Source organism: Oryctolagus cuniculus, chromosome 19, assembly GCF_051225735.1.
Source record: "Oryctolagus cuniculus isolate XC-2025 breed Fujian yellow rabbit chromosome 19, ASM5122573v1, whole genome shotgun sequence".
NCBI lineage: Eukaryota > Metazoa > Chordata > Mammalia > Lagomorpha > Leporidae > Oryctolagus > Oryctolagus cuniculus.
In genome coordinates this window covers 42,954,334-43,024,196 of record NC_142885.1, presented here as the reverse complement: position 1 = coordinate 43,024,196, position 69,863 = coordinate 42,954,334, and the positions used below count along the sequence as shown (strand labels likewise).

At 51.8% G+C, this 69,863-nt stretch overlaps 2 protein-coding genes and 1 pseudogene across 2 annotated transcripts; all 3 read right to left on the bottom strand.

Moving 5' to 3' along the window:
• Nucleotides 1–14,151: 14,151 nt before the first annotated feature.
• LOC138843153 (zymogen granule membrane protein 16-like) lies at nucleotides 14,152–26,868 on the bottom strand. Its single transcript, XM_089320810.1, has 7 exons — nucleotides 26,814–26,868; nucleotides 26,538–26,646; nucleotides 25,416–25,762; nucleotides 25,097–25,142; nucleotides 15,433–15,494; nucleotides 15,260–15,290; nucleotides 14,152–14,383 (listed from the first exon to the last, which is right to left on the bottom strand). The coding sequence occupies exons 1-7, from the start codon at nucleotides 26,866–26,868 to the stop codon at nucleotides 14,152–14,154; spliced, it is 882 nt and encodes a 293-aa protein (XP_089176936.1).
• Nucleotides 26,869–36,255: 9,387 nt separating this feature from the next.
• Nucleotides 36,256–37,774, bottom strand: LOC138847080 (zymogen granule membrane protein 16-like). Its single transcript, XM_089320809.1, has 3 exons — nucleotides 37,720–37,774; nucleotides 37,446–37,644; nucleotides 36,256–36,671 (listed from the first exon to the last, which is right to left on the bottom strand). Exons 1-3 carry the CDS (start codon nucleotides 37,772–37,774, stop codon nucleotides 36,314–36,316), a joined length of 612 nt encoding a protein of 203 aa, XP_089176935.1. The 3' UTR covers nucleotides 36,256–36,313.
• A 9,899-nt stretch (nucleotides 37,775–47,673) lies between these two features.
• Nucleotides 47,674–49,094, bottom strand: LOC100358997 (zymogen granule membrane protein 16-like; annotated as a pseudogene).
• Nucleotides 49,095–69,863: the final 20,769 nt, after the last annotated feature.

Sequence of the window (69,863 nt, the reverse complement as noted above, 5' to 3'; positions counted from 1 at the left end):
GAGAGAGGACCAAAGCTGTCATTGGGCCAGGGCATTCTCCAAGCAGGTTTCCCGTGGGGCGATCTAATTGGAGGGTTTAGCTCCAGCAGGCATGGTTCCTGGAGGCCATGCTGTGAAGGACAGATGGGCACCGCGGCCCCTGTGCACAGCCCGTGTGGAGTGGGGTCAGTGGAGTCAGTCATGTGGGTTGCATCCAGCTGTCCCACCAGGTGAAGGGCTGGTAACCGGGCCCCTGCTCCTGGGGTGAGCAGCCTGGACGCCACGGCAGCACAAACCCTGGGAACTCACTACGCTCTGAGGGCAGAGTGCAAAATCCTTTTGCAAGCATTTGGGTGTGTGAACCAGTGAATGAGAGTGTTTCTCTCTCTCTCTCTCTCTCTTTGCACCTCACGTTAGAAAAACAAAAACAGGGCCGGTGCCGTGGCTCACTAGGCTAATCCTCCGCCTTGCGGCGTCGGCACACCGGGTTCTAGTCCCGGTTGGGGTGCCAGATTCTGTCCCGGTTGCCCTCTTCCAGGCCAGCTCTCTGCTGTGGCCTGGGAGTGCAGTGGAGGATGGACAGGTGCTTGGGCCCTGCACCCCATGGGAGACCAGGAGAAGTACCTGGCTACTGCTCAGCAGCGCGGTGCGCCGGCCGCGGCGGCCATTGGAGGGTGAACCAACGGCAAAGGAAGACCTTTCTCTCTGTCTTTCTCTCACTGTCCACTCTGCCTCTCAAAACACACACACACACACACACACACACACACACAGCACAGCTCCTGAGTTTCTCTGGCTTTCTGTATCCCCACATGACTGCCTTCTCCCCCTGCACACACTCCCACCATGATGCCTTGGCGAGATGCAGCCCAAGGCCCTCACCAGGGGGGGAGTCAGTGGGGCTGCCAGGTCTTGGATTTTCAGCTGCAAAACCGTGAGCTGGAGAAATCTCCTCTGCTTTACAAAGGACCCGGGCTCAGATATTTTATTAAGCAATAAAAAACAGAACTCAGGTGATCTACCAAGGATGAAGCCTCCTGATGGAGAAAATAAACCAAAGAATTGTCAGGAATGTGTCAGGAATTCTCCCTGACACAAAGCAACGACAGCGCCCCCTGATGGAAGGAATTCACCCCACGGCCACTTGGAGAGCACCTTATTCAGGGTAGAGGAACTGGATAAGGCTGATGCTAACAACTCGGACAGATAGGGATCCCTGCCTTAGGGTGTTTGATTGTCCTGTGTTCTGGAAACAAAGAGAAAATAAACTAAACAAGAGTAGCAATTGTGGAGGCATTCAGGGAGAAACCAGGAGATTTTTCACTGAGCTTCCTGTCCCTTGGGGACCATGTCCACTGGGCCTAGCCTCCTCTGGGCCTCTGGTTAGACAACATAGCCCAGAACCATGACCTTGGGGGTTCCCATGCCCTCCATGAAGCTGTCCGACTAGAAAGGCCTGAGTCCACCCCCTCCCCCATCTCCCCTCTCCCCACACCCATCAGGGAGACTTATTCTGGAAGCCTCCCCAAGAATTCCACACACACAGAGAACACACGCTGAGAACAGCAGGGGCTTGGGCTGCGCGGGCTGCCGGCTCTCATTGCTGGTCTGTGAGGCTTGTTTGCTTGTCCGTCCTCCTTAAGTTAACTTCCTAAGAGCAGGCCCCATGAAGACTGCCGGTCGAGTCCTGGCATACAGATACTCAGTAAATGGGGCTTGGAGTTATAGTTTCATTGGTAGCCAAAATGTCCTAAATTCACTTTAGCGCGGACAATGTATGTTTGTCTTGCCTTTTTTTTTTTTTTTAATGTGTTCTTTATTTGAGAGGCAGAAAGAAAGGGAGTGAGAGCTCCAATCTGCTGGTTTACTCCCTACCTTTGAAGAGTTAAAATTGTATATGTGCGGATGTAAAAAGTTAAGCTTAAGCTTACAGGTTTAAACCTTCCTGGTGCAACTGTGAAAATAAGACAGAGTAAAGTAGCACCTTGACAGTAGGGACTCCATTTTGGAGCCCTTGAGACTGCATTCTGGGAAAGCACCCCCCCACCGTGAGACTCTGGTCTGAAACTATGATCTCAACTAGTCGGACAATAGCAGTGCACTACATCACCCTTGGCAACGCACAAAAACCCCCTAGCATGATTGCTCAAGCTTAAAAGTAGAAAGGTTGCAACTGGGTTACCTGGGCTAATAATGAAGATGTGATTTGTCTATGTCTTAAAATCATAATTGCTGATTGTAAGATATTAGCAACCGCTTAGCAACTGTGTATTCTCCCCCCCTCTCCCGGTTTTGCGGTTTTTGCCTTTATAAACCCTAACCTTTGGTTATTCGGGGCTGCTCTGTTCATGATGATCAGACAGCCCCAGCATGCTGGATAATCAATAAAACTTCCCCGTGCTGTTTGCATAAGAGACGTGTCTCTTGGTGACGTTTTTCGGGTGGTCGACTCTGACACCTCCTTGCAACAGCTGGGCTGGACCAGGCTGAAGCTGGGAGCCAGGAAGAGAGAAAGTTCTTCATCCAATAGTTCCCTCCCCAAGTAACCAGAATGGCTGAAGCTGGGCTGAGCAGAAGCCAGGAGCCAGGAGCTTCTTCTGGGTCTCCCACATGGGTGCAGGTGCCCAGACACTTGGGCCATCTTCCACTGCTTTCCCAGGCCATTAGCAGGGAGCTGGATTGGAAGTGGAGCAGACGGGACTTGAACTGGTACCTATATGGGATGTCAGCACTGCAGGCAGAGGCTTAACCTAGTGTGCAGGGTCTGAGTCCACCCAAACGCGGATGGACTGGGTCCCAGGAAAGGCAAGTGCGCCACTCACCCGTTCCCCAGCCTCCCGATCCCGGAGACAATCGGACGCAGCGGGAAGTCGAGTCAAGCAGGGACTCATTTATTGCACGCGTAGTAAAACCTTTTAAAGCACAAAACTGCACGATTATTGGGTCAGAGCATAAGGACCAACCAATTGCTTAAAAGGTCATTTTATGGGGCGATTTTTTACGGAACCAGCCATATGTCTGTAGACTTGTCATCAGTCGTCGTCATCTCTCCTGATGCTGCACGGCCAATGAGCTTTGGTGGTAAACAACCTCGGGTTCCACCCACCTTACTTCCTTTGGGCGCCATCTTTGGATTGCCTCGTGCGCCTAATATCGCTGCACTAGTAGGCCACAGTGCCGGCCCTGGAAGCTAGGAATTCAATCTGGGTCTCCCCCCACGGGGGGCAGGGGCTCGAGGACTTTAACTCATCATCTGCTGGGGCCAGCACACACAGATGTGGGAACACACACTTCCACACTCTGACCCCCACTGGCTTCTCTTCTTGAGAATTTCAGCTCGCCTTGAGCACGCTGAATCTGCTGGTGAGCTTGGCTTGGCTGTCGCGTCCAGAAATCTAGGCCAACCCATCCTGGGTATTGCCTGATCATTGTCCTTGAAACCCAGCCCAGAAGTGAAGTCATTCTTTGGGAATCGCTGGGTGAACACTGGGTGAAGAGACAGCATGGCTCCCCGCTGGGAGGTGTGCCTTCTGTACCCCCCCTCCTGAAACAATTCCATCTGTCCGTCTGCAGAGATCCCAGGTTTCCACGGGGATGATGCTTCAGCTGAGCCCTGTTGGAATAGTCAAAGTGAACCAGACAGAAGGTGTTCCAACGTCAAGGGCCAAGGCTGTGGATCCCAGCACCTGGTAGAGAGCCAAAGCACTGGATTCACAACATGGACTCTCCCTGCTGTTCTGCTTCCAATCCAGCCCCCTGCTAACGCACCTAGGAAGGCAGCAGAGGATGGCCCAAGTGCTCGGGCCCCTGTGGCCCACATGGGAGCCCCAGATGGAATTCCTGGCTCCTGGCTTCAGCCTGGCCCCAGGCCCAGCTGTTGCGGCCATGTAGGGGGATGAACCAGAGGATGGATGATCACTCTCTCTCTCTTCCTCCCTCTGGCCACTCTGCCTTTTAAATCAACACATCTTGCAAGAAAGTAATAAACAGACTCTCTTTGAGTACATATTTATGGGGCACTTTTTGGTGTTTCAATATATGTATGCACCGTATGTGGATCGCATGAGAGTGGTTAGCGTATCACCTCATAGATTTATTACCACTCCCTGGTGGAAGCACTCAAACCTTCTTCTAGCTGTAATATCCAACACCTTCTTGTTAACCAGGTCACCCTACCAGGCCACACCCCTCTTCTCTTAGTGTCCCTTTGTAGCTGCTGGCATCCTCCCCCTCACCTCCCTCTTCCACCCCTCCCCCATCTCTCCCAACCACTGTTCTACAACTGACCACTATGATGTCAGCATTTTTGAGATTCCCCCATCTGAGTGAGGCCCTGGGTGTTTGTGCTTCTGTGTCTGGCCACACTGTCCTCCAGGTTTGTTCGTCCTGGATGTCTCGAGGGCCAGGACTTCCTTCTTTTCGTGGGTGAACGGGATCTCACTGTGTAGAAACACCATGTTTTTCTCTCTCCGTTCATCTGCCGATGGGCGTTCAGGTTGATTTAAAAGCTTGGTTATTGTGAATGACGCTGCAGCTAACACAGGGATGTAGTCACAGGACTCTGGACAGACAGATGGACGCACAGACAGGTGGCCCAGGACAGACAGACGGATGGACCAATGGACAGATGGATGGATGGGTGGATGGTCAGATGAATGGATAAATAAGTACATACATAGGTCAGTCAGGGAGCTATGGCTTTGTCTCATTGTGAGATTAGGGCACATGTAATAAAGTTAAGTGTGGAAAGTTGGGTTTTGGGGGCTGACACCATGACATGGTGGGGAAAGCTGCCATCTGAGGAGTGAACCAGCGAATGGAAGATCTCTCTGTCTACCTCTCTCTGTGACTCCTTCAAACAAACAAAATAAATCTTTGTTTTTTAAAGAATAGTTTAGCACAAGGTTGCCCATCAATGTGTATTGCATGAAGGATGAGGGGCAGCTCTCCCCTCCCCGACCCTGCAGCCCTGTCCCCTGTCTTGGCACCTGACCGGGCCCTGGTACACTGCAGGACACACCGTGTGCCACGCTCTGCCCTCCAGGATGGTGCCGGTCAAGGCTGAGCAAACCTCCCTGTGTTGCCATGCCCTTCCAACCGGGGGGACTCTGACTTACAGACGTTTGGCCATGGTCCCACAGATGGCGGCTCAGCCAAGCCATCTGGCACTCCTAAAAGCTCCCGGGGGGCTCCCGATGCTGAGAACAGGGGGCCAGTGCCCTGCATTTCAGCTGAGTTGCCTGATGAGCTAAACGTTCCAACTCTGCAGTCTTGGGGAGCCTGCGACTGCACTGCAGTGTGCTTCCAGGAGACACCAATGGGGTGACCCTTGGACCGGAAGTGTTGTACAACAGATCCTTCTGGAATGGTGGCAATGTGGCTGTTAGGTAGGAAGTCAGTTATGAGCTTATGTGTGTGCGACATAAAGGCCTAAAGAGAAGACCTCTATGACCAGCATATGCTGCACCTCAAAGTCATCCTGATGGTGTTTCAGGGGCAGCCCGGTATTCACATCCTGCCCTGCCGGCCCCCTTCCACCTGATATCTCTCAGGTGCAGCCCAGTATCTGCATTTCAAACACCCTGCTCCAGATCCCAATCCTCTAGGGGGTCCTGCCCACCCTTCCTCCTGGCTGATAACATTTGCATCCATAAAGTCCTTTGTTTCAGACCTTCAAGAGAAAACTCAGATAGAAGTTTTTCTATTTACATCCAAAAAGCCCTTTGTTCCAAGGGGAACAGAGGTGGGGAAGCAAGACCCATCTCCTTAAAAACCCCCGGCCTCCACCCGACTGCACACTCAGCCCTCTGCCTCTCTGCTGAGTCGCCTGCCTGGTCTGGCCAGGCGTAATCTCTGCACTCAACTATGTAACCTCGCTCCTCCCCCCCCTCCCCCGCCCCGAGTCCGAGCGACTGGGCACTCTCTCTCAGGTCCTGTCTGGAGAGGTGCCCATCCGTTCTTACGGATGTCCCTTCCCTAATAAACTTTGCTACTTTTACCTCCCACTACTCTCTGTCTCACGCCTGAATTCTTTCTTGCGCGAAGACAAGAACCCTGAAATTTCTCCAGTAACATTTTTGGCAACCACGAAGGGATTTTGAGGACATCGGAGGTCAGTATTCCTTCCCTCAAGCGGGATCAGATCTGTGGAAGTGACCATTGAGTGTGCCGCACCCCACAGCTCTCCGAGAACGCGGAGTCCCCCCGGCCACGGCTTAGCTACGGCCGAAACTCCAGAGGGATTGTAAGAAATGGGAGGGAAATTAGGAAGGGCAGTTGGCTGAGAGCCTGGAGACCCCCTGAGCTCTCTTCAGCTTCCCGGCAGCCGGACTGCGACCCGAGGACCAGGTCTCTCTTGGAGGGACGCCTGGTCACGCTGCCTACTGCTACGCGAGCAGGGCTTAGCTTCGGTCGAGGCTAATATTGGCCCTCCAGGTAAACTCAGACAACTAGGTAGTGGGTAACCTTGAGCGATAGGAGATTTCGAACCCCACTGAGCCCCCAGACAGGAGGGCCTTTCCCTGTCTCTCCTCCAGCTGAGATTCATAGCGGAAGGTGAGGGCACGTCTAGTCCTCCATTGCTTTCTGCCTTCCTCCTCCTCCCCACGGGGCTCCCTCCCCCACTCTTTTGCTCTCCTCATCTCCATTCCTATACCACTGGCCAGGAGAAAGGGAGAGGGAAATTCCACTGGTCTCTCCACCTAAGGGAAAAGCTGTTACCTGTTAACCCTTCCCAACCTGGTAGAAAGTTTTCCATCTTTGCAGCTTATGGTAGCTCTGGTGCGTCTTAAAGTTTTTGTGAACTATTCCTGTTGCTAAGCTTTGATTGCCTGAGGACTAAATCTGGAAAAGAGCTAAAGTTTACTACCTGTTGTAATTGACTGAGTGTCTGCAGTAGTCCTAATTGATCTGGCTTTGGTTGAATTATAGGAGGTCCCCAGCACTCTTGGTGAAATGGCGCACCTACCCAACCCCACGGCTAGTCCTGCCAGGCCCCGGTGTGCGCAGTCTTCCCTGTAAATGGGGGACCACAGCCTTTCTCTGCACTTTATTCCAGTCCTCGTGGCCTGCCGCACCCAGGCAGGCATAGCCAGATATCTCTAGGGAGCGCGCCCCCAGGGCAGCTTTTTCCTCCCCGGAGGAATTTCCAATTCAGTACCACTGCTGGCCTCACCTAAGGGAGCGAGACCCTTAATCCATCAACCTTTCCAACCTGATGGGTTTTTCTCTTTGCAGTTATGGACGCCTAAGCAATGGGCTCATTCGCTGATGACGAGTTCTTTTCTGTGCTGCTGTCCCTGACTTATCTGAGAGCGTTCACCTGTCTTGAAGTTTTCGCGTTTTTACTGCCATTATGAGTCTTGATTGGGAAAACTGCAACGGGAAGTTGTTTTCGTTAAACCGTTTGACTCTGACAGCTTAAATCCTAAACCGAAGGCTGGCGCCCTGGCTCACTAGGCTAATCCTCCGCCTTGCACCTTGCAGCGCCGGCACACCGGGTGTCCCGGTTGCCCCTCTTCCAGGCCAGCTCTCTGCTGTGGCCCGGGAGTGCAGTGGAGGATGGCCCAGGTGCTTGGGCCCTGCACCCCATGGGAGACCAGGAGAAGCACCTGGCTCCTGCCATCGGATCAGCGCAGTGTGCCGGCCGCAGCGGCCATTGGAGGGTGAACCAACAGCAAAAGGAAGACCTTTCTCTCTGTCTCTCTCTCTCTCACTGTCCACTCTGCCTGTCAAAAAATAAATAAATAAATAAATAAATTCTAAACCGAGTCTTCCAACTTTGGGCTTCCAGTCGGATCCCTGGAACTCTCAAAGGATGAGACTCTAAAATTTGTTAAAGTAACAGCTGCTTGAGTCAAATCAGGTTATGTGAAATGTATTAAAATGTTGTAAACGGTGTCAGACCTATGCTGTATTCATGTTTTTGCTTTCCAGCTAGAGTGGTCTTATGAAAATGAGAGTAAATTCTGTGTATACAGGCCTTTATGTTGTTAACTAAAGTAAGCCAGTACAGTTTGGTTCAGAGAATTGAGTTAATGCAAAAGCCCTTGGGTTTGCCCGGTGGCTCCCTTGCTCAGTTTTACATGTCCTTGATATGCTTTAAACTTGTTTCTTTTCAAAGTTGTAAACATGCACTAGTGTCCCTGTTGCTGCTCAGGTGTTACCCTCATGTTACTTAAAGGCATGGGAAATGGAGTTTTGACTTTAATTCAGATAATGGTGTGGTAGTCATTAATAACTCAGTGTTTTAAGTCATCTAGGCATCGGTGCTAAGTAAAACTTGGGAAAATGTATTACGTGTACTTTTAGCATCTCCAATTCGATAAGAGAGACTGAGTTTGTTAGCATGTATTCTCAAAGGTTGTCCATACATGACAATTCAAGACTATGTAAAAGTAACTACGGGTGTAAAGTTTCAGAAGGTGTGAGCAAGTCATGAAAAGTTTTCAAATGTTTACGATTTTAAAATATTGTTTACGAGTTTTCTTCAAGTTGAGTGCTAATGCCAAAATTACACTGACCTAAAGTTGAAGTCTGATCTTCTGTTATAACAATGGGGTTTTTAAAAAATGTGCACTAATGTTGGTAAATATCTGGAAATGGTCTCAATCGTAAATCTTAAATCTGTTTTTGCAAAAACTGTAACATCTCTTTTTAACAATGTCTGCTTAATCGGTTGCTCTGCCATTTCTAAAGTTAGGTCGTGTAAGCTCTTTTTGACTCTGTTAAATAATTCTGAGTTATGTGATGACTTTGTGTGCTAACTCTTATGTTCAAGGTTTTTTTTATTTCTGGTTTATTCGACAACAAGAGACCTAGAATTCCTGTTCTGCCAAAGTAATCTATTGTGTACTCTACCGTTGCTGTTAAGTTCAGATTGATGAAAAGCATTGTTACATATCATTATGATCAGGTCTGGTCTAAAAGTGTTAAAAGCACCCTGACTAATGAATGGCTGTCATTTCAGGAATTAAGGAATTCTATTTTGACCAGATACTCTAAGTTCTCTTGGCACCTTTAACAGACTTTCTGAAAATCAAAGTTCTAAATTCTCTGGACTTTTGGTATCTCCAGAGGGCTCCTGGAGATGTCAAAAGATAGATCTCTCATCTTGCAGAGATAATAACCAATCAGGCTGTTTAGATTAAAAGTGGTGCCAAGATGTGAAATGATGCTAAACTTCAGTTATAAATTGTGGGGAGCAACTCGGACTAGACTAAGTTACTGGAATTAAGACTTATTCTATGCATCTGCTCTCCCACAATATGGCGCTGGGAGAGGAGTAAACAACTTTTACACAGCTGCCTCCAGTTCGACCAATAACCTCCAGGAGCTGATCCTGCTCCTGATTGGAGGAGAGCAGCGTACTCGTCGTGTGGGTAGCAGAGTTGGGATTGGTGGAAGAGGACTATAAAGGAGGAGAGAGCCAACATACACCAGGAACACCTGAGGAACATCTGAGCAGCCCCTGAGCCAGCCGGCCGGCGGTGTGCCGCTCCCCCGCGGAAGTGGGGAAAGTGGCAGGGGGGGCCGCCCCTCAATGGAGGTGGAGGGATGGCAGCAAACCCAGGGAGGGCCGAGCGTTCCTCCGCGAAGAGGGGGAGCGACAATAAATGTGTTTCTTTCTAGCTGCTCCAGTCTCTGGCTCAGAAGCCAGATCCTTTAGACATGGGCTGACACAGTCTCCATCCAGCTAACACTGAACAACCAGGCATTGCTAGTTCAAATGTGGATCAAACAGAGGTCTAGCCAAAAGGGAGAAAGTGTTCCAAAAGAAACTTAGAGCCAACAGGGGATGGTTATGCGGCAGATGCTAGAGCACTGGGTTCCAGGAGCCCAAGAAAACTCTAGTGTCCACAGCTACACGGTGAAAGCCCGGAAGCCCAAAACCTAAACTTATGGGTTACACGGTAAGACTAGAAAACCCGGAAACCCAGGCCCATAGCCCACTGGCTACATGGTAAATATCCAGAAGCCAAGGGATGGCAGAGACCTCTGCCACCATTTCTCCTCTCTAAGTCAGGCTATGCAGTAAGCACTGGTCAAATGCCAGTTAAATCTGAAAGCCCAGGAAGTCAGGCTAGAGACCCGACTCGCTGCCTCACTTCTCCTCTTTTCTCTTCCAGAAGGGAAGTTACTACTGTTCTGCAGGACTCTCCACTGTGATGTACGGTTTGATCCCCAGACCTGATGTAAGAGATGACTGACCTTTTCTGTAATAATGCCTGGCCACAGTATAGGGCCCCCAAACAGCATAGCCAGAAAAAGAGGTTAAACTATGAACTGATGTGACAGCTAGATCGATTTTTCGGTGTACGCGGTAAATGGGCAGAACTCCCCTTTTAAACCAAACTGAGGGATAGATAGGAAGTTGCACTGATGACCTCAAAGTATGCAAGCAGGTCACCACAGTGGATCTTACCTAAAGGGTCATAGTTCTCCTCATGGGCGCGGTCTTAACTCGCAGGAAAATACTAAGTGTCAGAATTTGCCCATGACCACAGTTTTTTAGCTCACCCTGATATTAAAGAAATCTTCAAAAATCAGGGATGGGTTGAGCACCCCCTTGACTGACATCATAGAGGCTGCCTATTTGGTCTACTTTATTAGAGACCAGGAGAATGAGGAGCAAGCAAGCAGCAGAGGATGGGCAACAGGCCAATCCATGGCTGCTTTACACAGTGATCTGCCATCAGGGAGACCCAGCAAGGCCAGTGCACCCCAAACAGCACCTGTTGCTGATATGAGGAGCCAGGGCATTGGACAAGCAGGTGTCATGACAGCAAATGCCTCCCGTCAGCTCTGCCAAGGGCAAGGCCACTGGACACGGAACTGCCCTGGGTGTCGAAGGACTCCTGGTTCAGAACCACAGACCCTGTGGCCCTGAGCTAAAAAAAAGCATTTGGCTCTGCCCAGCCTCCGCCCAGCTTCCAGCTCCAGCCACTGCTATTGAGGGGGTGGCCTAGGGTCAGTGACATGCAAGTTGCCTATTTCTATGAGCCTCCTATTCAGCTCTCCTCCTAGTCCAGCCATGTAATGCAAGTCAGCAGGGGGCCTCCCTTAAAGGAGATTTGCATCTCTTGCAATCTCTTCCAGCACCCCATGGATAGGTCTGGGCCTCACACACCCAGCAGGCCTTAAAAGTCTATCCAATAGCATTAAGCTTAGAAAGCCCTCCCTGCCAGTTCCTAAACACAGGGCTTTCAGTAACAGCTAACTCAGATAGTCCTGCACCTATTTGGACAGGTCCTCACTGAGGACTTAAAGGGCCTATCTCTTAAGGTGGGTGCACAATAATCCATAATGTAGATGGTTAAATGTAAATGATTTGTTAGTCTGTCTCCTTTCCCAGCCTGAGACTCTAGTCTTGTACATTGGTTTAACTTCCTAGCAAAACTGGCTACTGGGTATCCAGAGGAAAACAAAGCATTGCTAGTCCATTAGAGTGTTAATTATTTAACCCTTATCCTCACCCCTGGGGAGAGAAAACCTGCCCCAGAGAGGATATGGGCCATGCAGCAAATTCCTACTCCTGCAAACTTCAGGCAGTCCCAGTTTTCTCTATCAGGTTCCCAGATACAGGAAAACAGCACAGTTCCTAAACCAGGCTCTCGACAGGCAGCCAAAGCAGAGACCCCTCCTTTGGGGGAAAGAGTAAACCACAGCCTTTGCTCAACTAAAGGATGCTATGACTAAAGCCCTGTGCTAGGACTGCCAAATCCACAGAGACCCTCCCAGCTGCACATCACTGGGAGGAAGGGAGGTACCTTAGGAGGGTTAACTCAGGATCTGGGACCTGGTAAGCAACCTGTGGGCTACTTTTCTAAAACCTTAGACATGGTTGCACAAGGATAGCCTCACTGCCTAAAGACAATGGCAGCGGCTGCCTTGCTGACAGAGGAGGTATCTAGAATTACAGTGGGACAAGACATCGCCCTTTATACCCCACACCAAATAAATTCTCTATTAGAGCAAAAGGGCTCTCACTGGCTCACAGATCGCAGAATACTAAAATATCAGGTCCTCCTTCTAAAAAACCCTCAGGTAAAAATAAGGCATTGCTCTACTCTAACCCAGGGGGAAAGTGGTCCCCTCCACTCCTCTGCTGAGACTATAGACTTGATCTATGCCAGCAGAAGGGACCTAAAAGACAGCCCCCTGACTAACACACATGAAGTTTGGTTCAAGATGGAAGCAGCTTTGTCAGATGGGACCTGCTTCTCCGGGTATGCAACAGTTACGGCATGGCACGTTACTGAAGCGTGCTCTGCCCCCAGGAACTTTTGCTCAGTTAGCAAACTGATTGCCTTAACTAGAGCTCTAGATCACACAGGGGATTTGTAAGGCACCTTCACTCTGCATGGAGACCTCAGACTTGTGGTAAGGTAGAAAGAGCCAACCAGGCTCTATGGAAAACATCACAAGGATAAAAATGTGTGCTTGGTAAGTAAGGTTTAGAAGGAAAGAGTGTTCTTGGCAAGAAGGGTTAAAAAGGAAAGAGCTTTTTAAATAAGGAAAGGACATGGTTGTAAGAATCCTGATGGCTAGTTTACTCTAGACTGGAATGGAAATGATGGCATGTTTCAAGTAAGTTGAAGAGGGTGTGTGGAAGTCACAAAAGGTTATGAAAGAAAGAAATTGGACATGCTAAGTGCTGTTCTGGGGGGTGTCTGTGCCATGTTCTAGGAAGAATGTTGTCTCTCGGTCAATCAGACTGGACAGGTACAAATCCAAATTCGTACTTTTCCTGGACAAAGCCAAGCAGCTCCAGGACCAGGCCAAGCAGGGCTGGGATTTGTGGCCTGACATCTGGTCATGGAAATCCTGGCTATTTCTTCTCCTTGGCGCAATAACTTCTGTAATCTTGATGCTTCTCCTTGCACCGTGTTTTTGGTTTTTTTTTGTTTGTTTGTTTGTTTGTTTTGTTTTGTTTTGTCTTTTTTTTTGACAGGCAGATTGGACAGTGAGGGAGAGAGACAGAGAGAAAGGTCTTCTTTTGCCATTGGTTCACCCTCCAATTGCAGCCGAGGCCGGTGCACTGCAGTCGGCGCACCACACTGATCCGAAGGCAGGAGTCAGGTACTTCTCCTGGTCTCCCATGGGGTGCAGGGCCCAAGCACCTGGGCCATCCTCCACTGCACTCCCTGGCCACAGCAGAGAGCTGGCCTGGAAGAGGGGCAACCGGGACAGAATCCGGCGCCCCAACCGGGACTAGAACTCGGTGTGCCGGCGCCATAAGCGGAGCATTAGCCTATGAGCCACGGCGCTGGCTCCGTTTTTATTTTCTGTTTGTTAGAGAGGTGGGAGTGGGGGCAGAAGCTGGAGGAGAACTCAACCGGCGCTCCGTGTGGGTGGCACTTGAACCATCCTGAACCGTCCCTGCTGCCTCCCAGGAGCCACGTCAGCAGGAAGGTGGAGTCAGGAATGAAACCCACTCGCTCTAATACGGGACATGGGTGTGTCTCAGCCACGGGCTTCTCATCTGCCTGAGCGCCAGTTCCCAGAGGGCTAAGCAAGAGCACCAGGTTAGGGGTAAAGACGAGGAAGAACTGGCCTGGGGAATGGGGTGGAGTCCTTAAGCACAAACTGGGGCGAAACTTCAGCAGGGAGATCGCATCTGGGACAGATGGGAGGACAGAGGTGCAGGCCACCCACCTGCAGCTGAGCTCCAGGGAGAGGGGACAGCCCTTGGTCAGACCAGCCCCTTCTCAGGGGGGAGGGCGCCAGAGAGGCACACCTGGGGCTCGGCGGTGTGCCCCCGCTGAGCCTTCCCTTCAGAACTCCTGTTTGGACAGACATTCTCAAGAGCTAACCCCGAAAAGAGTTGGTTCAAACCAGCGTCTGCTCTCCTTGCGACGTACGGAAGAGCCCAGGATTCTCAACACCTGTCTCCCTCGTGCTCCCACTCTTAGCAGCAGGTAGCCAGAGCTGAGAGTCACACCGCCCTCCAAGAGTGGGTCCCGCCTGCACACACCCACATGCACACCAGCTTTAGCCATGTCCTTTTATTGAGCCATTTGTATGGGAATGGTGATCAGGGAGTTGTCACACCCCACCACGGGGCCCTGCCACGGAGGAGGCGGGCTCAGCAGTCGCTGGGGTAGTTTCTGGGATGGTGTCCCAGTGCAGGCCAATGGCGGTGACGAATAAGCCAGCTCGGCCACTGATGAATCAGAGCACGGTGTTTGGGTCCAAGGGGACAGCATAGAAGATTACGCCTGTGTCTTTCCCAAAGGAAAGGAAGCGACCCTCGTCAGTCACAAAGTTCAGCGTCTTCAGATAGTTGCTGTATGACCCAGACACCTCGATCACTGACTCCCCTGGGTGCAGAAAGATCTCCTCCAGGTCTCCCAGCTTGCCACTCACGTAGTCGCTCCACACCTTGCCATAGCGCACCTGGAGACTGGGGCGGGTGGGAGGGCAGGAACGGGGACACTGATTAGGTCATCAGAGTTCAGGACCTTTTGACCTGCACGTGGAGTCCTCCAAACTGGACGCTAGGATGAGCAGTCCCTGCTAGTTGCCCCAAAAGTGTAGGCCGGGTGAGCCCTGGAGGACCACACAAAGAACTTCAGCTCCTGGCCTGGCTGACAGCAGGTGCAGAGAAGGAAGGCAGCTTGCCCAGAGTCTCCCACATACCGCAAATGGCAGGCCTTGAATTTGGAGTCCAGCTTCCTACGATGCCCCACCCTATTCCCGCACTTGTGGAAGCAAAGGGATTTTCTAACAGCTGAGTGGCTCCCTTGTGGGAGAGGGAAGAGGCTTGTCCCTGCTGTCCCAGGAGGCAGATCGAGGATCAGGGGACACATTTTGGCTCTGCACGTGATAGAATTTTCCGACTAGCAATGGAGTGGGGACTGCTCAAGAGAGGCGTTGAGCAAAGTTGCAGGGCACCCAGCAGGGATATTGGAAAGAAACTTTAAACCGCAGAAGGCGGGTGGGCTGGGCTGGTCGACTTCCAGGCCCCTGAGAGTTAGTGGTTATTAATGATTTGCCACCACCAGGCATATTCGGGGAGGGAGGAGTCCAAAGGGTACGGTTCTGGAAGCCGAGTCCTCTCACAGCTATCCCCATATCCTGCCTCACTAGGGACCTGTTGGTTGAGGCACAGGTGGCCCAGAGTGAAAGAGCACTTCCTGAGCTAGTAAGAACTTGAGGAACACGGAAGAGCCTTACCCCACGATATTGAAGCTGTTGACCCGGACACGGATGGCTGTGATGGGCCCTTCCAGCTGGAGGCCGGAGTGGGAGAATGGCTCTCCCTCCTCCCCTTCCGTACTCGCCACTGTAGGAGGAGGCCCTGGCCTGGACTGCAGTGGAAAGAAAGGGGGGCTTGGAGGCAAGGACCTCCCAGTTCCCACCACTCAGGGGCGGCCCTGCAAGCCTTGGCCACCAGCCGAGCAGGGGCCCCTTCCCGCCACCCCACCACCAGAGTCCCAGCGGCTCACTTACTGGCACTGGCAGAGGCCGAGGCACAGAGAAGGCCCAGGAGCATGAAGGTCCACATCGTGAGGCTGCAGGGGGAAGAAGAGAGCAGAGGGGGAGGTTTCCCCCTTTCCCTCTGGCCTCCGGGTGGCCTGACCCTTCAGCTCCCACCTAGCCAGACCCAGGCTCAAGGTGCACAGCACTGTCCACAGCCTGCAGTGCATCCTCCAGACCTGATGTTCCAGGGTCCAACTGTCTCTGGCCCGCCCTTGGTCTGGCTGTAGCCACGCCCTCCTTTTCCCCTCCAAGCAGAAGGTCAGCGCTCACTTTTGGCGAGCGCTGTGTCCTTACACAGCCAGGATGGGGACTTTCTGAATTAAGACTGGAGGATAGGCCTCAGCCTGGAGACGGCTGAATTTCCTGAACCCAGCATCAGAGCCAACACCGACAAGCTGGCCGCTGGAGTGCAGTAGGTGAGTCCTCCGCCCCTGGAGCCGCCATCCCATATGGGCACCGGTTCAAGTCCCGTCTGCTCCACTTCTGATCCAGCTCTCTGCTAGTGCCCTGGGAAGGCGGTGGAAGATGGCCCAAGCACTTGGGACTCTACACCCCCTTGGGAGACCTGGAAGAAGCTCCAGGCTCCTGGCTCAGATTGGCCCAGCTCTGGCCATTGTGGCCATGTGGGGGAGTGAACCAGCAGATGGATCTTTGTCACGATTCTTTGTCCACCGACACACGCCTGGCCTTTCCCAGTCACCTGAGTATCCCAGGTTCCTAGTCCTTCAACTGACAGCTGACACATCTCTGCACCTAAGATAGCTTCAACCCAGGTGCCCACTTCACTAACACTCCCTGCCACTCAATCCAGGCATCCCCTTCCCCAGACCAGATCAGATCTGAATCCCCACCCCCTCAAAGGCAGACCCAGGAATCCCTAACACCTCTCACCTGGGAGCTTCAGGTGCAAGGTAACCCCTTAGAACCTTCCAGAACTTTTATACCAGCTCCAAGCCTTCCCTCCTGCTCTTTATCAAGGGAACCTCACCTCCTGAGCAAACAAGGTCAACCTCTTGGGATCAGGTGTTGGGCAGGGTCTGTCCTTCCCGGAAAGCTTAGGGATGACAAGGTGGGGTCCACTCGGCCGAGTGCCAGAGCCCAGGAGGGGCAGGACAAGCTTGAGACATGGTCACCGCAGCTTTTGATGAATTCATTTTATTTATTAAGTGTGGGAAGGGAGAGAGAGAGAGAGCAAGGTCTTCATCCACTGGTCACTCCCCACATGGTTGCAATGGCCAGAACTGAGCCGATCCGATGGATTGCTATGGAAGTTCCCCCATCTGGGGAGAGAACCATCACATGGAAGACCTCTCTCTCTCTCTCTCTCTCTCTGCGTCCTTTTCTCTGTCTGTGTAACACTGACTTTAAATAAATAAATAAATGTTTAAAAAAAGAATTTTTCCCCTTCTTTCCTGATATTTTGATACAAAATAAAAAAAAAAAAAAAACGAAGAAAAAAAAACGAAAAAACAAAATAAAAAAAAAAAAGAAGAAAAAAAAACGAAGAACAAGCAGGCAGTAAAGTTTGAAGAATGGCATGGCAAACACCCGTACAACCATATACCACTTTATGGATTCTATCACATCATGGGGACTATCTTGTACATTAGCAAGTCTAGCCAGCCAGCCAGCCTCAACCTGCCAGCCCCTTCTCAAACCATCTGTCTCTGAGAAGGGTGACTTGGGCTGCAAGTTGCCCCCCTCCCAAGAGACGTCATTCCAGGGAGCATGAGGGAAGCTGAGGCACTGAGTGGGTGCAGGTGCTCCTTGCAGCAGGGTGGGGCTGGGCCCCTGCCCCAGACTCTCAGACACCATGGCAGAAAGGTCCTGGAGCCCTCCCCACCCTCGGGTCTGAGACTTCAGAGTGGGTGTCAGACTCCTTCGGCCCCGCGAGGGTGGATCTCTCCACCTCAAGCCCCGAGTCCTGTTGTCTGGCGTCTCCAGGACTGGCCCCTGTGACCCCTCTGAGTCAGCAGGTCTTCCAAGAAGACAGAAGCATGGAGGCCAGGGAGGGGCTGGAGTAAGTAGCATCGCTTATCAGTGGCTCCTGACCCGTCGCTCAGGGCATCCCACTCCCTCCCCTCCAGCTGACTCATCATCTGGGACTGGGGGCTCAGCCCAAATGGCAAAGTGAGTCCCGCCCTCCAGAGCCTGAAGTAGGGCGGCGCACTTCCCGGAGCGCAGGTGCACCCAGGCCAGGAACGCCAAGGTGTCTCCTCTCTTCTCCTTGGCCTTCAGGTAACCTTTGACGGAACTGTCTCATCACCCAGCCAATGGGCTTGGCCTTGTCCCTTGTCCTCTGTCTGCCTTTCACTGCTGATTCTCTCCCTTGATGCCTGCAGGAAACACCCAGGGCCCTTAAGACAGAGGCCCTGAAGGGGTCTCAGGGCCCCGCCCGGTCCTTTCCAGGAGTCCACATTTGCCCATGTAGTGACTGAAGCACCAGCGCAGAGCGGGAAGGCGGTGGAACACCAAGCTCCCACCTGTCCATCTGTTCACACTAGAATTTGTAACACTATTTATTTAGGGGGCCGGTGTTGTGGCGTTGTGGGTAAAGCTGCTGGCAGCAATGCCAGCACCCCGTGTATGGGCACCAGTTCGTGTCCCGGCTGCTCCACTTCCAACCCAGCTCCCTACTAATGCGCCTGGGAAAGAGGCAGAGAATGGCCCAAGTGCCTGGACCCCAGCTCCCATGTGGGAGACCCGGATGAAGCTCCTGGATCCTGGCTTTGGCCTGGTCCAGGCCTGTCCGTTGTGGTCATCTGGGAAGTGAAGCCAGGAATGGAAGATCTTTCTCTTTCTCTCTTTTCTCTCTGCCACTCTTTCAAATAAGACATAAATATATTTTTTAATGGCTACCACATTGAGGATGGGACAGCCCAAAGCCAGGAGCCAGGCTTCTCTCTTAGGGTCTCAGACATGGCAACAGGGTCCCAAATATTTGTTCCCTTGTCTGCTACCTTCCGAGGCGTGTTCGAGGGAATTAGATGGGAAGCAGGTAGCTAGGACTCGAACCAGCACTTCAACTTACAGGATGCACTGCTAGAATCCAAAAGTTCTACTTTTGAAATTTATGTTTATTAAAAAAGCTTTCTATAAAAAATAATAAAAAGTAAAAATGAAATAAGTTATAGGATTCTGGTGTAGCAGGTAGGCAGTTTAACCCGCTGTGCCACAATGCCGGTCCTCTCTTTGGCAATTTTAAAACGTGTTTATTTTCTTTTCCTTGAAAGGTAGAGTGACAGGGAGAGAGAGAGAGATGGGGATCTTCCATCCACGGTTTCGCTCTCCACGTGCCCGCACAGCAGGCCTAGGCCAGGCTGAAGCCACAAGCCAGGGACTCTATCTGGGCTCCCACATGAGCAGCAGGGCCCAAGCACTTGTGCATCATCTGTTGTCTCCCAGGATGCATTAGGGGAGCTGGAGTGGAAGTGGAGCAGCTGGGAGTCCAACCGGGAACTCTGATGTGGGATGCAGACATCCGAAGCGGTGGCTTAATCTGTTGCCCCGAACCCCTGCCCCCTGTTTTCCATTTAACCCAGGGGCCCGGCCTACTGCCCCTGAAAATGTCAAGGACGTTGCCTTAAACTTCACCCAGCCCCAGTGCTACAGGCTATGGAAGTCCAAAGGTCTTTGTGTTTTCAGTGTTTTGCTTGGCAAAGCAGCTGTATGCAGGAGCCAGTGCCATGCTGGCTGTTTCCAAGCTCCTCCAATGAGAACTTGCCCATCCTGCATCTCCACACACCAGCTGTCTGCTGCGTCATCTATAAAATGCCCCCTGCACCCCCACACCATGGGGGAAGCAGCTTGGAACCGTCACATGCTCCTGCCTCCTTTGAGCCAATGACACAGCTCCTCTCTCAAAGGACCAGCAACACAGGTTGTGTTTTGACCAAGAGGGCAGCGGAGCTACCTAGCTCAGAGCAACCTGAACTTGTCACGTGTGACAAGGAGTTCCAGGGAGTTCTTCTCAGGACTTCGCAAAAGTGACAGAGGAAAGGGAGGCCATGGCTTCCAAGTCACTGGGTCCCTGCCTTATCCTCCCCTCCTGTGTGGCCTGAAAACGACAAAGCAGCCTTTGCCCTCTTTTCGAGTCTTGGTGCAATCCAGACCCCATGGTGGGACTGAGCCTCCTTCACCTGTCAAAAGACAAAATACAACAAGTTTAATCGAAAAGATCCTAACTGGCTTTTGTCTGTGATTCTAGAATCAGGCTGAACACTTCTGTGTATAAAATAGGACAGGTGTTCCTGTGGACCCCCTCCTTCGCCCCTTTCCAGGTCCTTGTCCTCGGTCTAAGTCACCCCAGGTTAGGCAGGCACACACCACCCAGAAGCCTAACGCCGCTTCTCGGCTCCTCCTTTTACTGTCGGTTCGCCCGGCAAATTCACATAAGGACTGATCATGCCAGAATTCGGAAGCATGTCATTGTCCCTCACTCGAGAGAGGTGACGCTGCGCAGACACCATGTGGGTATACGGCCTTGACCTAATGAATCAAGGATGTCCCCCAGTAAGCACAGGAGAAATATAGTGAGTCTGTGAGTGATAAGAGCCTGTCACTCCAGGCTGCTGCCTCACAGGCAACAGTTGAAACTTAGGGAGAGAGAGCTCCAACAGTGAAAACGACAATGTAGCAAACAACGCAGCAATGCCTAGTCAGCCACCCCCAAATATCCATGGGATGAACTTAGACGATCTCCAGGCAGTAACCAACGCGAGGTCATCCCATCCGCACCCAGTGAGGATCCCCACGTTTGTGGCAGTCCCCAGGCACCCAGGCTCTCAGGACAGCAGCTAGACCTCATCCCACCCGCTTGTTTGCCGTTAATCTCGAAGTGAACACAGAATTCAGGCCCTGGATTCCAACGCCTGTAAAAAGGCTTCTGCTAACCTAGGGCCGAGGATATGCTTGTGTCTTTCCAGAGAATGCGGGACAGCCCATTCGGGTACCAGCCAGAAACATCAAGCCTGCAACTCTCAGCCAAAAAGAACCAGCTGAACAAGACTGAGAGTCTGCCTTGTTAGTGGATGCACCTGCCCTATCATCCTACCCTGAGAAAGTGCCTATAGCCACATCTGCTACTGCTTTATACCCCACTAGCTCTGGTCAGCCACTCAAACGGTCCATAGCCTGTGTGCAGTCACGCCATTCCTGATTACCATTGTTCCTCATTCCTTTCCCTATCTGAGCAAGCACTCCTGTGGCCTCCCATTTTAAGCACTGGTTAGTCAACAATGGGTAAGATCCTCTGGGAGACAACCTAAGAGAAGCACAGCCACGTGCAGAGACCACATGGAAACGGGGTCAGCAATGGTATGGCCAAGAATCATGCCTCCCATTGCTCAAAAATAAATGAAAAGGAAGAAATGTGGTGGAAAGAGAAGGTCATGCCAAGATGGCCGCTGACAATGGAAACTGCCTGGCAACAGGCTATGATTGGATGGCTTCGGGAAACAACATGACAATGGAGCCTGACTGACAACAGGCTGTGATTGGATGCCTTCGGGAACCACATGGCAATGCAGCCTGCCTGGCAACCGGCTGTGATTGGATGGCTTCAGAAACTGCCTGGCAACAGGCTGTGATTGGTTAGGGCATAGACCGCCCCTTGACACGATTGACTGCCTTGGATATTTAGGCTGCTCTACCAACTGAAGTAAACAAGTCTGTGGGCTGCTCACCTCTGGCTTGCTTTCACCTGACACCTGGGGTCTGTGTGGTGACTCCATGCCTCTTCCCCTACCACGCTCCTACTCTCAGAAGGAATCCACCACAACATCACAGTCCCCAGAGCTATGACTACCAGCTTATTTTTGTCTTCCTAGAGACACACTTCTTGAAATAGCCCTCGCCTCTGGGAATCCTCACCTCCCATTCATTCCTTAGCAAATTGCAGCCTGCTTCAGCCGATTCCTGCAGGCCACTGAAGCTGTGCTTGTCAAGATAATGAATGACCTCCTCACGGCCACCATGCAAGAAACGGAGATCTTTGCTTTTCTCCATTTCTCCTGGCCTTAGCCACTGCTTGGAATTTCTCTCTTGCCTTCTCCTTGCCTCCCATACCACTCCATTCTCTAGTTCTTTTTTCCCTATTTATTGATTTGAAATGCAGACAGAGAAGGAGAGAGATCTTCCATCCATTGGTTCACTCCCCAGATGCCTACAACAGCTGGGGCTGGGCCTGCATAAAGCCAGGAGCCAGGAGCTCCATCCAAGATGGGTAGCAAGAACTGAATCACTTGAGCCATTATCAGAGGCAGGGAGCTGGACCAGAAGGAGTGTAGCCAGGTCTCCAATGGGCACTCCAGTATGGGATGCAGCGTGGTGCCTTGACCTGCTGTGCCACAACATTAACCTCCATTCTATAGTTCTGTAACTGCCTCCTCTTTGTACCAACCAACACTGGTGTTTCCCAGTTCGCTTACTCCGGCCTTTCTCCTTTTCTATACCTGTTGCTTTCCTGAATGGCTTCTTCCACACCCAGCACATGAACTTCACTGTAGCACTTGAACTTCACTATTTATGTGCTGATGACCTTTGAGTAAGCTGGCCTTTGTAACCCTAGGGGTGAACCTGAAGGGCACTATGCTAAGGGAAATCAGGCACAGAGAGACAAATACATACCACATCCCACTTAGGTGTAGAATCTAAGAAATACCAACTCAGAATTTGAGAGCAGGGTGGCCGTCAGCAGGGGCCAGAGTAATGACACAGTGGGCTAAGCGGCTTCCCATATCAGAGGCTGATCTGAGTCCCAGCTGCTCCAGTTCTGATCCAGCTTCCTGCTGATGCACCTGGGGAAGCAGTGGAGGGTGGCCTAACTGCTTGGGTCCCTGCTACCCATGTGGGAGGCCTAGATGAGATTCTAGGCTCCTGATTACAGCCTGGACCAGCCCCAGCAATTGTAGCTGTTTGGGATGTAAATCAGTGGATGGAAGATCTCTCCCTGTCTCTCCCTCTCTCTGTCATTCTGCCTTTCAAATAAATAATCTTTACAAAAAAAAAAAAAACAAAAAACAAAAAAAAAAAAAAAACAAAGCGGTAGTCATGAGAGGCTTGGCAGAACACTGGATGGAGAGAGGCAAGATGTTGATCAGAGCATACAGAGTTTCAGGTGAAAGGAAGAAGCAGCCTTTAGTGATCAATAGATCTCATGGAATGGTGACTTTCGTCAGAATTGCTAAAAGTAGATCGTAAATGTTTTCACCACAAATGAGTATGTAAGGCAATGGCTTTATTATCAGCCTGACTTAATTCTTCCTCAGGTTCACACATGAGAACATGACTCTGCTGGGCTCAAGGGAGGCTGGGGAGACAACTCACGTTTTTTTGTTTTTTTGTTGTTGCTGTTGTTGTTTTCTTCAGTATTCTGGAACTGGCAATGCTGGATGTACAAACCTTATAAATTTACTAAAAATCACTTTCACACTTGAAAAGGGTAAGATCTATGATATTGATAGCTCAAAAAGAATTCCAATGGCATAATATTCTGTGATGGAATTTGTGGTGGAATGAGAAGGCCATGCCAAGATGGCCGCTGACAACGGAAACTGCCTGGCAACACGCTGTGACTGGATGGCTTTGGAAACTGCCTGGCAACAGGCTGTGATTGGTTAGGGCATAGACCACCCCTTGACCAGATTGGCTGCCTTGGCTCTATAAGCTGCTGTACCAACTGAAATAAATGAGTGTTCCATCTGCTTGCATCTGGCCTGCTTTCACCCACACCTGGGGTCTGTGTGGTGACTCCACGCCTCTTGCCCCCACCATGCTCCTCCTCTCAGAATGGATCCACAGCAACATCTGGTGCCCAAGGAATTGTTATAAAAACATGCTAGTGGTGGGCTTCTTTTTATAGTGCTTGGGTTTTTTGTTTTTGTTTTTGTTTTTTACAAAATTACATGTCTGTAACTTCTCTTTGTCTAACTGGGCGAAATATGATTTTGACATTGCCCTCTATGGGAAGCAATATGTTACTGCCCACCACTACCATCGAAACCTAAAACTGCCAATATTTTAGAGTCCTCGAAATTCTTCCCAAACCCACTTTCTGTCCTCACTGACTCTATCCAGCCATCCTAATGATTCCCCTGAATTCTAACTAACCCCTTGTACTTGGGGCAATCAAAGATGAAAATGTCTCTACTTTGGAATTTACTTTTGTAAAAAATTTATTTCCATGCTCTATGAAAGGCAGACAGAGATGTCCCATCCATTGGTTCACTCCCTAAATGCCCACGACAGGCAGGCTGGGCAAGACTGAAGCCAGGAGCCCAGAACTCAATGCAGGCCTCCCACATGGTTGGCATTAACAGGAAGCTGGACTCAAAAGTGAAGCCAGGCTGTGGAGTAGTGGGTAAAGCTGCAGCCTGCAGTGCTGGCATTCTGTATGGGCGCCGGTTCGAGTCCCGGCTACTCCACTTGTGATCCAGCTCTCTGCTATGGCCTGGGAAAGCAGTAGAAGATGCTCCAAGTCCTTGGGTCCCTGTATCCACGTGGGACACCCAGAAGAGGCTCCTGGCTTTAGATCGGCCCAGCTCCGGCCGTTGTAGCCATCTGGGAGTGAACCAGCAGATGTCAAGACCTCTCTCTCTCTCTGCCTCTGCCTCTCTGTAACTCTCAAATAAATATATTTTTTGAAAAAGACTTAAAAAACAATAGTAGAGCCAGGCCTTGAACTCAGGCACTCAGATATGGGACTCAGCCCCTAGTGGCAACTTAACCACCATACTAAGTACCTGCCCCAGAATTTCCACTTTGGCTGTGGTGTTGGCCAAGTTCACACTGTTGAAATGGTGGGTCCCTAAGGAAAGACTCTCCGATTTTTTTTTTTTCCACAGGCAGAGTGGACAGTGAGGGAGAGAGACAGAGAGAAAGGTCTTCCTTTGCCGTTGGTTCACACATGAATGGCCGCCGAGGCCGGCCCGCTGCGGCCAGCGCACGACACTGATCCGAAGGCAGGAGTCAGGTGCTTTTCCTGGTCTCCCATGGGGTGCAGGGCCCAAGGACGTGGGCTATCCTCCACTGCACTCCCTGGCCACAACAGAGAGCTGGCCTGGAAGAGGGGCAACCGGTACAGAATCCGGCACCCCGACCGGGACTAGAACTGGGTCTGCCGGCGCCCTAAGCGGAACATTAGCCTATGAGCCACGGCGCTGGCCCTGTTTTTATTTTCTGTTTGTTAGAGAGGTGGGAGTGGGGGCAGAAGCTGGAGGAGAACTCAACCGGCTCTCCCGTGTGGGTGGCACTTGAACCATCCTGAACCGTCCCTGCTGCCTCCCAGCAGCCACGTCAGCAGGAAGGTGGAGTCAGGAATGAAACCCACTCGCTCTAATACGGGACATGGGTGTGTCTCAGCCACGGGCTTCTCATCTGCCTGAGCGCCAGTTCCCAGAGGGCTAAGCAAGAGCACCAGGTTAGGGGTAAAGACGAGGAAGAACTGGCCTGGGGAATGGGGTGGAGTCCTTAAGCACAAACTGGGGCGAAACTTCAGCAGGGAGATCGCATCTGGGACAGATGGGAGGACAGAGGTGCAGGCCACCCACCTGCAGCTGAGCTCCAGGGAGAGGGGACAGCCTTTGGTCAGAGAAGCCAGCCCCTTCTCAGGGGGGAGGGCGCCAGAGAGGCTCACCTGGGGCTCGGCGGTGTGCCCCCGCTGAGCCTTCCCTTCAGAACTCCTGTTTGGACAGACATTCTCAAGAGCTAACCCCGAAAAGAGTTGGCTCAAACCAGCGTCTCCTCTCCTTGCGACGTACGGAAGAGCCCAGGATTCTCAACACCTGTCTCCCTCGTGCTCCCACTCTTAGCAGCAGGTAGCCAGAGCTGAGAGTCACACCGCCCTCCAAGAGTGGGTCCCGCCTGCACACACCCACATGCACACCAGCTTTAGCCATGTCCTTTTATTGAGCCATTTGTATGGGAATGGTGATCAGGGAGTTGTCACACCCCACCACGGGGCCCTGCCACGGAGGAGGCGGGCTCAGCAGTTGCTGGGGTAGTTTCTGGGATGGTGTCCCAGTGCAGGCCAATGGCGGTGATGAATAAGCCAGCTCGGCCACTGATGAATCGGAGCACGGCGTCGATGTCCAAGGGGACAGCATACAACATTATGCCTGTGTCTTTCCCAAAGGAAAGGAAGCGACCCTCATCAGTCACAAAGTTCAGCGTCTTCAGGTAGTTGCTGTATGACCCAGACACCGCGATCACTGACTCCCCTGGGTGCAGAAAGATCTCCTCCAGGTCTCCCAGCTTGCCACCCACGTAGTCGCTCCACACCTGGCCGTAGCGCACCTGGAGACTGGGGACGGGTGGGAGGGCAGGAACTGGGACACTGATTAGGTCATCAGAGTTCAGGACCGTTTGGCCTGCACGTGGAGTCCTCCAAACTGGACGCTAGGATGAGCAGTCCCTGCTAGTTGCCCCAAAAGTGTAGGCCGGGTGAGCCCTGGAGGACCACACAAAGAACTTCAGCTCCTGGCCTGGCTGACAGCAGGTGCAGAGAAGGAAGGCAGCTTGCCCGGAGTCACCCACACACAGCACATGGCAGGCCTTGAATTTGGAGTCCAGCCTCCTACGATGCCCCTCCCCCATTCCCGCACTTGTGGAAGCAAAGGGATTTTCTAACAGCTGAGTGGCTCCCTTGTGGGAGAGGGAAGAGGCTTGTCCCTGCTGTCCCAGGAGGCAGATCCAGGATCAGGGGACACACTTTGGCTCTGCACGTGATAGAATTTTCCGACTAGCAATGGAGTGGGGACTGCTCAAGAGAGGCGTTGAGCAAAGTTGCAGGGCACCCAGCAGGGATATTGGAAAGAAACTTTAAACCGCAGAAGGCGGGTGGGCTGGGCTGGTCGACTTCCAGGCCCCTGAGAGTTAGTGGTTATTAATGATTTGCCACCACCAAGCATATTCGGGGAGGAAGGAGTCCAAAGGGTACGGTTCTGGAAGCCCAGTCCTCTCACAGCTATCCCCATATCCTGCCTCACTAGGGACCTGTTGGTTGTGGCACAGGTGGCCCAGAGTGAAAGAGCACTTCCTGAGCTAGTAAGAGCTTGAGGAACTCGGAGGAGCCTTACCCCACGATATTGAAGCTGTAGACCCGGACACGGATGGCTGTGATGGGCCCTTCCAGCTGGAGGCCGGAGTGGGAGAATGGCTCTCCCTCCTCCCCTTCCGTACTCGCCACTGTAGGAGGAGGACCTGGCCTGGACTGCAGTGGAAAGAAAGGGGGGCTTGGAGGCAAGGACCTCCCAGTTCCCACCGCTCAGGGGCGGCCCTGCAAGCCTTGGCCACCAGCCGAGCAGGGGCCCCTTCCCGCCACCCCACCACCAGAGTCCCAGCGGCTCACTTACTGGCACTGGCAGAGGCCGAGGCACAGAGAAGGCCCAGGAGCATGAAGGTCCACATCGTGAGGCTGCAGGGGGAAGAAGAGAGCAGAGGGGGAGGTTTCCCCCTTTCCCTCTGGCCTCCGGGTGGCCTGACCCTTCAGCTCCCACCTAGCCAGACCCAGGCTCAAGGTGCACAGCACTGTCCACAGCCTGCAGTGCCATCCTCCAGACCTGGTGTTCCTTGGTCTGCTCCAGCAAGGTCCAGCTCTCTGCTAGTGCCCTGGGAAGGCGGTGGAAGATGGCCCAAGCACTTGAGCCCCTGCACCCCCTTGGGAGACCTGGAAGAAGCTCCAGGCTCCTGGCTCAGATTGGCCCAGCTCTGGCCATTGCGGCCATGTGGGGGAGTGAACCAGCAGATGGGATCTTTGTCACGATTCTTTGTCCACCGACACACGCCTGGCCTTTCCCAGTCACCTGAGTGTCCCAGGTTCCTAGTCCTTCAACTGACAGCTGACACATCTCTGCACCTAAGATAGCTTCAACCCAGGTGCCCACTTCAGTAACACTCCCTGCCACTCAATCCAGGCATCCCCTTCCCCAGACCAGATCAGATCTGAATCCCCACCCCCTCAAAGGCAGACCCAGGAATCCCCAACACCTCTCACCTGGGAGCTTCAGGAGCAAGGTAACCCCTTAGAACCTTCCAGAACTTTTATACCAGCTCCTAGCCCTCCCTCCTGCTCTTTTTTTTTTTTTTTTTTTTTTTTTTTTTTTTTTTTTTTGACAGGCAGAGTGGACAGTGAGAGAGAGACAGAGAGAAATGTTTTCCTTTGCCGTTGGTTCACCCTCCAATGGCGCTGATCCCAAGGCAGGAGCCAGGTGCTTCTCCTGGTCTCCCATGGGGTGCAGGGCCCAAGCACTTGTGCCTTCCTCCACTGCACTCCCAGGCCACAGCAGAGAGCTGGCCTGGAAGAGGGAAAACCGGGACTAGAACCCAGTGTGCCGGCGCCGCTAAGTGGAGGATTAGCCTAGTGAGCTGGGGCGCCGGCCCCTCCTACTCTTTATCAAGTGAAGCTCACCTCCTGAGCAAACAAGGTCAACCTCTTGGCATCAGGTGTTGGGCAGGGTCTGTGCCTCTCGTAAAGCTTACGGATGACAAGGTGGGATCCACTTGGCTGAGTGCCAAGGCCAGGAGGGGCAGGACAAGCTTGAGGCATGGTCACCAGAAGCTTTTGATTAATTTATTTTATTTATTCAGTGTGGCAAGGGAGAGAGAGAGAGAGAGAGAGAGAGAGAGAGAGACAGAGAAGTCTTCATCCACTGGTCACTCCCCACATGGCCGCAATGGCCAGAACTGAGCCGATCCGATGGATCGCTATGGAAGTTCCCCCATCTGGGGAGTGAACCAGCACATGGAAGACCTCTCTCTCTCTGTCTCTCTCTCTCTCTCTCTCTCTCTCTCTCTCTGCCTCTTCTTCTCTGTGTAACTCTGACCTTCAAATAAATAAATCTTTAAAAAAAAAGAATTTTTCCCTCTCTTTCCTGATATTTTATTACAAAAAAAAAAAAAAGGCAAAAACACCCCAAGCAGGCAGTAAAGTTTAAAGAATGGCATGGCAAACGCCCGTACAACCATATACCACTTTATGGATTCTATCACATCATGGGGACTATCTTGTACATTAGCAAGGCTAGCCAGCCAGCCAGCCTCAACCTGCCAGCCCCTTCTCAAACCATCTCTGTCTCTGAGAAGGGTGACTTGGGCTGCAAGTTGCCCCCCTCCCAAGAGACGTCATTCTAGCGAGCATGAGGGAAGCTGAGGGGCTGAGGGGGTGCAGGTCCTCCTTGGGGCAGGGTGGGGCTGGGCTTTAGGTGCCCCCCTGCCCTGGACTCTCAGACACCATGGCAGAAAGGTCCTGGAGCCGTAGCCCACCCTTGGGTCTGGAACCTCGGAGTGGGTGTCAGACTCCTTCGGCCCCGCGAGGGTGGATCTCTCGCCACCTCAAGCCCCGAGTCCTCTTGTCTGGCGTCTCCAGAATTGCTACTCTTGTTTAGTTTATTTTCTCTTTGTTTCCAGAACACAGGACAATCAAACACCTGTCTCTGAGAATTGCCCAGTCATATTATTGTATGTCATTTCATCCCCTAAAATAACATGACACAGGTGTCGTCCCGTATCTACTAACAGGAAACAGGCTGGCCTGGGGTGGGTGGCAGATTTGAATGTCCACCAGCTTCGCCCGCTATCGTGGTCTGGAAGTCTGTTTTTGGAGAGTGGCCATCAGCCAAGACAGCCACTCCCCAGGAGAGCCTCAAGCAGGACAAGGCTTCTGTTCGTGGGGCCAGGGGGCATCTGTCGGGTCAGACGGAGGAGGCAGCTGAAGGAAACGCATGAAATAACAGAAACAAGGGCTTTTTTATTATTATACTTAAAGATTCCAGAGGGGGAAGGTAACATGACTTGTATGGCCAGTGGGAAGGTTAGCAGGGAGGGACTGCAGAGAGAGAGAGAGAGAGAGAGAGAGGACCAAAGCTGTCATTGGGCCAGGGCATTCTCCAAGCAGGTTTCCCGTGGGGCGATCTAATTGGAGGGTTTAGCTCCAGCAGGCATGGTTCCTGGAGGCCACGCTGTGAAGGACAGATGGGCACCGCGGCCCCTGTGCACAGCCCGTGTGGAGTGGGGTCAGTGGAGTCAGTCATGTGGGTTGCATCCAGCTGTCCCACCAGGTGAAGGGCTGGTAACCGGGCCCCAGCTCCTGGGGTGAGCAGCCTGGACGCCATGGCAGCACAAATCCTGGGAACTCACTACGCTCTGAGGGCAGAGTGCGAAATTCTTTTGCAAGCATTTGGGTGTGTGAACCAGTGAATGAGAGTGCTTTCTCTCTCTCTCTCTCTCTCTCTCTGCACCTCACGTTAGAAAAACAAAAACAGGGCTGGTGCCGTGGCTCACTAGGCTAATCCTCCGCCTTGCAGCGCCAGCACACTGGGTTCTAGTCCCAGTCGGGGTGCCGGATTCTGTCCCTGTTGCCCCTCTTCCAGGCCAGCTCTCTGCTGTGGCCTGGGAGTGCAGTGGAGGATGGCCCAAGTGGTTGGGCCCTGCACCCCATGAGAGACCAGGATAAGCACCTGGCTCCTGCCATCGGATCAGTGCGGTGCGCTGGCCGCGGCGGCCATTGGAGGGTGAACCAACGGCAAAGGAAGACCTTTCTCTCTGTCTCTCTCTCACTCTCCACTCTGCCTGTCAAAAAAAAAAAAAAAAACAAAAACAAAACAAAAAAACAAAAAAAATTCACATAAGGACTGATCATGCCAGAATTCGGAAGCATGTCATTGTCCCTCACTCGAGAGAGGTGACGCTCCGGAGATACCATGTGGGCATGCGGCCTTGACCTAATGAATCAAGGATGTCCTCCAGTAAGCACTGGACAAATATAGTGAGTCTGTGAGTGATAAAAGCCTGTCACTTCAGGCTGCTGCCTCACAGGCAACAGTTGAAACTTAGGGAGAGAGAGCTCCAACAGTGAAAACGACAATGTAGCAAACAACCCAGCAATGCCTAGTCAGCCACCCCCCAAATATCCATGGGATGAACTTAGACGATCTCCAAGCAGTAACCAATGCGAGGTCATCCCATCCGTACCCAGTGAGGATCCCCACGTTTGTGGCAGTCCCCAGGCACCCCAGGCTCTCAGGACAGCTGCTAGACCCCATCCCACCCACATGTTTGCCGTTAATGTGGGGAGCAACTCGGACTAGACTAAGTTACTGGAATTAAGACTTATTCTATGCATCTGCTCTCCCACAATATGGCGCTGAGAAGGGAGAACCAGCTTCTACACAGCTGCCTCCAGTTCAACCAATAAACTGTAGGACCTGCTCCTGATTGGAGGAGAGCAGCATACTCAGCTTGTGGGTAGAAGAGTTGGAATTGGTGGAAGAGGACTATAAAGGAGGAGAGAGACAACATGCACCAGGAACATCTAAGGGGAACATCTGAGGGAACACCTGTGCAGCCCCCAAGAGAGCCGGCCGGCGGTGTGCCGCTCCCCTGCGGAAGTGGGGAAAGTGGCAGGGGGAACCGCCCCTCCACGGAGGTGGAAGTGTTGGTAGCCAACCTGGGAAGAACCAGCAGCAAACCCGGGGAGGGCCGAGCAGACAAAAGAACAGCTCAGGGTCCTGTGTCATTCCTCCACGAAGAGGGGGAGCGACATAATGGTGCCGTGACTCGGATATGAAGCCTAGGCAGGGCTTAGTGCCGCTCCTCCGCGAAGAGGGGGAGCAACAGTTAATCTCGAAGTGAACACAGAATTCAGGCCCTGGATTCCAACGCCTGTAAAAAGGCTTCTGCTAACCAAGGGCCGAGGATATGCTTGTGTCTTTCCAGAGAATGCGGGACAGCCCATTTGGGTACCAGCCAGAAACATCAAGCCTGCAACTGTCAGCCAACCAGAACCAGCTGAACACGACTGAGAGTCTGCCTTGTTAGCGGATGCACCTGCCCTATCATCCTACCCTGAGAAGGTGCCCATAGCCACATCTGCTACTGCTTTATACCCCACTAGCTCTGGTCAGCCACTCAAACGGCCCACAGCCTGTGTGCAGTCATGCCATTCCTGATTACCATTGTTCTTCATTCCTATCCCTATCTGAGCAAGCACTCCTGTGGCCTCCCGTTTTAAGCACTGGTTAGTCAACAATGGGTAAGATCCCCTGGGAGACAACCTAAGAGAAGCACAGCCACGTGCAGAGACCACATGGAAACGGGGTCAGCAATGGTCTGGCCAAGAATCATGCCTCCCATTGCTCAAAAATAAATGAAAAGGAAGAAATGTGGTGGAAAGAGAAGGTCATGCCAAGATGGCCGCTGACAATGGAAACTGCCTGGCAACAGGCTATGATTGGATGGCTTCGGGAAACAACATGACAATGGAGCCTGACTGACAGCAGGCTTTGATTGGATGGCTTCGGGAACCACATTGCAATGGAGCCTGCCTGGCAACCGGCTGTAATTGGATGGCTTGGTTTTAGAAACTGCCTGGCAACAGGCTGTGATTGGTTAGGGCATAGACCGCCTCTTGACCCGATTGACTGCCTTGGTTATTTAAGCTGCTCTACCAACTGAAGTTAACGAGTCTGTGGGCTGCTCACCTCTGGCTTGCTTTCACCTGACACCTGGGGTCTGTGTGGTGACTCCATGCCTCTTCCCCTACCACGCTCCTGCTCTCAGAATAAATCCACTGCAACATCACAGTCCCCAGAGCTATGACTACCAGCTATTTTTGTCTTCCTAGAGACACACTTCTTGAAATAGCCCTCGCCTCTGTGAATCCTCACCTCCCATTCATTCCTTAGCAAATTGCAGCCTACATCAGCCGATTCCTGCAGGCCACTGAAGCTGTGCTTGTCAAGATAATGAATGACCTCCTCACGGCCACCATGCAAGAAACGGAGATCTTTGCTTTTCTCCATTTCTCCTGGCCTTAGCCACTTCTTGGAAGTTCTCTCTTGCCTTCTCCTAGCCTCCCATACCACTCCATTCTCTAGTTCTTTTTTCCCTATTTATTGATTTGAAATGCAGACAGAGAAGGAGAGATCTTCCATCCATTGGTTCACTCCCCAGAAGCCTACAACAGCTGGGGCTGGGCCTACATAAAGCCAGGAGCCAGGAGCTCCATCCAAGATGGGTAGCAGGAACACAATCACTTGAGCCATTATCAGAGGCAGGGAGCTGGACCAGGGGAGTAGCCAGGTCTCCAACGGGCACTCCAGTATGGGATGCAGTGTGGTGCCTTAACCTGCTGTGCCACAACATTAACCTCCATTCTATAGTTCTGTAACTGCCTCCTCTTTGTACCAACCAACACTGGTGTTTCCCAATTCCCTTATTCCGGCCTTTCTCCTTTTCTATACCTGTTGCTTTCCTGAATGGCTTCTTCCACACCCAGCACATGAACTTCACTGTAGCACTTGAACTTCACTATTTATGTGCTGATGACCTTTGAGTAAGCTGTCCTTTGTAACCCTAGGGGTGAACCTGAAGGGCACTATGCTAAGGGAAATCAGGCACACAGAAACAAATACATACCACATCCCACTTACGTGTAGAATCTAAGAAATACCAACTCAGAATTTGAGAGCAGGGTGGCCGTCAGCAGGGGCCAGAGTAATGACACAGTGGGCTAAGCGGCTTCCCGTATCAGAGGCTGATCTGACTCCCAGCTGCTCCAGTTCTGATCCAGCTTCCTGCTGATGCACCTGGGGAGGCAGTGGAGGGTGGCCTAACTGCTTGGGTCCCTGCTACCCACATGAGAGGCCTAGATGAGATTCTAGGCTCCTGATTACAGCCTGGACCAGCCCCAGCAATTGTAGCTGTTTGGGATGTAAATCAGTGGATGGAAGATCTCTCCCTGTCTCTCCCTCTCTGTCTCATTCTGCCTTTCAAATAAATAATCTTTACAAAAAAAAAAAAAAAAAACAAAGTGGTAGTCATGAGAGGCTTGGCAGAACACTGGATGGAGAGAGACAAGATGTTGATCAGAGCATACAAAGTTTCAGGTGAAAGGAAGAAGCAGCCTTTAGTGATCAATAGATCACATGGAATGGTGACTTTCGTCAGAATTGCTAAAAGTAGACCGTAAATGTTCTCACCACAAATGAGTATGTAAGGCAATGGCTTTGTTATCAGCCTGATTTAATTCTTCCTCAGGTTAACACATGAGAACATGACTCTGCTGGGCTAAAGGGAGGCTGGGGAGACAACTCATGGCCTCAGGTTTTTTTTTTTGTTTGTTTGTTTTGTTTTTTACTTAGGTATTCAGGAATTGGCGATGCTGGATGTACAAACCTTATAAATATACTAAAAATCACTTGCACACTTGAAAAGGGTAAGATCTATGATATTTATAGCTCAAAAAGAATTCCAATGGCATAATAATCTGTGATGGAATTTGTGGTGGAATGAGAAGGCCATGCCAAGATGGCCGCTGACAACGGAAACTGCCTGGCAACAGGCTGTGATTGGATGGCTTCAGGAATGACATGGCAACGGAGCCTGCCTGGCAACATGCTGTGATTGGATGGCTTTGGAAACTGCCTGGCAACAGGCTGTGATTGGTTAGAGCATAGACCACCCCTTGACCAGATTGGCTGCCTTGGCTCTATAAGATGCTGTACCAACTGAAATAAATGAGTCTTCCAGCTGCTCGCCTCTGGCCTGCTTTCACCCACACCTGGGGTCTGTGTGGTGACTCCACACGTCTTGCCCCCACCACCATCCTCCTCTCAGAATGGATCCACAGCAACATCTGGTGCCCAAGGAATTGTTATAAAAACATGCTAGTGGTGGGCTTCTTTTTATAGTGTTTGGGGTTTTTATTTTTATTTTTACAAAATTACATGTCTGTAACTTCTCTTTGTCTAATTGGGAAGTAATATGACTTGACATTCCCTATGACACAAAGAAATCTATGGGAAGCAATATGTTACTGCCCACCACTACCACCAAAACCAAAACTGCCAGTATTTTAGAGTCCTCGAAATTCTTCCCAAAGCCACTTTGTGTCCTCACTGACTCTATCCAGCCATCCTAATGCTTCCCCTGAATTCGATCCCAACCCTTGTACTTGGGGCAATCAAAGATGAAAATGTCTCTACTTTGGAATTTACTTTTGTAAAAACTTTATTTTCATGCTCTATGAAAGGCAGACAGAGATGTCCTATCCATTGGTTCACTCCCTAAATGCCCACGACAGGCAGGCTGGGCCAGACTGAAGCCAGGAGCCCAGAACTCAATGCAGGCCTCCCACATGGTTGGCATTAATAGGAAGCTGGAATCAAATGTGGAGCCAGGCTGTGGAGTAGTGGGTAAAGCTGCCGCCTGCAACACCGGCATTCTGTATGGGCGCTGGTTGGAGTCCCGGCTGCTCCACTTGTGATCCAGCTCTCTGCTATGGCCTGGGAAAGCAGTATAAGATGCTCCAATTCCTTATGTCCCTGTATCCACGTGGGAGACCCAGAAGAGGCTCCTGGCTTCAGATCGGCCCAGCTCCGGCCATTGTAGCCATCTGGGAGTGAACCGGCATTTGGAAGACCTCTCTCTGTCTGTCTGTCTGTCTGTCTCTCTCTCTCTCTCTCTCTCTCTGCCTCTGCCTCTCTGTAACTCTCAGATAAATACATTTCTTGAAAAAGTCTTAAAAAACGAAAGTAGAGCCAGGCCTTGAACCCAGGCACTCAGATATGGGACGCAGCCCCTAGTGGCAACTTAACCACCATACTAAGTGCCTGCCCCAGAATTTCCACTTTGGCTGTGGTGTTGGCCAAGTTCACACTGTTGAAATGGTGGGTCCCTAAGGAAAGACTCTCCGTTGTTCCTGGTGGTGTTTTGTTTTGTTTTGTTTTGTTTTGTTTTGTTTTGTTTTGTTTTCAGGCAGAGTGGACAGTGAGAGAGAGAGACAGAGAGAAAGGTCTTCCTTTGCCATTGGTTCACCCTCCAATGGCAGCTGAGGCCGGTGCACTGCGGCCGGCGCACCACACGGATCCAAATCAGGAGCCTGGTGTTTCTCCTGATCTACCCTGGGGTGCAGGGCCCAAGCACTTGTGACATCCCCCACTGCAGTCCCTGGCCACAGCAGAGAGCTGGCCTGGAGGAAGGGCAACCGGTACAGAATCCGGCGCACCGACTGGGACTAGAACCTGGTGTGCCGGCGCAACAAGGTGGAGGATTAGCCTATGAGCCGCGGCGCCGGCTCCGTTTTTATTCTCTGTTTGTTAGAGAGGTGGGAGTGGGGGCAGAAGCTGGAGGAGAACTCAACCGGCTCTCCCGTGTGGGTGGCACTTGAACCATCCTGAACCGTCCCTGCTGCCTCCCAGCAGCCACGTCAGCAGGAAGGTGGAGTCAGGAATGAAACCCACTCGCTCTAATACGGGACATGGGTGTGTCTCAGCCACGGGCTTCTCATCTGCCTGAGCGCCAGTTCCCAGAGGGCTAAGCAAGAGCACCAGGTTAGGGGTAAAGACGAGGAAGAACTGGCCTGGGGAATGGGGTGGAGTCCTTAAGCACAAACTGGGGCGAAACTTCAGCAGGGAGATCGCATCTGGGACAGATGGGAGGACAGAGGTGCAGGCCACCCACCTGCAGCTGAGCTCCAGGGAGAGGGGACAGCCTTTGGTCAGAGAAGCCAGCCCCTTCTCAGGGGGGAGGGCGCCAGAGAGGCTCACCTGGGGCTCGGCGGTGTGCCCCCGCTGAGCCTTCCCTTCAGAACTCCTGTTTGGACAGACATTCTCATGAACTAACCCCGAAAAGAGTTGGCACAAACCAGCGTCTCCTCTCCTTGCGACGTACGGAAGAGCCCAGGATTCTCAACACCTGTCTCCCTCGTGCTCCCACTCTTAGCAGCAGGTAGCCAGAGCTGAGAGTCACACCGCCCTCCAAGAGTGGGTCCCGCCTGCACACACCCACATGCACACCAGCTTTAGCCATGTCCTTTTATTGAGCCATTTGTATGGGAATAGTGATCAGGGAGTTCTCACACCCCACCACGGGGCCCTGCCACGGAGGAGGCGGGCTCAGCAGTTGCTGGGGCAGTTTCTGGGATGGTGTCCCAGTGCAGGCCAATGGCGCTGACGAATAAGCCAGCTCGGCCACTGATGAATCGGAGCACGGCGTCGATGTCCAAGGGGACAGCGTTGAAGCTCACGCCTGTGTCTCTCCCAAAGGAAAGGATGCGACCGTAGTTGGTGAAAAAGTCCAGGGTCTTCAGATAGTTTTTGTATGACCCAGACACCTCGATCACTGACTCCCCTGGGTGCAGAAAGATCTCCTCCAGGTCTCCCAGATTGCCACCCACGTAGTCGCTCCACACCTGGCCGTAGCGCACCTGGAGACTGGGACGGGTGGGAGGGCAGGAACGGGGACACTGATTAGGTCATCAGAGTTCAGGACCGTTTGGCCTACACGTGGAGTCCTCCAAACTGGACACTAGCATGAGCAGTCCCTGCTAGTTGCCCCAAAAGTGTAGGCCGGGTGAGCCCTGGAGGACCACACAAAGAACTTCAGCTCCTGGCCTGGCTGACAGCAGGTGCAGAGAAGGAAGGCAGCTTGCCCAGAGTCGCCCAAACACAGCACATGGCAGGCCTTGAATTTGGAGTCCAGCCTCCTACGATGCCCCTCCCCCATTCCCGCACTTGTGGAAGCAAAGGGATTTTCTAACAGCTGAGTGGCTCCCTTGTGGGAGAGGGAAGAGGCTTGTCCCTGCTGTCCCAGGAGGCAGATCGAGGATCAGGGGACACACTTTGGCTCTGCACGTGATAGAATTTTCCGACTAGCAATGGAGTGGGGATTGCTCAAGAGAGGCGTTGAGCAAAGTTGCAGGGCACCCAGCAGGGATATTGGAAAGAAACTTTAAACCGCAGAAGGCGGGTGGGCAGGGCTGGTCGACTTCCAGGCCCCTGAGAGTTAGTGGTTATTAATGATTTGCCACCACCAAGCATATTCGGGGAGGGAAGAGTCCAAAGGGTACGGTTCTGGAAGCCGAGTCCTCTCACAGCTATCCCCATATCCTGCCTCACTAGGGACCTGTTGGTTGAGGCACAGGTGGCCCAGAGCGAAAGAGCACTTCCTGAGTTAGTAAGAGCTTGAGGAACGCGGAAGAGCCTTACCCCGCGATATTGAAGCTGTCGACCCGGACACGGATGGCTGTGATGGGCCCTTCCAGCTGGAGGCCGGAGTGGGAGAATGGCTCTCCTCTTCCACTTCCGTACTCGCCACTGTAGGAGGAGGACCTGGCCTGGACTGCAGTGGAAAGAAAGGGGGGCTTGGAGGCAAGGACCTCCCAGTTCCCACCACTCAGGGGCGGCCCTGCAAGCCTTGGCCACCAGCCGAGCAGGGGCCCCTTCCTGCCACCCGCCACCAGAGTCCCAGCGGCTCACTTACTGGCACTGGCAGAGGCCGAGGCACAGAGAAGGCCCAGGAGCATGAAGGTCCACATCGCCAGGCTGCAGGGGGAAGAAGAGAGCAGAGGGGGAGGTTCCTCCTTTCCCTCTGGCCTCCGGGTGGCCTGACCCTTCAGCTCCCACCTAGCCAGACCCAGGCTCAAGGTGCACAGCACTGTCCACAGCCTGCAGTGTCATCCTCCAGACCTGATGTTCCAGGGTCCAACTGTCTCTGGCCCGCCCTTGGTCTGGCTGTAGCCACGCCCTCCTTTTCCCCTCCAAGCAGAAGGTCAGCGCTCCCTGTTGGGGTGCGCTGTGTCCTGACACAGCCAGGACGGGGACTTTCTGAATTAGGACTGGAGGATAGGCCTCAGCCTGGAGACGGCTGAATTTCCTGAACCCAGCATCAGAGCCAACACCGACAAGCTGGCCGCTGGAGTGCAGTAGGTGAGTCCTCCGCCCCTGGAGCCGCCATCCCATATGGGCACCGGTTCAAGTCCCGTCTGCTCCACTTCCGATCCAGCTCTCTGCTAGTGCCCTGGGAAGGTGGTGGAAGATGGCCCAAGCACTTGGGACTCTACACCCCCTTGGGAGACCTGGAAGAAGCTCCAGGCTCCTGGCTCAGATTGGCCCAGCTCTGGCCATTGCGGCCATGTGGGGGAGTGATCCAGCAGATGGGATCTTTGTCACCATTCTTTGTCCACCGACACACGCCTGGCCTTTCCCAGTCACCTGAGTGTCCCAGGTTCCTAGTCCTTCAACTGACAGCTGACACATCTCTGCACCAAGATAGCTTCAACCCAGGTGCCCACTTCACTAACACTCCCTGCCACTCAATCCAGGCATCCCCTTCCCCAGACCAGATCAGATCTGAATCCCCACCCCCTCAAAGGCAGACCCAGGAATCCCTAACACCTCTCACCTGGGAGCTTCAGGTGCAAGGTAACCCCTTAGAACCTTCCAGAACTTTTATACCAGCTCCAAGCCCTCCCTCCTGCTCTTTATCAAGGGAAGCTCACCTCCTGAGCAAACAAGGTCAACCTCTTGGGATCAGGTGTTGGGCAGGGTCTGTCCCTCCTGGAAAGCTTAGGGATGACAAGGTGGGGTCCACTCGGCTGAGTGCCAGAGCCCAGGAGGGGCAGGACAAGCTTGAGACATGGTCACCGCAGCTTTTGATGAAATCATTTTATTTATTAAGTGTGGGAAGGGAGAGAGAGAGAGAGCAAGGTCTTCATCCACTGGTCACTCCCCACATGGTTGCAATGGCCAGAACTGAGCCGATCCGATGGATCGCTATGGAAGTTCCCCCATCTGGGGAGAGAACCATCACATGGAAGACCTCTCTCTCTCTCTCTGTCTCTGCATCCTTTTCTCTGTCTGTGTAACACTGACTTTAAATAAATAAATAAATGTTTAAAAACAGAATTTTTCCCCCTCTTTCCTGATATTTTGATACAAAATAAAAAAAAAACGAAGAAAAAAAAAAAGAAAAACAAGCAGGCAGTAAAGTTTGAAGAATGGCATGGCAAACACCCGTACAACCATATACCAATTTATGAGTTCTATCACATCATGGGGACTATCTTATAAATTAGCAAGTCTAGCCAGCCAGCCAGCCTCAACCTGCCAGCCCCTTCTCAAACCATCTGTCTCTGAGAAGGGTGACTTGGGCTGCAAGTTGCCCCCCTCCCAAGAGATGTCATTCCAGGGAGCATGAGGGAAGCTGAGGCGCTGAGGGGGTGCAGGTGCTCCTTGGGGCAGGGTGGGGCTGGGCCCTGCCCCAGACTCTCAGACACCATGGCAGAAAGGTCCTGGAGCCCTCCCCACCCTCGGGTCTGAGACTTCAGAGTGGGTGTCAGACTCCTTCGGCCCCGCGAGGGTGGATCTTTCGGCCACCTCAAGCCCCGAGTCCTGTTGTCTGGCATCTCCAGGACTGGTCCCTGTGACCCCTCTGAGTCAGCAGGTCTTCCAAGAAGACAGAAGCATGGAGGCCATGGAGGGTCTGGAGTAACTAGCACCGCTTATCAGTGGCTCCTGACCCGTCACTCAGGGCATCCCACTCCCTCCCCTCCAGCTGACTCATCATCTGGGACTGGGGGCTCAGCCCGAATGGCAAAGGGAGTCCCGCCCTCCAGAGCCTGAAGTAGGGCGGCGCACTTCTGGGAGCACAGGTGCACCCAGGCCAGGAACGCCAAGGTGTCTCCACTCTTCTCCTTGGCCTTCAGGTACCCTTTGACGGAACTGTCTCCTCACCCAGCCAATGGGCTTGGCCTTGTCCCTTGTCCTCTGTCTGCCTTTCTCTGCTGATTCTCTCCCTTGATGCCTGCAGGAAACGCCCAGGACCCTTAAGACAGAGGCCCTGAAGGGGTCCCAGGGCCCGCCCGTCCTTTCCAGGAGTCCACAGTTGCCCTAGGTACTGACTGAAGCACCAGCGCAGAGCGGGAAGGCGGTGGAACACCAAGCTCCCACCTGTCCATCTGTTCACACTAGAATTTGTAACACTATTTATTTAGGGGGCCGGCGTTGTGGCGTTGTGGGTAAAGCTGCTGGTGGCAATGCCAGCACCCCGTGTATGGGCACCAGTTCGTGTCCCGGTTGCTCCACTTCCAACCCAGCTCCCTACTAATGCGCCTGGGAAAGAGGCAGAGGATGGCCCAAGTGCTTGGACCCCTGCTCCCATGTGGGAGACCCGGATGAAGCTCCTGGATCCTGGCTTTGGCCTGGTCCAGGCCTGTCCGTTGTGGTCATCTGGGAAGTGAAGCCAGGAATGGAAGATCTTTCTCTCTTTTCTCTCTGCCACTCTTTCAAATAAGACATAAATATATTTTTTAATGGCTACCACATTGAGGATGGGACAGCCCAAAGCCAGGAGCCAGGCTTCTCTCTTAGGGTCTCAGACATGGTGACAGGGTCCCAAATATTTGTTCCCTTGTCTGCTGCCTTCCGAGGCGTGTTCGAGGGAATTAGATGGGAAGCAGGTAGCTAGGACTCGAACCAGCACTTCAACTTACAGGATGCACTGCTAGAATCCAAAAGTTCTACTTTTGAAATTTATGTTTATTAAAAAAGCTTTCTATAAAAAATAATAAAAGTAAAAAATTAAATAAAAAAATTTATAGGATGCTGGTGTAGCAGGTAGGCAGTTTAACCCACTGTGCCACAATGCCGGTCCTCTCTTTGGCAATTTAAAAACGTGTTTATTTTCTTCTCCTTGAAAGGTAGAGTGACAGGGAGAGAGAGAGAGATGGGGATCTTGCATCCACGGTTTCGCTCTCCACGTGCCCGCACAGCAGGCCTAGGCCAGGCTGAAGCCACAAGCCAGGGACTCTATCTGGGCTCCCACATGAGCAGCAGGGCCAGAGCACTTGTACATCATATGCTGCCTCCCAGGATGCATTAGGGGAGCTGGAGTGGAAGTGGAGCAGCTGGGAGTCCAACCGGGAACTCTGATGTGGGATGCAGGCATCCCAAGCGGTGGCTTAATCTGTTGCCCCGAACCCCTGCCCCCTGTTTTCCATTTCACCCAGGGGCCCGGCCTACTGCCCCTGAAAATGTCAAGGAGTTGCCTTAAACTTCACCCAGCCCCAGTGCTACAGGCTATGGAAGTCCAAAGCTCTTCTGCCTTTTCAGCGTTTTGCTTGGCAAAGCAGCTGTATGCAGGAGCCAGTGCCATGCTGGCTGTTTCCAAGCTCCTCCAATCAGAACTTGCCCAACCTGCATCTCCACACACCAGCTGTCTGCTGCGTCATCTATAAAATGCCCCCTGCACCCCCACACCATGGGGGAAGCAGCTTGGAACCGTCACATGCTCCTGCCTCCTTTGAGCCAATGACACAGCTCCTCTCTCAAAGGACCAGCAACACAGTTTGTGTTTCGACCAAGAGAGCAGCGGAGCTACCTAGCTCAGAGCAACCTGATCTTGTCACGTGTGACAAGGAGTTCCAGGGATTTCTTCTCAGGACTTCGCAAAAGTGACAGCAGAACTGGGAGGCCATGGCTTCCATGTCACTGGGTCCTTGCTCTCTCCTCCCCTCCTGTGTGGCCTGCAAGCGACAAAGCAGCCTTTGCCCTCTTTTTGAGTCTTGGTGCAATCCAGACCCCATGGTGGGACTGAGCCTCCTTCACCTGTCAAAGACAAAATACAACAAGTTTAATCGAAAAGATGCTAACTGGCTTTTGTCTGTGATTCTAGAATCAGGCTGAACACTTGCGTGTATAAAATAGGACAGGTGTTCCTGTGGACCCGCTCCTACGCCCCTTTCCTTGTCCTTGCCCTCGGTCTAAGTCACCCCAGGTTAGGCAGGCACACACCACCCAGAAGCCTAACGCCGCTTCTCAGCTCCTCCTTTTACTGTCGGTTCGCCCGGCGAATTCACATAAGGACTGATCATGCCAGAATTCGGAAGCATGTCATTGTCCCTCACTCGAGAGAGGTGACGCTCCGGAGACACCGTGTGGGCATGCGGCCTTGACCTAATGAATCAAGGATGTCCCCCAGTAAGCAGAGGACAAATATAGTGAGTCTGTGAGTGATAAGAGCCTGTCACTTCAGGCTGCTGCCTCACAGGCAACAGCTGAAACTTAGGGAGAGAGAGCTCCAACAGTGAAAACGACAATGTAGCAAACAATGCAGAAATCCCTAGACAACCACCCCCAAATATCCATGGGCTGAACTTAGACGATCTCCAGGCAGTAACCAATGCGAGGTCATCCCATCCGCACCCAGTGAGGATCCCCACGTTTGTGGCAGTCCCCAGGCACCCAGGCTCTCAGGACAGCTGCTAGACCCCATCCCACCCACATGTTTGCCGTTAATCTCGAAGTGAACACAGAATTCAGGCCCTGGATTCCAACGCCTGTAAAAAGGCTTCTGCTAACCTAGGGCCGAGGATATGCTTGTGTCTTTCCAGAGCATGCGGGACAGCCCATTTGGGTACCAGCCAGAAACATCAAGCCTACAACTGTCAGCCAACCAGAACCAGCTGAACACGACTGAGAGTCTGCCTTGTTAGTGGATGCACCTGCCCTATCATCCTACCCTGAGAAAGTACCCATAGCCACATCTGCTACTGCTTTATACCCCACTAGCTCTGGTCAGCCACTCAAACGGCCCACAGCCTGTGTGCAGTCACGCCATTCCTGATTACCATTGTTCCTCATTCCTTTCCCTATCTGAGCAAGCACTCCTGTGGCCTCCGGTTTTAAGCACTGGTTAGTCAACAATGGGTAAGATCCTCTGGGAGACAACCTAAGAGAAGCACAGCCACGTGCAGAGACCACATGGAAACGAGGTCAGCAATGGTCTGGCCAAGTATCATGCCTCCCATTGCTCAAAAATAAATGAAAAGGAAGAAATGTGGTGGAAAGAGAAGGTCATTTCAAGATGGCCGCTGACAATGGAAACTGCCTGGCAACAGGCTATGATTGGATGACTTCGGGAAACAACATGACAATGGAGCCTGACTGACAGCAGGCTTTGATTGGATGGCTTCGGGAACCACATGGCAATGGAGCCTGCCTGGCAACCGGCTGTGATTGGATGGCTTCAGAAACTGCCTGGCAACAGGCTGTGATTGGTTAGGGCGTAGACCGCCCCTTGACACGATTGACTGCCTTGGATATTTAGGCTGCTCTACCAAATAAGTAAACGAGTCTGTGGGCTGCTCACCTCTGGCTTGCTTTCACCTGACACCTGTGGTCTGTGTGGTGACTCCACGCCTCTTGCCCCTACCACGCTCCTACTCTCAGAAGGAATCCACCGCAACATCACAGTCCCCAGAGCTATGACTACCACCTTATTTTTGTCTTCCTAGAGACACACTTCTTGAAATAGCCCTCGCGTCTGTGAATCCTCACCTCCCATTCATTCCTTAGCAAATTGCAGCCTGCTTCAGCTGATTCCTGCAGGCCACTGAAGCTGTGCTTGTCATGAAAATGAATGACCTCTCAAGGCCACCATGGAAGAAACGGAGATCTTTCCTTTTCTCCATTATCGTGGCCTTAGCCACTGCTTGGAATTTCTCTCTTGCCTTCTCCTTGCCTCCCATACCACTCCATTCTCTAGTTCTTTTTTCCCTATTTATTGATTTGAAATGCAGACAGAGAGAAGGAGAGAGATCTTTCGTCCATTGGTTCACTCCCCAGAAGCCTACAACAGCTGGGGCTGGGCCTGCATAAAGCCAGGAGCCAGGAGCTCCATCCAAGATGGGTAGCAGGAACTCAATCACTTGAGCCATTATCAGAGGCAGGGAGCTGGACCAGAAGGAGTGTAGCCAGGTCTCCAATGGGCACTGCAGTATGGGATGCAGTGTGGTGCCTTAACCTGCTGTGCCACAACATTAACCTCCATTCTATAGTTCTGTAACTGCCTCCTCTTTGTACCAACCAACACTGGTGTTTCCCAATTCCCTTATTCCTGCCTTTCTCCTTTTCTATACCTGTTGCTTTCCTGAATGGCTTCTTCCACACCCAGCACATGAACTTCCCTGTAGCACTTGAACTTCACTATTTATGTGCTGATGACCTTTGAGTAAGCTGTCCTTTGTAATCCTAGGGGTGAACCTGAAGGGCACTATGCTAAGGGAAATCAGGCACAGAGAGACAAATACATACCACATCCCACTTACGTGTAGAATCTAAGAAATACCAACTCAGAATTTGAGAGCAGGGTGGCCGTCAGCAGGGGCCAGAGTAACGACACAGTGGGCTAAGTGGCTTCCCGTATCAGAGGCTGATCTGAGTCCCAGCTGCTCCAGTTCTGATCCAGCTTCCTGCTGATGCACCTGGGGAAGCAGTGGAGGGTGGCCTAACTGCTTGGGTCCCTGCTACCCACGTGGGAGGCCTAGATGAGATTCTAGGCTCCTGATTACAGCCTGGACCAGCCCCAGCAATTGCAGCTGTTTGGGATGTAAATCAGTGGATGGAAGATCTCTCCCTGTCTCTCCCTCTCTCTGTCATTCTGCCTTTCAAATAAATAATCTTTACAAAAAAAAAAAAAAACAAAGCGGTAGTCATGAGAGGCTTGGCAGAACACTGGATGGAGAGAGGCAAGATGTTGATCAGAGCATACAAAGTTTCAGGTGAAAGGAAGAAGCAGCCTTTAGTGATCACTAGATCTCATGGAATGGTGACTTTCGTCAGAATTGCTAAAAGTAGATCCTAAATGTTTTCACCATAAATGAGTATGTAAGGCAATGGCTTTGTTATCAGCCTGACTTAATTCTTCCTCAGGTTCACACATGAGAACATAACTCTGCTGGGCTAAAAGGAGGCTGGGGAGACAATTCACGTTTTTTGTTTTTTTGTTGTTGCTGTTGTTGTTTTCTTCAGTATTCTGGAATTGGCGATGCTGGATGTACAAACCTTATAAATTTACTAAAAATCACTTGCACACTTGAAAAGGGTAAGATCTATGATATTTATAGCTCAAAAAGGATTACAATGGCATAATATTCTGTGATGGAATTTGTGGTGGAATGAGAAGGCCATGCCAAGATGGCCGCAGGCAACAGAAACTGCCTGGCAACACGCTGTGATTGGATGGCTTTGGAAACTGCCTGGCAACAGGCTGTGATTGGTTAGAGCATAGACCACCCCTTGACCAGATTGGTTGCCTTGGCTCTATAAGCTGCTGTACCAACTGAAATAAATGAGTCTTCCAGCTGCTCGCATCTGGCCTGCTTTCACCCACACCTGGGGTCTGTGTGGTGACTCCACGCCTCTTGCCCCCACCACCATCCTCCTCTCAGAATGGATCCACAGCAACATCTGGCACCCAAGGAATTGTTATAAAAACATGCTAGTGGTGGGCTTCTTTTCATAGTGCTTGGGGTTTTTGTTTTTGTTTTTTTTGTTTTTGTTTTTGTTTTTTACAAAATTACATGTCTGTAACTTCTCTTTGTCTAACTGGGCGAAATATGATTTTGACATTGCCCTCTATGGGAAGCAATATGTTACTGCCCACCACTACCATCGAAACCTAAAACTGCCAATATTTTAGAGTCCTCGAAATTCTTCCCAAAGCCACTTTGTGTCCTCACTGACTCTATCCAGCCATCCTAATGCTTCCCCTGAATTCTAACTAACCCCTTGTACTTGGGGCAATCAAAGATGAAAATGTCTCTACTTTGGAATTTACTTTTGTAAAAACTTTATTTTCATGCTCTATGAAAGGCAGACAGAGATGTCCCATCCATTGGTTCACTCCCTAAATGTCCACAACAGGCAGGCAGGGCCAGACTGAAGCCAGGAGCCCAGAACTCAATGCAGGCCTCCCACATGGTTGGCATTAATAGGACGCTGGACTCAAAAGTGGAGCCAGGCTGTGGAGTAGTTGGTAAAGCTGCCGCCTGCAGTGCTGGCATTCTGTATGGGCGCCGGTTCGAGTCCCAGCTGCTCCATTTGTGATCCAGCTCTCTGCTATGGCCTGGGTAGATGCTCCAAGTCCTTGGGTCCCTGTATCCACGTGGGACACCCAGAAGAGGCTCCTGGCTTCAGATCGGCCCAGGTCCGGCCATTGCAGCCATCTGGGAGTGAACCAGCAGATGGAAGACATCTTTCTCTCTCTCTCTACCTCTGCCTCTGCCTCTCTGTAACTCTCAAATAAATACATTTTTTGAAAAAGTCTTAAAAAACGAAAGTGGAGCCAGGCCATGAACCCAGGCACTCAGATATGGGACGCAGCCCCTAGTGGCAATTAACCACCATACTAAGTGCCTGCCCCAGAATTTCCACTTTGGCTGTGGTGTGGGCCAAGTTCACACTGTTGAAATGGTGGGTCCCTAAGGAAAGACTCTCCGATTTTTTTTTTTTTCCACAGGCAGAGTGGACAGTGAGGGAGAGAGACAGAGAGAAAGGTCTTCCTTTGCCGTTGGTTCACACTCCAATGGCCGCCGAGGCCGGCCCGCTGTGGCCAGCGCACGACACTGATCCGAAGGCAGGAGCCAGGTGCTTTTCCTAGTCTCCCATGGGGTGCAGGGCCCAAGGATGTGGGCTATCCTCCACTGCACTCCCTGGCCACAACAGAGAGCTGGCCTGGAAGAGGGGCAACCGGGACAGAATCCGGCACCCCGACCGGGACTAGAACTGGGTCTGCCGGCGCCGTAAGCGGAGCATTATCCTATTGAGCCACGGCGCCGGCCCTGTTTTTATTTTCTGTTTGTTAGAGAGGTGGGAGTGGGGGCAGAAGTTGGAGAAGAACTCAACCGGTCCACCGTGTGGGTGGCACTTGAACCATCCTGAACCGTCCCTGCTGCCTCCCAGGAGCCACGTCAGCAGGAAGGTGGAGTCAGGAATGAAACCCACTCGCTCTAATACGGGACATGGGTGTGTCTCAGCCACGGGCTTCTCATCTGCCTGAGCGCCAGTTCCCAGAGGGCGAAGCAAGAGCACCAGGTTAGGGGTAAAGACGAGGAAGAACTGGCCTGGGGAATGGGGTGGAGTCCTTAAGCACAAACTGGGGCGAAACTTCAGCAGGGAGATCGCATCTGGGACAGATGGGAGGACAGAGGTCAGACCACCCACCTGCAGCTGAGCTCCAGGGAGAGGGGACAGCCCTTGGTCAGAGAAGCCAGCCCCTTCTCAGGGGGGAGGGCGCCAGAGAGGCACACCTGGGGCTTGGCGGTGTGCCCCCGCTGAGCCTTCCCTTCAGAACTCCTGTTTGGACAGACATTCTCATGAGCTCACCCCGAAAAGAGTTGGTTCAAACCAGCGTCACTCTCCTTGCGACGTTCGGAAGAGCCCAGGATTCTCAACACCTGTCTCCCTCGTGCTCCCACTCTTAGCAGCAGGTAGCCAGAGCTGAGAGTCACACCGCCCTCCAAGAGTGGGTCCCGCCTGCACACACCCACATGCACACCAGCTTTAGCCATGTCCTTTTATTGAGCCATTTGTATGGGAATGGTGATCAGGGAGTTGTCACACCCCACCACGGGGCCCTGCCACGGAGGAGGCGGGCTCAGCAGTCGCTGGGGTAGTTTCTGGGGTAGTTGTCCCAGTGCAGGCCAATGGCGGTGACGAATAAGCCAGCTAGCCAATTGATGAATCAGAGCACGGTGTTTGAGTGCAAGGGGACAGCATACAACATTATGCCTGTGTCTTTCCCAAAGGAAAGGAAGCGACCCTCGTCAGTCACAAAGTTCAGCGTCTTCAGATAGTTGCTGTATGACCCAGACACCGCGATCACTGACTCCCCTGGGTGAATAAAGATCTCCTCCAGGTCTCCCAGCTTGCCACCCACGTAGTCGCTCCACACCTGGCCATAGCGCACCTGGAGACTGGGGACGGGTGGGAGGGCAGGAACGGGACACTGATTAGGTCATCAGAGTTCAGGACCGTTTCGCCTGCACGTGGAGTCCTCCAAACTGGACGCTAGCATGAGCAGTCCCTGCTAGTTGCCCCAAAAGTGTAGGCCGGGTGAGCCCTGGAGGACCACACAAAGAACTTCAGCTCCTGGCCTGGCTGACAGCAGGTGCAGAGAAGGAAGGCAGCTTGCCCAGATACGCCCACGTACCGCAAATGGCAGGCCTTGAATTTGGAGTCCAGCCTCCTACGATGCCCCACCCTATTCCCGCACTTGTGGAAGCAAAGGGATTTTCTAACAGCTGAGTGGCTCCCTTGTGGGAGAGGGAAGAGGCTTGTCCCTGCTGTCCCAGGAGGCAGATCGAGGATCAGCGGACACACTTTGGCTCTGCACGTGATAGAATTTTCCGACTAGCAATGGAGTGGGGACTGCTCAAGAGAGGCGTTGAGCAAAGTTGCAGGGCACCCAGCAGGGATATTGGAAAGAAACTTTAACCCGCAGAAGGCGGGTGGGCTGAGCTGGTCGACTTCCAGGCCCCTGAGAGTTAGTGGTTATTAATGATTTGCCACCACCAGGCATATTCGGGGAGGGAGGAGTCCAAAGGGTACGGTTCTGGAAGCCGAGTCCTCTCACAGCTATCCCCATATCCTGCCTCACTAGGGACCTGTTGGTTGAGGCACAGGTGGCCCAGAGTGAAAGAGCACTTCCTGAGTTCTAAGACCTTGGAGGAACACGGAAGAGCCTTACCCCACGATATTGAAGCTGTTGACCCGGACACGGATGGCTGTGATGGGCCCTTCCAGCTGGAGGCCGGAGTGGGAGAATGGCTCTCCTCCTCCACTTCCGTACTCGCCACTGTAGGAGGAGTACCTGGCCTGGACTGCAGTGGAAAGAAAGGGGGGCTTGGAGGCAAGGACCTCCCAGTTCCCACCGCTCAGGGGCGGCCCTGCAAGCCTTGGCCAGCAGCGCAGCAGGGGCCCCTTCCCGCCACCTGCCACCAGAGTCCTAGCGGCTTACTTACTGGCACTGGCAGAGGCCGAGGCACAGAGAAGGCCCAGGAGCATGAAGGTCCACATCGTGAGGCTGCAGGGGGAAGAAGAAAGGAGGGGGAGGTTCCTCCTTTCCCTCTGGCCTCCGGGTGGCCTGACCCTTCAGCTCCCACCTAGCCAGACCCAGGCTCAAGGTGCACAGCACTGTCCACAGCCTGCAGTGCCATCCTCCAGACCTGATGTTCCAGGGTCCGACTGTCACTGGCCCGCCCTTGGTCTGGCTGTAGCCACGCCCTCCTTTTCCCCTCCAAGCAGAAGGTCAGCGCTCACTCTTGGTGTGCGCTGTCTCCTGACACAGCCAGGACGGGGACTTTCTGAATTAGGATGGAGGATAGGCCTCAGCCTGGAGACGGCTGAATTTCCTGAACCCAGCATCAGAGCCAACACTGACAAGCTGGCCGCTGGAGTGCAGTAGGTGAGTCCTCCGCCCCTGGAGCCGCCATCCCATATGGGCACCGGTTCAAGTCCTGTCTGCTCCACTTCCGATCCAGCTCTCTGCTAGTGCCCTGGGAAGGCGGTGGAAGATGGCCCAAGCACTTGGGACTCTACACCCCCTTGGGAGACCTGGAAGAAGCTCCAGGCTCCTGGCTCAGATTGGCCCAGCTCTGGCCATTGCGGCCATGTGGGGGAGTGAACCAGCAGATGGGATCTTTGTCACGATTCTTTGTCCACCGACACACGCCTGGCCTTTCCCAGTCACCTGAGTGTCCCAGGTTCCTAGTCCTTCAACTGACAGCTGACACATCTCTGCACCAAGATAGCTTCAACCCAGGTGCTCACTTCACTAACACTTTCTGCCACTCAATCCAGGCATCCCCTTCCCCAGACCAGATCAGATATGAATCCCCACCGACCTCTCTTTATCTCTCTCTCTCTCTCTCTCTCTGCGTCTTCTCTGTCTGTGTAACTCTGACCTTCAAATAAATAAATAAATCTTTATTTTTTTATTTTTTTATTATTTTTTTTTTTTTTGACAGGCAGAGTGGACAGTGAGAGAGAGAGACAGAGAGAAAGGTCTTCCTTTGCCGTTGGTTCACCCTCCAATGGCCGTGTGGCCGGCGCGCTGCGGCCGGCGCACCGCGCTGATCCGATGGCAGGAGCCAGGAGCCAGGTGCTTTTCCTGGTCTCCCATGCGGGTGCAGGGCCCAAGCACCTGGGCCATCCTCCACTGCACTCCCTGGCCACAGCAGAGAGCTGGCTTGAAAGAGGGGCAACCGGCGTGGCTCAATAGGCTAATCCTCCACCTTGCGGTGCCGGCACACCGGGTTCTAGTCCCGGTCGGGGCACCGGATTCTGTCCCGGTTGCCCCTCTTCCAGGCCAGCTCTCTGCTATGGCCAGGGAGTGCAGTGGAGGATGGCCCAGGTGCTTGGGCCCTGCACCCCATGGGAGACCAGGAAAAGCACCTGGATCCTGGCTCCTGCCAGGATCAGCGCGGTGCGCCGGCTGCAGCGGCGGCCATTGGAGGGTGAACCAACGGCAAAGGAAGACCTTTCTCTCTCTGTCTCTCTCTCTCACTGTCCACTCTGCCTGTCAAAAAAAAAAAAAAAAAAAAAAAAGAAAGAGGGGCAACCGGGACAGAATCCGGCGCCCCGACCGGGACTAGAACCCAGTGTGCTGGTGCTGCAAGGCGGAGGATTAGCCTAGTGAGCCGCAGCGCCGGCCCAATAAATAAATCTTTAAAAAAAGAATTTTCCCCCTCTTTCCTGATATTTTGATACAAAAAGGAAAAAAAAAAAAAAACAAAGAAAAAAAAAACGAAGAACAAGCAGGCAGTAAAGTTTAAAGAATGGCATGGCAAACACCTGTACAACCATATACCACTTTATGGATTCTATCACATCATGGGGACTATCTTGTACATTAGCAAGTCTAGCCAGCCAGCCAGCCTCAACCTGCCAGCCCCTTCTCAAACCATCTCTGTCTCTGAGAAGGGTGATTTGGGCTGCAAGTTGCCCCCCTCCCAAGAGACGTCATTCCAGGGAGCATGAGGGAAGCTGAGGCACTGAGGGGGTGCAGGTCCTCCTTGGGGCAGGGTGGGGCTGGGCCCTGCCCCAGACTCTCAGACACCATGGCAGAAAGGTCCTGGAGCCCTCCCCCACCCTCGGGTCTGAGACTTCAGAGTGGGTGTCAGACTCCTTCGGCCCCGCGAGGGTGGATCTCTCCACCTCAAGCCCCGAGTCCTGATGTCTGGCGTCTCCAGGACTGGTTCTGTGACCCCTCTGAGTCAGCAGGTCTTCCAAGAAGACAGAAGCATGGAGGCCATGGAGGGTCTGGAGTAACTAGCACCGCTTATCAGTGGCTCCTGACCCGTCGCTCAGGGCATCCCACTCCCTCCCCTCCAGCTGACTCATCATCTGGGACTGGGGGCTCAGCCCAAATGGCAAAGGGAGTCCCGCCCTCCAGAGCCTGAAGTAGGGCGGCGCACTTCTGGGAGCACAGGTGCACCCAGGCCAGGAATGCCAAGGTGTCTCCTCTCTTCTCCTTGGCCTTCAGGTAACCTTTGACGGAACTGTCACCTCACCCAGCCACTCGGCTTGACCTTGTCCCTTGTCCTCTGTCTGCCTTTCACTGCTGATTCTCTCCCTTGATGCCTGCAGGAAACGCCCAGGACCCTTAAGACAGAGGCCCTGAAGGGGTCCCATGGCCCGCCCGTCCTTTCCAAGAGTCCACATTTGCCCTAGGTAGTGACTGAAGCACCAGCGCAGAGCGGGAAGGCGGTGGAACACCAAGCTCCCACCTGTCGATCTGTTCACACTAGAATTTGTAACACTATTTATTTAGGGGGCCGGCATTGTGGCGTTGTGGGTAAAGCTGCTGGTGGCAATGCCAGCACCCCGTGTATGGGCACCAGTTCGTGTCCCGGCTGCTCCATTTCCAACCCAGCTCCCTACTAATGCGCCTGGGAAAGAGGCAGAGGATGGCCCAAGTGCTTGGACCCCAGCTCCCATGTGGGAGACCCGGATGAAGCTCCTGGATCCTGGCTTTGGCCTGGTCCAGGCCTGTCCGTTGTGGTCATCTGGAAAGTGAGGCCAGGAATGGAAGATCTTTCTCTCTTTCTCTCTTTTCTCTCTTGTGGGGAGCCATTGCACCACGCCCTAAAGATGGCACCGGCTCCTTTCTCCCGGAAGGACTGGCGAGAAACAAACAACTCCTAATAAGGAGATGGCTGAGCTCCCTTCTGGCTTCCGCATTGCTGTACCAATCAATCCTTGCCACTTGGCTGCTTTTGATTGGTGTGCTGATGGCTATAAGAGGGATGGGAGAGGGAAAGAGGCGGAAGAAGAAGCTTGTTCAAGGTTCCTGAATAAACTGCTTGAAGAAGAGTTCGGGTTGTGTCTTCCTTGCTGGTCGAGGGACGCGACAACTGGTGGCCCGTACGGGGAACCATCTCAAACGTGAACTCAGAACTTCCTGCAGTCAGGGCAGCTCTGGTAAGTCCCCCAGGAAAATAAGGTGGGGATCCGCGATAAGAGTGGGCAGTCCTGCGACAATAGCGGGAGGATAGTTCTGTGACTAAAGCAGAGGAAGTTCTGCGACAAAAGCAGAAGGAGCTCTGACCCGTGGCCAGGGAAAGAGTACAATTTTTGACGATGGGTAATTCACAGTCCCATCCAATTTTTCTGGCGCTGAATGCGCTGCTTTGAGAAAACGGTTTGAAACTTAAGCCTAGTACATTGCATAGGTTTTTACGTAACTGCGATACCATTGCACCTTGGTATGGGGTTTCGGGAAGCCTTACTATCCCTTCATGGGACAAACTAGGCAGGGATTTGGATTTTGCATTCGAACAGGGTAATCTCAAAAGGGGAGTGAGACCAATATGGAAGTTAGTGCGAGCATGCCTCGAGGATGAGCGGTATAGTGAAGCTATTCTGAGCGGTCAAGCTGCCTTGGAGGAGCTTCAGGAAGAGCGCTCCGAGAGAGCTGCCAGTGAAAAAGGGAAAACTTTGAAGGAGAGTCAGAAAAGAACTAGGAAAAAACTGTACCCCGATCTTTCCGAGTTGCGCAGCCCCTCCTTAGTAAGTAGTACTAGTGCAGAAAGTAGCTCAGAAAGCAGCAGTGAGTCTGAAGAGTGTGGCGATAACAAAGAGTCTGGTATAAAGCAAGTACGGGAATTGAATCGGCAAATGAGGATTTCCAAAAATTACAGCCACTGAGCCATTACCAGGTGCTCCAAATATATTTACGGATGGGTCAAAAACAGGCTGTGGGGTTTATATGGTAGAGGGTAATGACCCGGTATTTCATCAGTTTCAGCCAGGCCCACCTCAAGTTGTGGAATTAAAAATAGTTATTGAAGTCCTTAAGCAGTGCTCTTTTGCCTTTAACTTGTTGTCAGATTCCTTATATGTGGTGAACGTATTAAAGATATTGGAAACCGCAGGACCGATTAAACCTTCTAGCCCAATTGCATCCCTAACGTCAGGTGATTGCTCATTGTCTGGATGCATGGGCCGCCTGGGGGAGACCCCAGGTGCTAAAAACTGATATACATCTCAAACCTTTACCACCTTTTGCCAAAAAATGGAGGTTCAACTTGTCCATGGATTGCCATACAATCCTCAGGGTCAGGGCATAATTGAGCGAGCACACCGCACACTGAAAGAATATCTTTTAAAACAAAAAGGGGGACGTGACAGGCCAGGAGAAAGAGAGAGGAAAAATTCCACAGGTATCTTGACCTAGAGAAAAGTCTTAATTCGATAACCCTTTCCAACTTGATGGGTTTTTCTCTTTACAGTTAATAAAAACTTAAGCAATGGGCTCATACGCTGATAATCAATTCTTTTCTGTGCTGCTGTAGCTAACTTATCTAATGAGAGTTTTCATGTGTCTTGAAGGTTTCGCATTTTTCTATTGCCAGTATGAGTCTTGATTGGAAAAACTGCACCATGAAGCTGTTCACGTTATACCTCTAATGTTTGAGTGATTACCTAACTTTGATCAGATCTAGTCCACAGCCTTGGTTAAACGTACTAATTTTTGACTAAAATGGTTTGACTCTCTGATAGTTTAAATTCTAAACCGAGTCTTTCAACTTTGGGGCTTCCAGTCGGATCCCTGGAACTCTCAAAGGATGGGACTCTAAATTTGTTAAAGTAACAGCTGTTTGAGTCAATTCAAATTATACAAAGTGTATGAAAATGTAGTAAATGATGTCAAATCTATGTTGTCTTCATGTTTTTGCTTTTCAGCTAAAGTAGTCTTATAAAAATGAGAGTAAATTCTGTGTATACAAGCCTTTATGTTGTTAACTCAAGTAAGCCAATACAGATTGGTTCAGAAAATTGGGTTAATGCAAATGCCCTTTGGTTCACTTGCTCAGTTTTACATTTACATGTCTTTGATATGCTTTAAACTTGTTTCTCTTAAGGATGAAGATCTTTTCAAAGTTGTAAATATGCACTAGTGACTGTTGCTGCCCAAGTGGTGTTATCCTTATGTTACTTAAAAGCATGGAAATGTAATTTTGACTTTTAATTCAGATAATGGTGTGGTATTCATTAATAGCTCAGTGTTTTAAGTTATCCAGCCATCGGTGCTAAGTAAAATACGGAAAATGTATTATGTGTACTTTTAACATCTTAAATTTGATAAGAGAGACTTTTAAGTTTGCCAGCATGTATTCTCATAGGTTGTCCATACATGATAATTCAAGACTGTAAAAGTAACTACAGGTATAAAGTTTCAGAAGGTGTGAGCAAGTCATGAAAAGTTGTAAAAAGTTTATGATTTTAAAACATTGTTTACAGAATTTTCTATAAGTTAAATGTTAATGCCAAAATTACACTAACCTAAAGTTGAAGTCTGATCTTCTGTTATAACAATGGAATTTTTTAAAATGTGTACTAATGTTAGTAATTATCTGGAAATGGTCTCAATTGTAAATCTTAAAATCTGTTGTTGCAAAAACTGTAATGTCTCAGCCAGCGCCGTGGCTCAATAGGCTAATCCTCCACCTTGCGGCGCCGGCACACCGGGTTCTAGTCCCGGTTGGGGCGCCGGATTCTGTCCCGGTTGCCCCTCTTCCAGGCCAGCTCTCTGCTATGGCCAGGGAGTGCAGTGGAGGATGGCCCAGGTGCTTGGGCCCTGCACCCCATGGGAGACCAGGAAAAGCACCTGGATCCTGGCTCCTGCCAGGATCAGCGCGGTGCGCCGGCTGCAGCGGCGGCCATTGGAGGGTGAACCAACGGCAAAGGAAGACCTTTCTCTCTCTGTCTCTCTCTCTCACTGTCCACTCTGCCTGTCAAAAAAAAAAAAAAAAACTGTAATGTCTCTTTTTAACACTACTGTCTGTTAAGTTATGATTGATAAAAAGTATTAAGTCTTAAAAAGTTATGTTAAATATTATGATCAGATCTGGTCTAAAAGTGTTAAAATCGCCCTGACTAAATGTTAAGGAATTCTATTTTGACCAGATACTCTAAGTTCTCTTGGCACCTTTAACAGACTTTCTGAAAATCAAAGTTCTAAATTCTCTGGACTTTTGGTATCTCCAGAGGGCCCCTGGAGATGTCAAAAGATAGATCTCTCATCTTGCAGAGATAATAACCAATCGGGCTCTTTAGATTAAAAGTGGTGCCAAGATGTGAAATGATGCTAAACTTCAGTTATAAACGTGTTTCTTTCTAGCTGCTCCAGTCTCTGGCTCAGAAGCCAGATCCTTTAAAGAAAGACTGACAAAGTCTAAGAAGCATCCCATGGTCATGATTTGCATCACCTCAATGTCCAAACCTTAAGCTTTGGCAGATGGATGTTACCCATTTTTCTGAATTTGGTAAACTAAAATACATGCATGTCTCTTTAGATACATGTTCAGGTTTTGTTTTTGCCACCCCGCAATGCAGCGAGGCTGCCAAACATCTCTCATTGCCTTCAGGCCTTTGCTGTTCTAGGAACCCCTATACAGATAAAAACTAATAATGGCCCAGCGTATACTTCCAACTCTTTTAAGCACTTCTGTACTAACTTCCACATCTCTCATCACCGGGATTCCTTATAATCCCCAGGGACAAGGTATTGTGGAATGAGCACATGCCACATTAAAAAATTATTTACAAAAAATAGAAAAGGGGGAATACGGGACCATGGCATATTCCCCACAAAAATGACTATCACATGCTCTTTTCATTTTAAATTTCCTAATACTGGATAATCAAGGGAAAACTGCAGCTGATCGTCACTGGCATCCTGAAACCAAAAGACAACAAGTCTATGTGAAGTAGAAAGACCCTCTAACTGCTCAATGGTATGGACCTGACCCTGTTTTAATATGGGGACGTGGACATGTTTCTATATTCTCGATGGTTACCTGAGCGACTGATGCGGCAAACAGACAATGTCACAAAGCAGCCCCTCGATCTTCATTATAACATTGCTGATTGGGATCGTTACTGCAGCCGTTATAACCGCCATTTCCATTGCAGCTGTGGGCACTACAACAGCTGCTATAGCGCTCACAGGGACAGTTCAAACTGCTAATACCCTGAATAATCTGACGGCCTCCGTGGCTGCTGCTTTGGATACTCAGACATCCTTAAATGCACAAATAAAGGGAGGCTTGATGATTGTTAATCAGCGTGTGGATTTGGTACAGGAGCAGGTGGATACTCTCTGGCAGCTTGCTCAGCTAGGATGTGAGTGGAAATTTTCAGGGTTGTGTGTGACCTCTGTTCAGTACGATAACATGACTCAGGCAGCAAATTACTCTAAACAGTTGTCTCAGATGCTCTTGCAGAATTGGTCCGCAGAATTTGACTACACCTTGAAGCAACTGTGCCTTGCCATGGTCACCATCAACTCCACATGTGTGGATGTCTCCTTCGCATCTGGATTGTCATCCTGGATCTGCACAGCTGTCTCCAACCTGAAGGAGTGGGCGGGACTTGGAGCTTTGACGGGGTTGCTGTTACTTGTTGTGTTATTTTGCCTGTGGTGTTTGTGCAGGATGAGGACAGCTCATCGGTGGGAATTGGCCATGATAGCTCAAGCCTTTTATGTCCTTGAGGCTAGACAATCGCCGCAAGCATGGCTGGCCTTCCTTGAATGCTAGGCATGGGTGCAGGGTGCGAGGCAAAGCACTGCAGAGGGAACGAGCCATTACGTTCTCTGGAAGGCAAGTCTGTCTGCATGTGGGTTGGCATCCCAGATCCCACCCCCGCGAAAAGGATGCTGTTCCAGGTGGATGCCTGGCAGTGGGGGACAGACCCCTACCTTCTCCTGTAATCCTTAGATGCCTGGTTCTAAAACAAAAAGGGGGAACTGTGGGGAGCCATTGCACCGCACCCTAAAGATGGCGCCGGCTCCTTTCTCCCGGAAGGACTGGCGAGAAACAAACAACTCCTAATAAGGAGATGGCTGAGCTCCCTTCTGGCTTCCGCATTGCTGTACCAATCAATCCTTGCCACTTGGCTGCTTTTGATTGGTGTGCTGATGGCTATAAGAGGGATGGGAGAGGGAAGGAGGCGGAAGAAGAAGCTTGTTCAAGGTTCCTGAATAAACTGCTTGAAGAAGAGTTCGGGTTGTGTCTTCCTTGCTGGTCGAGGGACGCGACACTCTCTGCCACTCTTTCAAATAATACATAAATATATTTTTAATGGCCACCACATTGAGGATGGGACAGCCCAAAGCCAGGAGCCAGGCTTCTCTCTTAGGGTCTCAGACATGGTGACAGGGTCCCAAATATTTGTTCCCTTGTCTGCTACCTTCCGAGGCGTGTTCGAGGGAATTAGATGGGAAGCAGGTAGCTAGGGCTCGAACCAGCACTTCAACTTACAGGATGCACTGCTAGAATCCAAAAGTTCTACTTTTGAAATTTATATTTATTAAATAAAATCTTCCTCTAAAAATAATAAAAGTAAAAAATTAAATAAAAAAATTTATAGGATTCTGGTGTAGCAGGTAGGCAGTTTAACCCGCTGTGCCACAATGCCAGTCCTCTCTTTGGCAATTTAAAAACGTGTTTATTTTCTTCTCCTTGAAAGGTAGAGTGACAAGGAGAGAGAGAGAGATGGGGATCTTCCATCCACGGTTTCGCTCTCCACGTGCCCGCACAGCCAGGCCTAGGCCAGGCTGAAGCCACAAGCCAGGGACTCTCTCTGGGCTCCCACATGAGCAGCAGGGCCCAAGCACTTGTGCATCATATGCTGCCTCCCAGGATGCATTAGGGGAGCTGGAGTGGAAGTGGAGCAGCTGGGAGTCCAACCGGGAACTCTGATGTGGGATGCAGGCATCCCAAGCGGTGGCTTAATCCGTTGCCCTGAACCCCTGCTCCCTGTTTTCCATTTAACCCAGGGGCCCTGCCTACTGCCCCTGAAAATGTCAAGGACGTTGCCTTAAACTTCACTCAGCCCCAGTGCTACAGGCTATGAAAGTCCAAAGGTCTTTGTGTTTTCAGTATTTTGCTTGGCAAAGCAGCTGTATGCAGGAGCCAGTGCCATGCTAGCCTGTTTCCAAGCTCCTCCAATGAGAACTTGCCCAACCTGCATCTCCACACACCAGCTGTCTGCTGCGTCATCTATAAAATGCCCCCTGCAACCCCACACCATGGGGGAAGCAGCTTGGAACCCTCACATGCTCCTGCCTCCTTTGAGCCAATGACACAGCTCCTCTCTCAAAGGACCAGCAACACAGGTTGTGTTTCGACCAAGAGAGCAGCGGAGCTACCTAGCTCAGAGCAACCTGAACTTGTCATGTGTGACAAGGAGTTCCAGGGAGTTCTTCTCAGGACTTTGCAAAAGTGACAGCAGAAAAGGGAGGCCATGGCTTCCATGTCACTGGGTCCTGCCTTATCCTCCCCTCCTGTGTGGCCCCGAAAACAACAAAGCAGCCTTTGCCCTCTTTTCGAGTCTTGGTGCAATCCAGACCCCATGGTGGGACTGAGCCTCCTTCACCTGTCAAAGACTAAATACAGCAAGTTTAATCGAAAAGATCCTAACTGGCTTTTGTCTGTGATTCTAGAATCAGGCTGAACACTTGCGTGTATAAAATAGGACAGGTGTTCCTGTGGACCCCCTCCTACGCCCCTTTCCTGGTCCTTGCCCTCGGTCTAAGTCACCCCAGGTTAGGCAGGCACACACCACCCAGAAGCCTAATGCCGCTTCTCAGCTCCTCCTTTTACTGTCGGTTCGCCCGGCGAATTCACATAAGGACTGATCATGCCAGAATTCAGAAGCATGTCATTGTCCCTCACTCGAGAGAGGTGACGCTCCGGAGACACTATGTGGGCATATGGCCTTGACCTAATGAATCAAGGAAGTCCCCCAGTAAGCACTGGACAAATATAGTGAGTCTGTGAGTGATAAGAGCCTGTCACTCCAGGCTGCTGCCTCACAGGCAACAGCTGAAACTTAGGGAGAGAGAGCTCCAACAGTGAAAACGACAATGTAGCAAACAACGCAGCAATGCCTAGACAACCACCCCCAAATATCCATGGGATGAACTTAGACGATCTCCAAGCAGTAACCAACGCGAGGTCATCCCATCCGCACCCAGTGAGGATCCCCACGTTTGTGGCAGTCCCCAGGCACCCAGGCTCTCAGGACAGCTGCTAGACCCCATCCCATCCACATGTTTGCCATTTATCTCGAAGTGAACACAGAATTCAGGCCCTGGATTCCAGCGCCTGTAAAAAGGCTTCTGCTAACCTAGGGCCGAGGATATGCTTGTGTCTTTCCAGAGCATGCGGGACAGCCCATTTGGGTACCAGCCAGAAACATCAAGCCTACAACTCTCAGCCAACCAGAACCAGCTGAACACGACTGAGAGTCTGCCTTGTTAGCGGATGCACCTGCCCTATCATCCAACCCTGAGAAGGTGCCCATAGCCACATCTGCTACTGCTTTATACCCCACTAGCTCTGGTCAGCCACTGAAACGGCCCACAGCCTGTGTTCGCTCCCTTGCCCACAAAGGAACGATGTTGCTCGCAGCTTATCGGTCTTCAGTAGACTTTTATTTAAACAGGATAGAAAGAGAAACCCTTGAGCAAGGGGAGCTCCGAAAGAAAGGGGAAGCTCCCGTACCATATCAGAAATGGCTTATATAGTATATCATTGCAGAAGCATGATTTGCAAGCTTAGTCCATGCGGCGGTGCTCCAATCGGGTGCCTGATCACGCACAGTCCATGCGCTCCTTGTCCAACCATAAAGGTGATCACGCGCCTTCATCCAATCAAGCTCCTGGTCACTTAGCAGGCGACTCGGGTGCTAACAACAAGTTTCCACCTGGTGTTTTCTCAGCCTTGGTCAGTGGGAAAAGAAGTATGGGAAGCCCCAAGGCCATAGTTGTTTGGACTCTAGCCTGGACTTATGAAACGGTCCCGATATCACAGCTCAACAGAAACCATAAGCATCCACACAGCAGTAACTAATGCCAATGGTCAGCAAGCGAAGCCTTAGCATGTGGGCCCATGGCCGGCTCATGGGTCTCCATACCTGTGTGCGGTCACGCCATTCCTGATTACCATTGTTCCTCATTCAATCCCTATCTGAGCAAGCACTCCTGTGGCCTCCCTTTTGGAGCACTGGTTAGTCAATGATGGGTAAGATCCGCTGGGAGACAACCTAAGACAGGAACAGCCACGTGCAGAGACCACATGGAAACGGGGTCTGGCCAAGAATCATGCCTCCTGTTGCTCAAAAATAAATGAAATGGAAGAAATGCGGTGGAAAGAGAAGGTCATGCCAAGATGGCCGCTAACAACGGAAACTGCCTAGCAACAGGCTGTGATTGGATGGCTTCGGGAACCACATGGCAATGGAGCCTGCCTGGCAACAAGCTGTGATTGGATGGCTTTGGAAACTGCCTGGCAACAGGCTGTGATTGGTTAGGACATAGACCGCCTCTTGACCCGATTGACTGCCTTGGCTATTTAAGCTGCTCTACCAACTGAAGTAAACGAGTCTGTGGGCTGCTCACCTCTGGCTTGCTTTCACCTGACACCTGGGGTCTGTGTGGTGACTCCATGCCTCTTCCCCTACCACGCTCCTCCTCTCAGAATAAATCCACCGCAACATCACAGTCCCCAGCTATGACTACCAGCTTATTTTTGTCTTTCTGGAGACACACTTCTTGAAATAGCCCTCGCCTCTGGGAATCCTCACCTCCCATTCATTCCTTAGCAAATTGCAGCCTGCTTCAGCCAATTCCTGCAGGCCACTGAAGCTGTGCTTGTCAAGATAATGAATGACCTCCTCACGGCCACCATGGAAGAAACGGAGATCTTTCCTTTTCTCCATTATCGTGGCCTTAGCCACTGCTTGGAATTTCTCTCTTGCCTTCTCATTGCCTCCCATAACACTCCATTATCTAGTTCTTTTTTTCTTTATTTATTGATTTGAAATGCAGACAGAGAGAAGGAGAGAGATCTTTCGTCCATTGGTTCACTCCCCAGATGCCTACAACAGCTGGGGCTGGGCCTACATAAAGCCAGGAGCCAGGAGCTCCATCCAGGTGGGTAGCAGGAACTCAATCACTTGAGCCATTATCAGAGGCAGGGAGCTGGACCAGAAGGAGTGTAGCCAGGACTCCAACGGGCACTGCAGTATGGGATGCAGCATGGTGCCTTAACCTGCTGTGCCACAACATTAACCTCCCTTCTATAGTTCTGTAACTGCCTCCTCTTTCTACCAACCACCACTGGTGTTTCCCAGTTCGCTTACTCCTGCCTTTCTCCTTTTCTATACCTGTTGCTTTCCTGAATGGCTTCTTCCACACCCAGCACATGAACTTCCCTGTAGCACTTGAACTTCACTATTTATGTGCTGATGACCTTTGAGTAAGCTGTCCTTTGTAACCCTAGGGGTGAACCTGAAGGGCATTATGCTAAGGGAAATCAGGCACAGAGAGACAAATACATACCACATCCCACTTACGTGTAGAATCTAAGAAATACCAACTCAGAATTTGAGAGCAGGGTGGCCGTCAGCAGGGGCCAGAGTAATGACACAGTGGGCTAAGTGGCTTCCTGTATCAGAGGCTGATCTGAGTCCCAGCTGCTCCAGTTCTGATCCAGCTTCCTGCTGATGCACCTGGGGAAGCAGTGGAGGGTGGCCTAACTGCTTGGGTCCCTGCTACCCACGTGGGAGGCCTAGATGAGATTCTAGGCTCCTGATTACAGCCTGGACCAGCCCCAGCAATTGTCGCTGTTTGGGATGTAAATCAGTGGATGGGAGATCTCTCCCTGTCTCTGCCTCTCTCTGTCATTCTGCCTTTCAAATAAATAATCTTTAAAAAAAAAACAAAGCGGTAGTCATGAGAGGTTTGGTGGAACAATGCATGGAGAGAGGCAAGATGTTGATCAGAGCATACAAAGTTTCAGGTGAAAGGAAGAGGCAGTCTTTAGTGATCAATAGATCTCATGGAATGGTGACTTTGATCAGCATTGCTAAAAGTAGATCGTAAATGTTCTCACCACAAATGAGTATGTAAGGCAATGGCTTTGTTATCAGCCTGATTTAATTCTTCTTCAGGTTCACACATGAGAACATGACTCTGCTGGGCTAAAGGGAGGCTGGGGAGACAACTCATGGCCTCAGGTTTTGTTTTTTTTGTTTTGTTTTTTACTTAGGTATTCTGGAATTGGCGATGCTGGATGTACAAACCTTATAAATATACTAAAAATCACTTGCACACTTGAAAAGGGTAAGATCTATGATATTTATAGCTCAAAAAGAATTCCAATGGCATAATATTCTGTGATGGAATTTGTGGTGGAATGAGAAGGCCATGCCAAGATGGCCGCTGACAACGGAAACTGCCTGGCAACACGCTGTGATTGGATGGCTTCAGGAATGACATGGCAACGGAGCCTGCCTGGCAACACGCTGTGATTGGATGGCTTTGGAAACTGCCTGGCAACAGGCTGTGATTGGTTAGGGCATAGACCACCCCTTGACCAGATTGGCTGCCTTGGCTCTATAAGCTGCTATACCAACTGAAATAAATGAGTCTTCCAGCTGCTCGCATCTGGCCTGCTTTCACCCACACCTGGGGTCTGTGTGGTGACTCCACGCCTCTTGCCCCCACCATGCTCCTCCTCTCAGAATGGATCCACAGCAACATCTGGCACCCACGGAATTGTTATGAAAACATGCTAGTGGTGGGCTTCTTTTTATAGTGTTTGGGTTTTTTTTATTTTTATTGTTTACAAAATTACATGTCTGTAACTTCTCTTTGTCTAATTGGGAAGAAATATGACTTTGCATTGCCTATGACACAAAGAAATCTATGGGAAGCAATATGTTACTGCCCACCACTACCACCAAAACCAAAACTGCCAGTATTTTAGAGTCCTCGAAATTCTTCCCAAAGCCACTTCGTGTCCTCACTGACTCTATCCAGCCATCCTAATGCTTCACCTGAATTCTAACCAACCCCTTGTGCTTGGGGCAATCAAAGATGAAAATGTCTCTACTTTGGAATTTACTTTTGTAAAAACTTTATTTTCATACTCTATGAAAGGCAGGCAGAGATGTCCCATCCATTGGTTCACTCCCTAAATGACCACAACAGGCAGGCTGGGCCAGACTGAAGCCAGGAGCCCAGAACTCAATGCAGGCCTCCCACATGGTTGGCATTAATAGGAAGCTGGAATCAAATGTGGAGCCAGGCTGTGGAGTAGTGGGTAAAGCTGCCGCCTGCAGTGCTGGCATTCTGTATGGGCGCCGGTTCGAGTCCCAGCTGCTCCATTTGTGATCCAGCTCTCTGCTATGGCCTGGGAAAGCAGTAGAAGATGCTCCAAGTCCTTGTGTCCCTGTATCCATGTGGGAGACCCAGAAGAAGCTCCTGGCTCCTGGCTTCAGATCGGCCCAGCTCTGGCCGTTGTAGCCATCTGGGAGTGAACCAGCATTTGGAACACCTCTCTCTGTCTCTCTGTCTCTCTCTCTCTGCCTCTGCCTCTCTGTAACTCTCAAATAAATACATTTTTTAAAAAGTCTTAAAAACAAAAGTAGGGCCAGTCCTTAAACCCAGGCACTCAGATATGGGACTCAGCCCCTAGTGGCAACTTAACCACCATACTAAGTGCCTGCCCCAGAATTTCCACTTTGGCTGTGGTGTTGGCCAAGTTCACACTGTTGAAATGGTGGGTCCCTAAGGAAAGACTCTCCGTTGTTGGTGGTGGTGTTTTGTTTTTGTTGTTGTTGTTGTTTTGGTTTTTTTTGTTTTTGTTTTTTGTTTTTTACAGTCAGAGTGGACAGTGAGAGAGAGAGACAGACAAAAAGGTCTTCCTTTGCCGTTGGTTCACCCTCCAAAGGCAGCCGAGGCCAGTGCACTGCGGCCGGCACAACACACTGATCCAAATCAGGAGCATGCTGTTTCTCCTGGTCTCCCATGGGGTGCAGGGCCCAAGGTCTTGGGCCATCCTCCACTGCACTCCCTGGCCACAGCAGAGAGCTGGCCTGGAAGAGTGGCAACCGGGACAGAATCCGGCGCCCCAACCGGGACTAGAACTCCGTGTGCCAGCGCCGCAAGGCGGAGGATTAGCCTATTGAGCCACAGCGCCGGCTCCGTTTTTATTTTCTGTTTGTTAGAGAGGTGGGAGTGGGGGCAGAAGTTGGAGGAGAACTCAACCGGCGCTCCCGTGTGGGTGGCACTTGAACCATCCTGAACCGTCCCTGCTGCCTCCCAGGAGCCACATCAGCAGGAAGGTGGAGTCAGGAATGAAACCCACTCGCTCTAATACGGGACATGGGTGTGTCTCAGCCACGGGCTTCTCATCTGCCTGAGCGCCAGTTCCCAGAGGGCTAAGCAAGAGCACCAGGTTAGGGGTAAGACGAGGAAGAACTGGCCTGGGGAATGGGGTGGAGTCCTTAAGCACAAACTGGGGCGAAACTTCAGCAGGGAGATCGCATCTGGGACAGATGGGAGGACAGAGGTGCAGGCCACCCACCTGCAGCTGAGCTCCAGGGAGAGGGGACAGCCTTTGGTCAGAGAAGCCAGCCCCTTCTCAGGGGGGAGGGCGCCAGAGAGGCACACCTGGGGCTCGGCGGTGTGCCCCCGCTGAGCCTTCCCTTCAGAACTCCTGTTTGGACAGACATTCTCAAGAGCTAACCCCGAAAAGAGTTGGCTCAAACCAGCGTCTCCTCTCCTTGCGACGTACGGAAGAGCCCAGGATTCTCAACACCTGTCTCCCTCGTGCTCCCACTCTTAGCAGCAGGTAGCCAGAGCTGAGAGTCACACCGCCCTCCAAGAGTGGGTCCCGCCTGCACACACCCACATGCACACCAGCTTTAGCCATGTCCTTTTATTGAGCCATTTGTATGGGAATGGTGATCAGGGAGTTGTCACACCCCACCACGGGGCCCTGCCACGGAGGAGGCGGGCTCAGCAGTTGCTGGGGTAGTTTCTGGGATGGTGTCCCAGTGCAGGCCAATGGCGCTGACGAATAAGCCAGCTCGGCCACTGATGAATCGGAGCACGGCGTCCCGGTGCAAAGGGACAGCATAGAAGATTACGCCTCTGCCTTTTCCAAAGGAAAGGATGCGACCGTAGTTCGTGAAAAAGTCCAGGGTCTTCAGATAGTTTTTGTACTTCCCAGAAACCTCGATCACTGACTCCCCTGGGTGCAGAAAGATCTCCTCCAGGTCTCCCAGCTTGCCACCCACATAGTCGCTCCACACCTGGCCATAGCGCACCTGGAGACTGGGACGGGTGGGAGGGCAGGAACGGGGACACTGATTAGGTCATCAGAGTTCAGGACCTTTTGACCTGCACGTGGAGTCCTCCAAACTGGACGCTAGCATGAGCAGTCCCTGCTAGTTCCCCCAAAAGTGTAGGCCGGGTGAGCCCTGGAGGACCACACAAAGAACTTCAGCTCCTGGCTTGGCTGACAGCAGGTGCAGAGAAGGAAGGCAGCTTGCCCAGAGTCGCCCACACACAGCACATGGCAGGCCTTGAATTTGGAGTCCAGCCTCCTACGATGCCCCTCCCCCATTCCCGCACTTGTGGAAGCAAAGGGATTTTCTAACAGCTGAGTGGCTCCCTTGTGGGAGAGGGAAGAGGCTTGTCCCTGCTGTCCCAGGAGGCAGATCCAGGATCAGCGGACACACTTTGGCTCTGCACGTGATAGAATTTTCCGACTAGCAATGGAGTGGGGACTGCTCAAGAGAGGCGTTGAGCAAAGTTGCAGGGCACCCAGCAGGGATATTGGAAAGAAACTTTAAACCGCAGAAGGCGGGTGGGCTGGGCTGGGCTGGTCGACTTCCAGGCCCCTGAGAGTTAGTGGTTATTAATGATTTGCCACCACCAGGCATATTCGGGGAGGGAGGAGTCCAAAGGGTACGGTTCTGGAAGCCGAGTCCTTTCACAGCTATCCCCGTATCCTGCCACACTAGGGACCTGTTGGTTGAGGCACAGGTGGCCCAGAGTGAAAGAGCACTTCCTGAGTTAGTAAGAGCTTGAGGAATGCGGAGGAGCCTTACCCCGCAATATTGAAGCTGTCAACCCGGACACGGATGGCTGTGATGGGGCCTTCCAGCTGGAGGCCGGAGTGGGAGAATGGCTCCCCTCTTCCACTTCCGTATTCGCCACTGTAGGAGGAGGCCCTGGCCTGGACTGCAGTGGAAAGAAAGGGGGGCTTGGAGGCAAAGACCTCCCAGTTCCCACCGCTCAGGGGCGGCCCTGCAAGCCTTGGCCACCAGCCGAGCAGGGGCCCCTTCCCACCTCCCGCCCCCAGAGTCCCAGCGGCTCACTTACTGGCACTGGCAGAGGCCGAGGCACAGAGAAGGCCCAGGAGCATGAAGGTCCACATCGCCAGGCTGCAGGGGGGAAGAAGAGAGCAGAGGGGGAGGTTTCCCCCTTTCCCTCTGGCCTCCGGGTGGCCTGACCCTTCAGCTCCCACCTAGCCAGACCCAGGCTCAAGGTGCACAGCACTGTCCACAGCCTGCAGTGCATCCTCCAGACCTGGTGTTCCTTGGTCTGCTCCAGCAAGGTCCAGCTCTCTGCTAGTGCCCTGGGAAGGTGGTGGAAGATGGCCCAAGCACTTGAGCCCCTGCACCCCCTTGGGAGACCTGGAAGAAGCTCCAGGCTCCTGGCTCAGATTGGCCCAGCTCTGGCCATTGCGGCCATGTGGGGGAGTGAACCAGCAGATGGGATCTTTGTCACGATTCTTTGTCCACCGACACACGCCTGGCCTTTCCCAGTCACCTGAGTGTCCCAGGTTCCTAGTCCTTCAACTGACAGCTGACACATCTCTATACCCAAGATAGCTTCAACCCAGGTGCCCACTTCAGTAACACTCCCTGCCACTCAATCCAGGCATCCCCTTCCCCAGACCAGATCAGATCTGAATCCCCACCCCCTCAAAGGCAGACCCAGGAATCCCTAACACCTCTCACCTGGGAGCTTCAGGTGCAAGGTAACCCCTTAGAACCTTCCAGAACTTTTATACCAGCTCCTAGCCCTCCCTCCTGCTCCTTTTTTTTTTTTTTTTTTTTTTTGACAGGCAGAGTGGACAGTGAGAGAGAGACAGAGAGAAATGTTTTCCTTTTTCGTTGGTTCACCCTCCAATATCGCTGATCCCAAGGCAGGAGCCAGGTGCTTCTCCTGGTCTCCCATGGGGTGCAGGGCCCAAGCACTTGGGCCTTCCTCCACTGCACTCCCAGGCCACAGCAGAGAGCTGGCCTGGAAGAGGGATAACCGGGACTAGAACCCAGTGTGCCGGCGCCGCTAGGTGGAGGATTAGCCTAGTGAGCTGGGGCGCCGGCCCCTCCTACTCTTTATCAAGTGAAGCTCACCTCCTGAGCAAACAAGGTCAACCTCTTGGCATCAGGTGTTGGGCAGGGTCTGTCCCTCTCGTAAAGCTTACGGATGACAAGGTGGGGTCCACTTGGCTGAGTGCCAAGGCCAGGAGGGGCAGGACAAGCTTGAGGCATGGTCTCCAGAAGCTTTTGATTAATTTATTTTATTTATTCAGTGTGGCAAGGGAGAGAGAGAGAGAGAGAGAGAGAGAGAGAGACAGAGAAGTCTTCATCCACTGCTTCACTCCCCACACGGCCGCAATGGCCAGAACTGAGCCGATCCGATGGACCGCTTTGGATGTTCCCCCATCTGGAGAGTGAACCATCACATGGAAGACCTCTCTCTCTCTGTCTCTCTCTCTCTCTCTCTCTCTGCCTCTTCTTCTCTGTGTAACTCTGACCTTCAAATAAATAAATCTTTAAAAAAAAAGAATTTTTCCCTCTCTTTCCTGATATTTTATTACAAAAAAAAAAAAAAAAGGCAAAAACACCCCAAGCAGGCAGTAAAGTTTAAAGAATGGCATGGCAAACACCCATACAACCATATACCACTTTATGGATTCTATCACATCATGGGGACTATCTTGTACATTAGCAAGGCTAGCCAGCCAGCCAGCCTCAACCTGCCAGCCCCTTCTCAAACCATCTCTGTCTCTGAGAAGGGTGACTTGGGCTGCAAGTTGCCCCCCTCCCAAGAGACGTCATTCTAGCGAGCATGAGGGAAGCTGAGGGGCTGAGGGGGTGCAGGTCCTCCTTGGGGCAGGGTGGGGCTGGGCTTTAGGTGCCCCCCTGCCCTGGACTCTCAGACACCATGGCAGAAAGGTCCTGGAGCCGTAGCCCACCCTTGGGTCTGGAACCTCGGAGTGGGTGTCAGACTCCTTCGGCCCCGCGAGGGTGGATCTCTCGCCACCTCAAGCCCCGAGTCCTCTTGTCTGGCGTCTCCAGAATTGCTACTCTTGTTTAGTTTATTTTCTCTTTGTTTCCAGAATACAGGACAATCAAACACCTATCTCCGAGAATTGCCCAGTCATATTATTGTATGTCATTTCATCCCCTAAAATAACGCGACACAGGTGTCATCCCGTATTTACTAACAGGAAACAGGCTGGCCTGGGGTGGGTGGCAGATTTGAATGTCCACCAGCTTCGCCCGCTATCGTGGTCTGGAAGTCTGTTTTTGGAGAGTGGCCATCAGCCAAGACAGCCACTCCCCGGGAGAGCCTCAAGCAGGACAAGGCTTCTGTTCGTGGGGCCAGGGGGCATCTGTCGGCTCAGACGGAGGAGGCAGCTGAAGGAAACGCATGAAATAACAGAAACAAGGGCTTTTTTATTATTATACTTGAAGATTCCAGAGGGGGAAGGTAACATGACTTGTATGGCCAGTGGGAAGGTTAGCAGGGAGGGACTGCAGAGAGAGAGAGAGAGAGAGAGAGAGAGAGAGGACCAAAGCTGTCATTGGGCCAGGGCATTCTCCAAGCAGGTTTCCCGTGGGGCGATCTAATTGGAGGGTTTAGCTCCAGCAGGCATGGTTCCTGGAGGCCATGCTGTGAAGGACAGATGGGCACCGCGGCCCCTGTGCACAGCCCGTGTGGAGTGGGGTCAGTGGAGTCAGTCATGTGGGTTGCATCCAGCTGTCCTACCAGGTGAAGGGCTGGTAACCGGGCCCCTGCTCCTGGGGTGAGCAGCCTGGACGCCACGGCAGCACAAACCCTGGGAACTCACTACGCTCTGAGGGCAGAGTGCGAAATTCTTTTGCAAGCATTTGGGTGTGTGAACCAGTGAATGAGAGTGCTTTCTCTCTCTCTCTCTCTCTCTCTCTCTCTCTCTCTCTCTCTCTCTGCACCTCATGTTAGAAAAACAAAAACAGGGCCGGTGCCGTGGCTCACTAGGCTAATCCTCCACCTAGCGGCGCCGGCACACTGGGTTCTAGTCCCGGTCGGGGTGCCAGATTGTGTCCCGGTTGCCCTCTTCCAGGCCAGCTCTCTGCTGTGGCCCGGGAGTGCAGTGGAGGATGGCCCAGGTGCTTGGGCCCTGCACCCCATGAGAGACCAGGAGA

What these genes read in the sequence shown, in the direction of transcription:
- LOC138847080 (XM_089320809.1), bottom strand. Translation starts at nt 37,774, where the DNA reads ATGTGGACCTTCATGCTCCTGGGCCTTCTCTGTGCCTCGGCCTCTGCC. An exon ending in CTCGGCCTCTGCCAGTGCCA is followed by an intron (nt 37,645 to 37,719) that starts GTAAGTGAGCCG and finishes CAAGGCTTGCAG; the next exon opens with GGCCGCCCCTGAGTGGTGGG. An exon ending in GACAGCTTCAATATCGCGGG is followed by an intron (nt 36,672 to 37,445) that starts GTAAGGCTCTTC and finishes CACCCGTCCCAG; the next exon opens with TCTCCAGGTGCGCTACGGCC.
- LOC138843153 (XM_089320810.1), bottom strand. Translation starts at nt 26,868, where the DNA reads ATGTGGACCTTCATGCTCCTGGGCCTTCTCTGTGCCTCGGCCTCTGCC. An exon ending in TACAGCTTCAATATCGTGGG is followed by an intron (nt 25,763 to 26,537) that starts GTAAGGCTCCTC and finishes ACCCGTCCCCAG; the next exon opens with TCTCCAGGTGCGCTACGGCC. An exon ending in CTCCGTGGCAGGGCCCCGTG is followed by an intron (nt 25,143 to 25,415) that starts GTGGGGTGTGAC and finishes CTGTCCAAACAG; the next exon opens with GAGTTCTGAAGGGAAGGCTC.